Source organism: Hakea prostrata, chromosome 5, assembly GCF_041222555.1.
Source record: "Hakea prostrata isolate BN-2017 chromosome 5, UWA_Hpros_2, whole genome shotgun sequence".
Lineage (NCBI taxonomy): Eukaryota > Viridiplantae > Streptophyta > Magnoliopsida > Proteales > Proteaceae > Hakea > Hakea prostrata.
In genome coordinates this window covers 42844279-42916367 of record NC_142604.1, presented here as the reverse complement: position 1 = coordinate 42916367, position 72089 = coordinate 42844279, and the positions used below count along the sequence as shown (strand labels likewise).

Genomic DNA, 72089 nt, shown 5'->3' with positions numbered 1-72089 from the left:
TTCTGTAAATTGTCAATGAATTTCATAGGAAAATGAATCCAATCATTTAGACAATATATATATATATAGTTCTACTAAAAGAACTTATTACATTTCCACATAATGACTGAAAGAACATTTGCATTCTCATCAAGTTTCTCTACAAGAACAAGATCTAAATGGTTTCTTTTACCAAGAACCATACCATGTTTCTATTTGGAATGTTATAATCATCTTGTCCAACATAGTTGTTGATTGTATCATCAAAATTGGAATGACAAATCTTTCTATGGAAGACATATCATTAGATGTGGAATGATATATAGATAACAATAACATCATTGAAACATATTTAACAATTTCCATATTTCTTGTTTGGAATAATAAGGTAATCAAGCTTTATATAAAGGTTGCTATATCATCAAAGTGGAATGACTTCACAAAGCTTTATACTTCACAATCTTACCAAATTATCTGAAATATGTACATTGTCATGAATGCTAACAATGGCTAGATCATATTCGAAACACTTCAAAATAACATAGAATTTTGGATTAAGACCTACCTATGTGGTCTTTAACCCCATTTCCCCCACAGTTTTGAATGTTCGATCTTTGTCTAATCCCTTTGTAAGGGCATCTGCCATGTTCTTCTTTGATCTTACATCAATCAAAGAGATCACTCCTTGTTCAATAAGATAATTCAGCACGGCCTGTCTTAGCCTAATTTGTCTTCTCTTACTATTATAGAGTGAGTTATTAGCTATCATTGTCGTTGCTTGATTATCACAGAACAAACTCAAAGAAGTTACCTTCAAGTTAACCAATGGAATATCTAGGATCAAATCTCTTATCCACTCTGCCTCATCCCTTGCTGAGGCTAGAGCATATAATTCTGATTCCATAGAGCTCAGAGCAATGCAAGTCTGTCTCTTAGATTTCCACGCAACAGCTGCTCCACCTAGTGTAAATATATAACCACTAGTGGATTTGCTATTTCCTATGTCTGAGCACCATGATGCATCAGAATATCCTTCCAAAATTGGAGGATGTCCAATATAGCAAAGGTTATAGTTTGTAGTACCCTTAAGATATCTCATTAACCTTTCAAGGGCAATCCAGTGCTCTGTACTAGGATTACATGTGAAGCGACTCAGCATGCCTACTGTATAGGCTATGTCTGGCCTAGTGCAACTCATTGCATACATGAGACTACCAATCAGTTTAGAATATTCTGACTGATTCATAGCTTTACCAGTATTCGGTATAAGCTTTTTGTTATAATCATATGGTGTCTCTACCAGTTTGCATTCATTGTATCCCCATCTAGAAAGTAGTTTTTCAATATAACTGGATTGGCTAAGGTTAATTCCTTGCTCAGAAAAACTTACTTTCATACCAAGAATGGTGTCTACAACACCAAGATCCGTCATGTCAAATTCTTTAGCTAAGGTTTCTTTGATGTCACTCACTACAGAATGATCAGAACCAAGAATCGGCATGTTGTCTACATACAAGCAAGTAATTACAACCTTATTCGACATAGACTTATAGTAGATGCATTTATCAGAGTTACTAGTTTGAAACCCAAAGCTCTTTACTGTTTTGTCAAATTTTTGATGCCATAATTTAGGTGCTTGTTTAAGACCATATAAAGATTTGTTTAGTTTACAAACTTTATGTTCGAGACCTTTCATGACATACCCTTCAGGCTGGTTCATGTAAATTTCTTCAATTAGGTCTCCATTGAGAAAGGCTGTTTTTACATCCATTTGATGCACAACCTAGTGCTCAATAGATGCCAAAGCAAGAAGAATTCTAATCGTGGCTAGATGGCAGACCGGTGAGTAGATATCAAAGTAATCCACCCCACTGACTTGAGTATAGCCCTTAGCTACTAAACGTGCTTTATACCAAGCTACAGAACCATCAAGATTTAGTTTCTTCTTCAATAGCCATTTACAACCAACACACTTGGTACCTTTAGGTAAATCAACTAAAGTCCATGTGTTATTTTGTTGTAAAGAGTGCATCTCATCATCAGTTGCCTCTGTCCATAACAAAGAATCCCTAGATCTCATTGCTTCCTTATAGGTAGATGGATCATCCTCTAAATGGTAGGTTACATAGTCATCACCAAAATCTTTGGGTACTCTATCTCTTTTAGAAGTACACCTAAGTTTTGATTTAATGATCAAATCGGGATTAGTGTCAACAGTAATTGGTTCAGATTCCATTATCGATTTTGTAACCATTTCTGTTAGACCTGGTAAGGTTCTGCCTTGATCTCGAAGAAACTTATCTTCAAAGAACACTGCATCCCTAGATTCTATCACCACATTGGTTGATAGATCCAAGAACCGGTTTGCAGCACTATCTTCTGCACATCCTAGATATACACAAATGTTTGTTCTAGGTCCTACCTTTGGTCTTTTTGGGTCTTGTATCCTTACATAAGCAATACAACCCCTGGTCTTTAAGAGGTCAATTCTACAAGGATGTTTATACCATAGTTCATATGGAGTCTCAATCAATTTTGAATGTGGTAACCTGTTCAGAATGTGATTCACAGTTAATGCTGCTTCTCCCCAATAACAGGAAGGCATTCCAGCAGTCAACAACATGGAGTTCAACATTTCTGTTAACGTCTTGTTTTTACGTTCAGCTATGCCATTTGATTGGAGTGTGTAAGGTGCAGTAGTTTCAAAAATTATACCTTCAGAGGCACAAAAAGTTTTGAACTCTGTCAAAGAATATTCACCTCCTCTATCACTTCTAAGTCGTTTAATTTTCAAATTTAACTGATTTTCAACTCTACTCTTAAAAATCTTGAAATTTTCAAATGCTTCATCTTTTGATTTTAACAGATAAATATGACAATATCTGGAGAAATCGTCTATAAAGGTAATTAAATACTTCCGTCCTCCTCGAGTTGTGAAATTTTTAAAATCACAAAGATCAGAATGTATTAATTCTAAAAGTTGTGTGCTTCTAGAAATCTGACGAAAAGGTTTTCTAGTCATTTTTGTTTGGGCACACACTTCACATCTGTTAAAACCTTTAGACCTATCTAATGGTATATTATAAATTTTGGAAAAATGGACCATCTTCCTATAGTTCACATGTCCCAATCTATAATGCAATGTAATAGGATCAATTAAGCTTGAACTAATATGGTTTATGGTCTCATTTCCTAAACTTAGTTTATACATACCATTAATTAGATAAGCACGACCAAAATAGTGAGAGTTAACAGTTAAAGTTACACTACCACTATGAAAATAAATACACATGCCAGCATTGCATAAAAGGCTAAGTGAAATTAAATTCTTTTCTAAATTAGAAACTACTTTAACATCTTTTAAAGTTAGTTTCTTACTAGAAGATAGAATCAGATTTGTAGTTCCTCTATGGGTTACCATGGCTGATACTCCATTTGCAACTGTTATAGTCTCTGAAACTTTGATGCTGTCAATCAGCAAGTTCTTATTGTGGCAAACATGACATGTAACTCCTGAGTCCAACCACCAATTTGAAGAAGTACTGGTCTTGACCTCCTTTGCGCCTACCATGGCTACAAAATATCTAGGCTCAGTGTTATCAGTCATCATGTTGACTTCCTTCTTTTTAGTGTGTCCATCACTCATTAATTAATCATCAAACTTCCATTAATTTCCAGCATATATAAATAATCGAATCATAATCGGACTTCGAATCATCAAATCTTGCTTTTCAAAAATATGATGTACGGTTGGAAAAAGAGAGACAAAGGAAATAAAAGTATAAAACCAATGTATGCTCTTCCTTTTCTTTATCATTGTTTATTGTCAAAATGAATAAAGTAGCGAAACATACTTTTATGATCTTCTTTTCAAATCAATGAATAAGACAAAAAAGGAAACTTACCAGATTTCAATGCAATGAAAAAAAATAAAGAATTCGATTCATAAAACTGAGACAATAAAGTTGTTTTGTCTTTTGTGTAAAACACTTTAAACAAAAGTTACTGTGTTCAGAACACATTATACCTTATAAAACGAGTTCCAAGTTCTAACAAACATTAGTGACTGACACGAATAACAAAATAACCATAATTCCACCTTTTTATAAAGTCATCATGATAGTTTTCTTCAAAGTTTAAAAATTAATAAACTCAATTGATGAAAGAAATGCTAATGACTTTCTTCAAATAAACAAATCTGCCACATATTGCTTTTATTTTAAAACCTTTATATCCTTCTAAATAAACACATCAGCTTTAATGATGACTTTCAAATAAACAAATCAACATTAAAATAATCGATCTCCTCAATTGATAACGTCTAGATCAATTTGATCAACCGATTTGTTTACCAAAACAATAATAATAAATCATATTCTCAAAAACTGAGTCACAAATTAAAGTAGGTTATGGCGAGAATAATTCTGATTCTCAAAAACCGAGTCACAAAGGAACCTTCGTAAAGTAATCGTGACTTTCCGATTTTGATCGAAGTATTAAACAAATCTCCAAAAAATTCAGCATAAATTTCATTCGTTCGAATCCAACGGATTACTAAAAGCAACAAAATTAGTTATAATGGAGGGAACCACTTACTTGTGAGGGAGGATTACTCACTGATTACTTGAGTCCTAGAACACTCCAAACAGCGTTGATCACCTTTTTCGAACAAAAACTTCTCAAGAAAATGTAATGCTTTAAGATTGTTAGGGTTAGGGTTTAAGCACAAGCTTGCTTAAAGCATTACACCCTGGGTATCTAGTTTGGAATACCCAGACCGCTGCTTCCAGCTAGTATTTATAGAATAAATATTGAATTCTATTGGTAATTGGACTCTCCTACAAGGCCCATTACACCGTTAGATCGTAACTAATCTGATGGCTCATATTAGAACATAAGTTGAGTATGACCCAAATACCTCAACAATAAGTTGGGTATAACTTGAGTACCTCAACCTAATTGGGTATGACTCAAATACCTCAACAATCCCCACATAGAACTAGCATAAAGTCATGTATCATAGATGTCATTGATGCATTCTCTTGGCGGCCCCCACCCCCCCCCCCTCTTTTGGGAAAAAAAAAAAAAAAAAGATCCCCTTAAATAGATGGACCAACCTTTGCACCTGAATGACACTCAAAATCAAACCAGTGTTGGAGATTTTTATTTCAATAGGCATTGGGACAATTGCAAGGCCCATGAAAGCTCCATAAATCTCTACTTGGTGTGGTTTAGCTGGTATGCAACATCCAACAGATGGTCCACTACTCGTTCAGGAGTTCTACTAAACACTTAACTTGTTCCAAAATGTAGGCACACAACTATCGGATGCCCACGTTGAACAGCATTAACATCAGCTTGACCAAAATTGTGCTCTTTACAGAGTCTCAACTGAACTCTAGTATGCAAAAGTCAAACATGCTAGGGCAAGATTAGATGAAAACAGTTGAGAAGAAAGTCCATAACATGGTAGCTCGTGAGGAGGACCAAAGGAACCTGATAACAAAATAACAACAAAAGCTCACATACTCATCTGATATTAATTATTGCCACTAACAGTGTTAGGCAGAGAGAATTATTTATGTTCAGAGCACTGGTTTTCCATGGATTCTGTATTAGAAGATCTTGCAATTGTATGGCCATAAGGCATGACAAAGAATTGCCCCACTGCATGGGAAGAGATTGCACACCAGATCATGTGATACCTGGACTCCATGGTACTTGCTACCAGTTGGATTTGCTAACCAGGACTGACAACTTACAACTTAAGGTTATGGTTGATGAGCTGTCACCAGATATGATTGAGATAAGCTTTAATGTAATCTACAAAAATCTGTGTAAGACCATATGTTCTCATGTAATCCTTAAACTCTATACTGAAAGTCTTTGACATGAATTGCTATAGGCACATCAATTAAGGAAGAGGGATTCAACAATGATGGTCATCTTCTAATGTAGAAGATCTGTAGTTCGAACTGTTGATTGTTGATTCCTCGCCTCCTTTCACTACCAATAGCTGGTGGTCAGTTAGAAGGAGAGATAGAAAGGCAAGAAAAGATAACTTATGAGACAGAGAATATGTGGCAGGGCACTCCAATTAATAACTGTAGACATCCAAAACAAAATGTCATCATCAAAAAAGTAGTAATAGTAACAACTGAAAGCATGGAACAGAATGAAATATATTCATACCATCCCACCTTAGACCATGGAGGCTGTTCAGTGGTAAAATCAAAGCAGGGGTATATTGAGCTTTCATGACTTTTTATGCATAATTCTGTACAGTTCAGTCTAATTTTGTGTCATTTTGCATCTTAAGTGGCTACATAGTATTGATTGGGGTCTTGGCTGGCCAATTTACTCCATCTATGACTCAGCATAGTTATCATGATGCAGCCAAGTCTTCTGCTGTGTTGCCACCTTGTTGGTATTGCATTGGTTTTTCAGACAGTCTCCAATACTGTGGTTGCCTTGCTGCCTTGATAACTATGTCTTCTACATAGTTAACATTCCAAAGACATTCTTTTTAACAGAAGAAGAAGAAACCCTGCCCGGGGGGGGGGGGAGTGTTAAAGAAAGGTTATGGATCCCTTCTTATTCTTCTATGATGTGTTCCCTCCCTTCTTTACGTTGGTAATGCAACATCTTCAAAGTAAATAGCTAGTAAACAAAGGAAAAGAAAAAAGTTAAAAATGCTTTTATACCCTGGGTTTGCTAAGAGAGGAACCAAGCGAAATTATTAACAAGCAAATTAGTTAGCACAGTTCACCATTCTCATGTAATCCTGGGGGGATTTGAACGATGAATGATTAAAACCAAGTTTGGTGTACCCTAATTCAGGCAATGGGAAATCTGCTTGGCAGAATTTAAAATTATGGCTTAGACACCATGTTCAATAAAAGTAAGATGAAATGAGGGACCATATTTTGTACTACAATTACCAGCCATAAGAATGAAACACCAGGGAAAGGAAACAGATAAATGCTGCATTAATCCATATTTGTTGACTGTAGATTGGAAGATTTCACATTGGTATCGTGAAACTAATACAATGGCAGATTTTTTTGGCAAATTCAACAGTTAAGACAGGAATTTTTGATATTAACATTCCTTGGTCAGCTTCAATTCTTAAGAACTTGATGTGGATGCCTCTAGACGTCCTAGATTTTGTTTTATGAGTTAGTGATTTTCTAATCTGAATAGGAACCAGTGAAGGAAGGGTGTATTGGGGGCAACAATTGTTGCGGGTAAGGGATGTTGATTCCTTATAAGGTATTAATCGATGTATTTTTAATATTTATTCTTTGCTTAATATAATGATCCTTTTAGCGGGAAAAAAACTCAATGTAATGTGAATTGTTATACAGATTTAGGTACAAAACAGCAATATACCTCATGGAATATGGTAGAGAGAAGGAAAACAATCACAACAGCAAATCCTGATATTCAAACAAACAGAAACAATTCTTGGTCAAACTCAGGACCAAGATATTAAAGTTGAGCATTATGTTCCAAGAGTACTACGTTCTTGGAAATAGAAATAAATATAATAATAAAAAAAAAAAAAAAAAAGAAGAAGAAAGGCATTGCAATTCATTCATGTAAAAGAAATGTGGAAATCATAAGAGTTTTTTTTTTTTTTTTTTGGTAGAGAAATCAGACATAGAGTTGAGGAAGCATAAAGGAGAAGGTACCACCAAACCTCTTATCATGACTTAGCTGAATCATCTGAATAATTGAACAAGTAATGTTTGAATAATTGATCACTGTCAAACCCCACCCGAGTGGGCTGTGTAAATGATGCTGCATACCCCCACTGGATCACAAATGTTGTATAAAACCATAATCATACATCTCATTCGCAACACAAATCACAGGCAAGAGACTTGAGGATTTGAACAACTTGCAATATCAAATAATTAAGGAGTTCCAATGGTAACTAATTACCGATCCCATATCAATTCCAAAATGAAACAAGATAACATAATCCAAATGTAAATAGCAAAGAATTTATAATTAACGTCATCTTGATTTACTGTCAAACTCTCCTAATCCAGTAGATGAGTTTCATATAAGCATAACTAGCAAGCACACAGGGCACCATGGTCAGCATCCAACTGCTCGGCAGCTACAGTACACCATCCACTCCGCAATCTTGAGTAACATGCGCAGGGACTGCTGCACCTATACCATCATCCAAAAAGAAAGAACAACCACGAGGTGAGTTCTGAGAGGCACAAACACATCATGCATGAGCAAGCTGCAACCTACATGCCATTACAATATATGCACAATAATGTCTAACTATGACAAACCTGCTTTTATGGGAATCAGCCCCTTGGGGTCTGTCTTCATTCATCATCTCATATCACATCAGTTGGGGGTAATGGGATCCAGTCTCCACTATTGGGGTTAGTCTGTTCAATGCTTCAATTAATGTAAATCAACCGGGTGATTTAGGAATTCAGTCTGCATTCTTGCACACATCAACCGGTAGGCTCAAGGGATTTGGTCTACACTCTCACTCACATCAAACGATAGGTTCAAGCAATTTTCTCTGCTCATGCTCATAACAACAGAAAAGTAAATCAACTAGGGGTTTGCGACTAGCATGTGTTAGGGGTCTCTCTTAGCCATGCTTCTATTTGGGTTATGCATCCATCATGATCAAAAAATGCAACAAAGTGTGTGGATGTGAGTTTGTAGTCTACTTCCCCATCCCCTTACATGAACATATCCAACAAACTTTAATTCACATGTCAAGTCTTACCTTCACATCCATAACCAGCTCCATGATCAAAATATAAAGTTGGATCGTACTGGAATTCAATAGAGGGGATATAACTTGTTTAAATACAACCATCCTTGTAAATTCATACCCACCCCCATGAGTTTCAATGCATGCATAGAGCAGAATTTAATCAAAGTTTTCTTCACTATAATCATTAGTAACAACTATGAGACTTCATGAGGGAGCATAAACCTAATTATAGCACACAGCCCCTCACTTGTGGCGACAGTCTATGTACGTTAGGTTTCAGTGTCCAATATCATCCCACAATTAACACCTTGGACATATTAAATGCATCAAACCTTAAACAAAAGCTCTTAGGACCTAAGGAATAAAATCCAAAAAGCACAGGACTGAATCTACAAACTTGTAGTAGAAATCTATTTCACAATTCCGGTTTATAGATTCTACCCTATTATGCACACCAAAACCATAAAATATGTACTAATAAATATATCCTGGATTCAAATAAATCTAAATCTAGTATCAGTTATGCTAGAGTTTTAAATATAAAATCCCTCAAAAGTTATGTTTCAAATTCCCTAAACTACATTGTCCTGATTCATTCAAATCTTGCACCAAGTAGAAAGACAACTCCAGGACCTATACTTTGACAATTTTTCATATTTTTTTGCTTGATCTATCACAGACCGTATACTTGCTTAAAGACTCAACATAAGAAGTTTAGATTAAAACGCATTACATAACTTTAGATATGATTTTTACAAATACCGCGTTTGGAATACAATTTCAGGTCATTAATCCGGATTCTGATAATTTTTTATCCTATCAAACGAGATTAGAAGGATCCAGATTTGGTGGAGATCCTCTTCTATGCGTCTTATTCAAAATGTTTCAGATAATTAATCCATGTGAATTTGGGGATATATTTGTTCTCTCTTGATTTGACAAAACCATTCCCCTGACCTTATATAGGAATGTCGTTCTCGAAATTCGACAGATCTAATAATCCAAATCATCTTAAGCATTTTTTTCCCCCACAAAACAACTTCTAAGTTTGGACATGGATATTGCAATTCATTTCCAATATAGGTGATAAACATGAATGCATGTGAACCATGTCACAGTGAATGTAGTACCGAACAAAACCAATGTACAAGTAACCATAGATATAGATGAAGGCGAAGTAACCAAATATGAAAACAAAAGCTAAAACAAGAGATGCAAGACTTAATAGATCTAGAGCCATGCAGCATGACGAATTTTCTATGCTGAAATTTGATTTGGTCCTAGTTCAGTTATGTAGTAGGTTTGTATTAGAAGTGCTTTTGGCATAGTGGTGGTAGCTTCCTATGTAGAGGCAATAGTAAGACCAAGAAGTTTTCAGTCAAAATCTCCATCCCTCCACACCTTACCTTCCTTGCCCCTCCCCTTCCCCCATCCTATCCTCTGGGCCTCCAATCCTTGTGACTGATTTGATAGTGAGATATATATATATATATATACAATTGTATATAATACTTCTCAATTAATGCAAAGGATTACCAAATTAAAATTGTGTCAATTCAGAGGGGTAATTGTGGAATACTAAATGTAGCCATCTACAATTGAGTTCATACTTTTAATATAGTAGTATGATATATATATATATATATATATATATATATATATATATATATATATATATATATATATATATATATATATATATAGAGAGAGAGAGAGAGAGAGAGAGAGAGAGAGAGAGAGAGAGAGAGAGAGAGAGAGAGAGAGTGATTATATTGCCTTTTAAAGTATATAATTTTAAATTGCAATTGTGATATTAATTAAGTATTAATTAAACAAATTTCAAGTTATGTAAAGAAATAATTCAGAATTACAAAATGTAAATAGTAGTTTGAAGAAGTGAATAATTTGTTTATCAATATTCAATTTTAATCCTCTTCCCCCTTTGGTTCTCGTCCGTTACATCTATTATCGATCATTGTCAACGCGGTTTGCTTCTTTGAGTATTTCTGCAACAATACTTCTTCTTGATCTGTTTTGTTCATTTGATTTGTCCATCTTGAAAAAGAAGTTGCAAATCTTTGAGGTGAATTTCCGTTGCATTTGTTGGTTCTGCATCAAATTATTATTCTTGTGTGAGTTTTTTCCGAATGACACCAGATATTATAGAAGGTAACACATATTATGATCTTCTATCCAAAAAAAAAAAAAAACAAATATGCAATTGGAACTACAATGCTCCAACATACACATACTACAACAAGTTCCACCATGCATACACTGTGGAGCAAAGAAATTCCAATACGAACCTCCTTCATTATGCTGCTCAAATGGAAATGTGGCACTAGCACCAACAACAATTCCAACTGACCTATATGAGCTTTTCACTACTCAAACTACAGAGAGTCAAGATTTCAGAAGATATATAAGGGCATATAATAGTATCTTCTCATTTACTTCTTTTGGAGTACATGTTGATAAAGAACTAGCGAATGCCAAAGGAGGAGTTTATACGTTTAGAGCTCAAGGACAAATTTATCATGAACTCCCTCCAATAATTCAAGAAAGAGAATGCCCCTGTTATTTGCAATTGTATATCTTCGACACAGATAATGAGCTGGAAAACAGAATGAAGATACTTCAGAATTGAGCTAGAAAACAGAATGAAGATACTTCAGAATATGAAATTGAAAGAGCTAATAGTGTTGAAAATAATGCAAATACTTTCAAATAATCCATATGCAAAATTCTTCAGAAGCTTGAAAGATGCTGAACCTCTAGAGTCTCGTGAAATAGTAATTAAGAGTGACATCAATCTAGACCAAAGAGTGTATAACAAGCCTACAATGGATCAAGTAGCAGGCATATGGATTGAAGGAAATAATCCAAACATCAAAGAAAGATGTGACATTGTTATCCAAGGAAATTCAGGAAAAAAGCACTCGGTAAAGCATTACTATGGCTGCTATGATGCGTTACAGTATCCATTGTTATACCCAAATGGAGAAGTTGTCTGGCATCGAAACATTAAAAAAGAGAGGGCCCCAACAACAATTCCAACTGGAATAACTTCAAAGGAGAATGCCCTTTTTCAAGCAGCCGGACAACATGATGCAGGTAACATATTTAAAATTAAAAATAAAACCAAAATATTACAATTCTACTAGGGAAAAAAATCTAATTTTTTATTATATCTGTAGGTTTCGATGAAGGGAAAAAAATAATATATCTCCTATATCATATTATTGCTATAAGTTCCAAATTAGAGCTCATGATAATTCAATTCTACTACACTCTAGAAGATTGCTACATCAATTCGTTGTGGACATGTATATAAAAATTGAGGCAACAAGACTGGATTTCTTCCATTGCAGACAATCAAACATCCGAGCTGAATTGTACCAAGGAATTGTTGATAGTATATCAACTAGAGAAACAAGGGGAAATCATGTAGGAAAAAAAATGGTGCTACCTGCTTCATTTATTGGAGGACCAAGAGACATGCGTAAAAGATATCTTGATGCATTAGCTTTGGTCCAAAAATATGGTAAATCAGATCTCTTCATCACTATGATCTGTAATCCCGACTGGATTGAGATTTAAGAAGAATTACTGGAAGGACAACTTGCACAAGATAGGCCAGATCTTACTGCAAGAATTTTCAGAGCAAAGCTTCATGACCTTAAAGAGCAGTTGTTTAAGAAATCAATACTTGGAAAAGTTTCAACACAAGTACATGTGATTGAATTCCAAAAAAAGGGATTACCACATGCACGCATATTGGTTATTTTTCAAAAAGAACAAAAAATCACAAATCCGGATACTTTTGACAAGTATGTTTCTGCTGAAATTCCAAATGAAGATAAACGACAACAATTATATGAGAAGGTTGTCAAGCATATGATGTATGGACCTTGCGGAGATTTAAATAGACATAATGCTTGCATGAGAAACGGGGTTTGTAAGAATCATTACCCAAGATCTTACAATGAAAAAACAATGCAAGGACAAGATTCATACCCAATTTATAGAAAAAGGAATAATGACAGAAAAGTCATGATAAGGAAACATCTGTTGGATAATAGATGAGTTGTACCTTACAACCCATATCTCTTGACAAGATATGACTGCCATATAAATGTAGAGATATGCTCCGGCTTGAAAGCAGTAAAATATCTCTATAAGTATGTATATAAGGGGCATGACCGGGTTGCAATTTCCCTAGCATACAACACTGAAGATTATCTAATGGATGAAATAAAGCAATATAGGGATGCAAGGTGGGTATCAACACCAGAAGCAATGTGGAGAATCTTTAAATACAATTTAAATGAGATGTTCCTTTATGTGATAAACCTCCAATTGCATCTACCAAACAAACAACTTGTTTGGTACTGGAAGAATAGAGATCGCATTAATGTCATTCAATCTGATAATACAGCAAGAACAATGTTGATTGAATTCTTCAGAATGAACACAGTATGTGAAGATGCGAAGAACTATTTATACAAAGAATTCCCAGAGAATTTTGTGTGGAATAATCAAACAAAATGCTGGACAAGAAGAAAAATTAAGGAGGCAATTGGAAGAATCAACTTGGCTAACCCAATTGAAGGAGAGCGATTCTATTTGAGAATGCTACTGAATAACATCAGAGGAGCAACATCATTTGAAAATCTTATGTATGTAAATGGAGAACAATGCAACACTTTCCAAGAAGCTACAAGAAGAATAGGACTACTAAAAAGCGACAACGCAATTTCTGAGTGTTTAAGAGATAGCGCGTTATTCAACATGCCAATAATGGTCCGAAAACTATTTGCAACAATATTGGTCTATTGTGAACCAGCAGATGTTCAAAAACTATGGGAATAACATTTTGAAGCCTTATCTGAAGACTTCAATACACCAACGGCATGCATAAAGATAAAAGTAATGAAACATTGAAAAGTGTTCATCACTTCTTACAGTCAATGGGCCACAGTATAGACCAATATGATCTCCCAAAGCTTCAAGGACAAAGTAATGAAACAATGGCAAACCGTTTTAAGGAAATTCAAGATGAATATGCAATCCGAATTCCAACAGAAGATTATAAGGCACCAACTAGAATGAATAGCAAACAAAAAAGGACATACAACATCATTCTAGAAGCAGTTAAAGCCAATATTGGTGGGACATTCTTTATTGATGGACCAGGAGGAACAGGAAAAATATTCATATACAAGGCAATACTAGCAAAAATAAGAGCAGAAAATGGAATAGCTATTGCAACAGCAACATCTAGAGTTGCAGTTTCAATATTGCCAGGAGGAAGAACAACACATTCAAGATTTAAAGTCCCAATTAACATTGAAGATTCAAGTATCTGCAATTTCTCCAAGCAAAGTGTCACAACAGAATTGATTCGAAGAGCAAAGTTGATTATATGGGATGAAGCACCAATGACCAAAAGACAAGCAATTGAAGCAGTTGACAGAACATTCCAAGATATAATAGGTGATACAACAACATTTGGAGGAAAAGTTGTTGTCTTTGGGGGAGACTTCAGACAAGTATTACCTGTTGTACCTCGTGGAACCAGAACAAAAACAGTGGAATCCAGTTTGGTTAGATCATATTTATGGGCCACCATGCAAAAGTTATAGTTAACAACAAATATGAGGGTCATAAATGACTCTAGATTCAGTGAATACTTATTGAGGGTGGGAACTGGAGAAGAACCCACAGAAGAAGAAGATATGATCAAAATACCACAGGAAATGTTGATCAAAATGAAAGATGAAAAAGCAGGAAAAGAAGAATTAATAAAAGAAAATTCCCTGAACAACAACAGCAGCTCTACTCAACAAAAGAGATCACAGAATGAGCAATTTTAGCAACTAAAAATGAAATAGTTGACAATATAAATGAGATAATGATTGACAGATTCCCAGGTGAACGTCTGATATACTATATCTATGATTCAGGAACAGATGATGCAGACACACAATACCCTAATGAATTTCTTAATTCATTGGCACCAAATGGATTGCCACATCATCGTTTGATATTGAAAAAAAAATACCCTGTGATGCTGCTAAGAAACTTAAATCCTGCACAAAGAGAATGCAATAGAACAAGATTGGTTTGTCGACAACTTCATAAGAATGTAATCCTAGCTGAAATTGTAGTTGGTCAGTTCCAAGGAAACTTGGTTCCAATTCCAAGAATACCATTATGCCCGGTAGAAAATGAAGGATATCCATTTCGTCTAAAAAGAGAGTAGTTCCCAATTCGTCTAAGCTTTGCAATGACGATTAACAAGTCACAAGGCCAAACAATACCAAAGGTCGGAATCTATCTACCTGAACCGGTATTCTCACATGGACAACTATACGTTGCATTATCAAGAGGAAACTCGATGTCAACCAGAAAAAAAAAAAAAACAACATTTAATATACAAAGAAGTTCTTGTTAATTGTCATTGCAAAGAAGTTCTTATTGAAAGGTAATAAAAACAAAAACATTTAATATACATTACTATAAACATAACTACATATTACTCATTACATTCATCAAATATTTGTGTTAATGACTAAAATGGTCATTCTATATCCCCGGTCTGAACCAACGGTTGCACGGTCCAACCAGGATTACAACCCAACAGGATCCGGCCAGGCGGTTCATGGTAGGACCGACCACACTAAAAAGTCCATCTTTATAGCAATATGAGATGGCCTGGTGTAGGTAGACTCCTACCACCAAACAACTGGAAAAGAGAGTTAGTTAGGTAAAAGGACTCTTCTAAAAGAGTTACTCTCCTACAACAACTCATAGCAGGTTATTTCGAATATAACTCTATCACGATACACTATATAAAGACCTCTGGTAAACACTAGAAGGCAGGTATTCATACTTCTTGTGATCAATTACTTGAATTCTCTATTGAGTAGTTGAGATCATATTATTGGTACTGACTTGTTCGTCGGAGACGTACCTCGACCCCCCAAGGTCGAGCTTGTATCTTGCAGGTTCGTGACAGGGAAGGACGAGCGAGATTCCGTATCAACAATTGGCGCCGTCTGTGGGAACTGCATCAAAAAGTCATGGTGCGATCGAAAGTGAAGGCTGTAAACCAGAAGGAGGTGGAGGATGATGCTTCGAAGGGAATTCCTCAACCTGAAAAATCGGTAATTCCCGACCAGGTGGAAATTAATTCCGACCAGGTGGTGAAAGATACCGATCAAGGGGAGAAAAACCCCGAACACCCGAATCATGGAGCATTAGCAAATCAAGTTGAGACACTCCAGAAGGAACAAATAAAGCTTCGGGAGGAATTATCCTCCATGAATGAACTACTCAGGATGGCCGTGGGTCATATAATTGCCCCTAATGCAGATCCTGAAAATACTCAAAAAATATTTGAGGGAAGCAAGAATAACCACTTGGTCCTTCCTGAACAAACGCCTCGACCATCTCTAGAAGACGGACAGAAGTCAAAAGAGAAGGTAGGCGAAAAATCCCGAGCATCTGAGAAAGAAATTCCAAATAAAGATCCTCTGTTCAATGAAGATCATGATCGAGGAAGTAGCAACGATCCTCTCAAAGAACCAAGAAACAAGAGGGTTGAGTCCGGACCGAACAAGCGGGAAGATCGTTTGAGCAAACAAATCAAAGAGTTAGACGAGAAGGTAAACAAGTTAAACGATCCAAAGAAAGAAGAGCTATATGCTTTTCTAAAAGAGGATCCTTTCATCCAAGCTATCTCTGAGGTGGAAATAACAAAGAGTTTCAAATGCCCAACTTTCATACTGTTTGATGGATCGCAATGTCCAAAACATCACATCACTCGCTACAGATCGACCATGTCAATTTATAAGCATAATGAGGCAGCCATGTGCCAAAGTTTTGCAGCCTCTTTAACTGGTTCCGCATTGGACTGGTTCCTGGCACTGCCAAGCGGTTCGATTATGAGTTTCGATCAACTAGGACGAGTGTTCGTGCAGCGCTTTCAAGGAGGAGTCGGGTTGAAAAAAAGAGAAGATACTTTGTTTGCTATAAAACAAGGTAGAACGGAATCTATCCGAAGTTTCCTTCAAAGATTCAATAATCTTACCATGCAAATTGAAAGCATGGACGAGAAAATTGCCTTTCATGCGTTATACCAAGGAATTACTCATGAAGGATTGCTAGAGCGACTGCTCCAAGATATGCCAAAAACATATGCGAATCGAGCGAAAGATGTCACAAACAAGCAGAGATTTCGGAAACCATAGAATCTCGAAAAAGAGAACCAAGGGCCGAAAGAAGAAGCAGTCGAGAAAGGGTCCAACCGACCAGGATGTTAGGGATAAGCTCGACCAAGAAAGCTCGACAGTAATCCCCAAAAAAGCAAGAGATTAGTAATCTCCCACCACTGAATACAAGAATATCCGAAATCTTGATGCAAATCAAAAATCAAGGACATATGAAGTGGCCGGATAAAATCCGAGCACCGCCAGGAAAACGTGATAAACGAAAGTATTGTGAATATCACAAAGATCACGGCCATTGGACGGACGATTGCAAAAATCTAAAGACGGAGATAGAAAACTTAATCTCCCGAGGACACTTGAAGAAGTACATCCAATCTAAAGAAGATGGCCGACCACAGGACAACCCTATCCCGAAGAGAGAAAGGTCGAGCCACAGAGAAGAAAGAAGAAGTCCGGCCAAACGCCGACCTGAGGCGGATGAAAAACAAAGAAAAAGATCTCCAGTCTATATCGTATTTGGTGGTCCGACGGAAGAATCAAATCGACAAGCAAAAAGAAAAGTACGATATATTGGGAATACTGAAACCCATAAAAATATATCTACTGAGCCAATAATTTTCTCTTCCGAGGATCTACGGGATATCACAATCCCTCATGATGATGCCTTGGTAGTCAAAATTCTCCTGGAAGGAACTGAAAGGATCTACGGGATATCACAATCCCTCATGATGATGCCTTGGTAGTCAAAATTCTCCTGGAAGGAACTGAAATTCATAGAGGCTTTGGTAGACACTGGATCGTCGCAGACATATTATCTTTAGATGCGTTCAAAAAAATGAAGCTAAAAGAAAACATGCTCGTCCCATGCGAAACCCAGCTTTATGGTTTCACGGGATCATCAACTCGAGCAAAAGGAACGATCCGATTAGAGCTACGGATTGGAGAGCACCCACGGGATAGAATCATACAGACTAATTTTATGGTCATACGAGATTTATCAGCATACAATGCAATCATAGGACGACCAACCCTCTGTGCACTTGAAGCAGTGGTCTCCTTGCTACACATGAAGATGAAATTCCCGACCACTGAGGGAATTGGAGAATGTGTAGCCGACCAGAAAAGTAGCCGACAAAGTTACAACGACTACATGCGGAAAAAGAAAAGGACGAAGTCGACCATGACCATTGAAGTTAGAGACGACCGCGATGAAGAAACCTTGCAAAGAGCTGAACCAGTGGAAAAACTAGAAAGAATCCACTTCAATCCCGACCAGAATGAGCAAGGTACCATGATCGGTTCCGAGCAAGAAGCAGAATTCAAATTAGAGCTCACTGAGTTTTTAAAAAAGAATTATGATGTCTTCGCTTGGTCGGCTGAAGACATGCCGGGGATCGACAGGGAGGTGGCTGAGCATAAACTCTGTATTGATCCACAGGCAATTCCGGTTGTTCGAAAAGAAGGAACTTCGCCATTGAAAAACATGAAGCCATTCGAACTGAAGTGCAAAAGCTAAAACAATCTGGCTTTATAAAACGCACAGACCACCCGCAATGGCTAGCTAATGTGGTAATGGTCAAAAAATCAAACGGGAAATGGCGGATGTGTACTGATTACAGAGATCTCAACAAAGCCTGCCCAAAGGACCACTATCCACTACCAAGAATCGACCTTCTTATAGATGCAACGGCAGGACACGAAATGCTCAGTTTCATGGATGCATATTCAGGATACAACCAGATCCTTATGCATCCTGATGACGAAAAACATACGGCATTCATGACTGATAGGGACCAGCTATTACTATAAAGTAATGCCTTTCGGTCTAAAAAATGCGGGAGCAACATACCAAAGAGCGGTAAATAAAATTTTCAAACATTAAATTGGTCGGAATATGGAAGTGTATGTGGACGACATTCTGGTGAAAAGCATCTCAAAAGAAAATCATCTGACTGACCTGGCGAAGTATTTAAAGTACTCCGGAAATACAAGATGAAGCTCAATCCTGAAAAGTGTGCTTTTGGGGTATCTTCGGGCAAATTCCTCGGGTTCATGGTATCCCAAAGAGGAATCGAAGCCAATCCTGAGAAAATCAGGGCAATTTTGGATATGAAAGCACCCAAAACCATCAGAGAAGTCCAATGCCTAACTGGTCAGGTGGCAGCACTGAATAGATTTATTTCTAGATCAGGGAAGAAATGCCTGCCATTTTTCAAAATTTTAAAGCAGGTAGCAGGTCAGAAAGGAAACATCTGGAATGATGAATGCCAGGGAGCATTTGAGGATCTAAAAGACAAACTATCCAGACCACCCTTACTTGTTATGCCGACCAGAAAGAAGGAGCTACAGCTATATTTAGCCGCTTCGTCGGTAGCGGTTAGTGCAGTTCTCGTGCAAGAAGAGGGTAACATACAACAACCTGTCTACTATGTTAGTCATGTCCTGAATGATGCCGAGACTCGCTACCCAGAAGTGGACAAACAAGCCCTGGCACTGGTTATAGCGGCCAGAAAACTCCGTCCATATTTCCAATCTCATCCCATTACAGTGATGACGAATTTACCACTCAAAAAAATTCTTCACCGACCAGACCTGGCCGGAAGGATGGTGACATGGGCCGTGGAATTGAGCGAACATCAAATAGAATTCAAACCCCGACCAAGTATCAAGGCTCAATCCCTGGCAGACTTCATTGTTGAAAAACAAGAAACAAGTCAAGAGGAGGACGAGCAAGGGGTAGAATCAATCAAAAGATGGACTCTGTTCGTGGACGGGTCGAGCAACTCGCAAGGAAGTGGAGCAGGCCTATTAATGAAAAGTCCTGGGGGATTTGAAATAAAATATGCCCTTCGTTTCAAGTTCAAAGCATCCAACAATGAGGCTGAATACGAAGCTATGTTAGCAGGACTCAGGATGGCCAAAGCTTTAAGCATTCAACATCTGGAGATCAAAAGTGATTGTAAATCAGGTGAAGGGAGTTTATGGAGCCAAAGAAAGAAGAATGGAGAAATACTTGAACCTGGTCAACAACTACAAACAGTACTTTAAAAAGCTAGAAATAACTCAAGTACCAAGGGTTGAAAACGACCAGGCTGATTCATTATCTCGCTTGGCTACGGACGGAATGAATGTCCAAGCACCAGTGATCTACCTTGAAGAACTGGATAGCCCTAGCATAAACAAGGTCGACCACATGCAAATTACAACCGACCTGGGTTGGATGGAGCCGATCATACATTATCTTGACAACGACCAGCTCCCAGAAGACCAAAAAGTTGCTCGGGCAATAAGACAGAGAGCAGCCAGGTTCACCATTAGGGACGGATTGTTATACAAAAGATCATTCACTTGACCACTTCTAAGATGTTTGGGACCAGTAGAAGCCACAAATGTGTTAAGAGAAGTTCATGAAGGAACCTGCGGATCCCACGTAGGATCCCGAACACTCTCTAATACAATTATACGCCAAGGATTCTATTGGCCGACCTTAGAAGAAGATGCCAAAGACTTCGTCAAGAAGTGTGACAAGTGCCAGGCACATGCAAAGATCTCCCATATCCCCGCAGTTCCTTTAACATCAACTCTATCCCCAATACCTTTTGCAAGGTGGGGAATAGACTTGGTAGGGAAGCTACCTAAAGCATCGGGAGGAAGAGAATACTTGGTAGTAGCAGTAGACTACTTTACAAAGTGGGTAGAAACTGAATACCCCTTGCAACTATCAGTACCGAACAAATGAAGCGTTTTGTCAAGCATAACATATCATACAGATATGGAGTTCCAAAAATATTAGTAACCGACCATGGAAAGCAATTCGAGAACGCAGCATTCTCAACATTCTGCAAAGAACAAGGGATTGAGCATAGATTTTCTTCAGTAGCTTATCCCCAGAGTAACGGCTAGGTTGAAGTTACTAATAGAACCATGCTCGACGGACTCAAGAAAAGGCTCGACCAGCTAAAAGGGAGATGGGTAGATGAACTACCTAGTGTACTGTGGTCGTACCGAACAACTCCAAGGACGACCACAGGAGAATCTCCATTCCGACTAGCATATGGAGCAGAAGCTAGAGTCCCAGTAGAAATCCAAATTGGATCACTTCGAGAAATAGAATTCGAAGAAGAGGCAAACATTGAAGGAATGCGAACCAATCTGGATCTGATTGACGAAGTAAGGGACAAAGCTCAGTTCCGTCTTGAAGAATATCAAAGAAGAATAGCGACATATTATAATGCCAAGGTTCGAAATGAACAGTACTTTCCAGGTGAACTAGTACTTCGCCGAACAGCTGCTTCAGATCCAACCAATCAAGGAAAGTTGTCCCCCAATTGGGAAGGACCATACATAATCATACAACAAGTCGCTCCCGGAGCATATCATTTACAAGATCCGGAGACGAGCGACAGGATCCCTCGATCATGGAATTCGAACAATCTCAGGAAATACTATCAATGAGAATAGTATCTGAGAAAGTCGTAAACACGACAAATTTTGAGCGTTTTATTCTAGTTTTGTCATTTATTTCAGTATGTAGACAACATGGGAGATTCATAATCCCAAGAAGTCATATTAGTTTTTATATATAAATAAAGACATTCATACAAATTATTACTCGACTTCAACCTGAAACTCTCAGGCAGAAAAGACCTGAAATTCTCAGGCAGAAAAGACCTGAAATTCTCAGAGAAAAGACCTGAAACTCTCAGGTAGACAAGACCTGAAATTCTCAGGCAGAAAAGACCTGAAAATTTCAGGCAAAAAATATCGGAGATTCCTAGGAAGGCCCTACGAATCTTAAGGTATAAAAGACCTACACTCAATAGGCAATAAAGACCTAACATTTCTTAGGCACAAAAATTCTAGAATCATACCAAGTTAACATGCCCGGGAGGAAGGGGTTATGAACGAGCAGATGTTGACGAACAGCTGCTTAGTTCTTGACCGAACAAAACCTTACTGTACCGCACAGCATGGCTTGAGATGATACAAAGGCAGGCCACAAACGAACAAGGGTATTAAACCGACCAAGTAAACTTGATATAAAGGGGGAAATATGCCAAATAAGGTTATCCTACCGACCAAGTACACTTGCACAAAAAGAAGGAAAAATACCATGAATAAATTATAGTGAATATATTATAGTTTACAAATTCATCATTCAAAAGTTGTTCCTAAACAACAAACAAAAAATTGCCCAAAGCATAAAGTAAAGCTATTCGGCAATTACATCATCAATTGGATTGGTGGACGGTAAAGGATCGACGGGGTCGGCTTCATCAACTGGGTCGGCTTCATTTTCCTGATCGACTGGATCGGTACTCGTTGAGGGGCCGGCTTCATCTTCCTCCTCAGGGGCCGGTTCCCAGTCGGAGTCTAAAAAATCCTGTACGCCCACCCTCTTCGGTAAAGGAAAAACATCCTTACCAACTGCCCATGATGGTCGGGGAAGCTTTAGCTCATCGAAGATACCTGGGTCGACATATTTTTGGCACAGTCCAAGGTCGATCTCCGGATAATTTTCAATGACTTTAGTAAAGGCATCCTTCCGACCATACTTAAAGCCCGGGGCTGCAACTTTGGAAACAAATCCAATACAACCCTTAGTACGTACCCACCTTTGAATCACATCCCGACGAAGTTCCTCGGAAAGATTCTCAAAAGAGGTCGGGCAAGCTCGAGCGAGTTGGTCGGTCAAATCTCTTATAAAGTGATCCTTTTCCTGCTCGAGCTGCGTAAAGGCAACATCTTTCTCTTCCAAAGAAATCTTCAAACTAGCAACTTCACGCTCAAGAACGGAAATGCGCTCTTCGGCAGACAAAGCACGAGCATCAGTGATCGCCTTCTCATCCTTCAAAGCAGCGTTTTCACTGATTACATTCTCTAACCGACCACTTAAATCCTTGACTTTATCGTCCAGATGATAAATGGTGGATTGATCCTTCCGAGTAGCTTCCAAGTTGCCTCCCCAAGCTTGGGTTAAAGCACAAACCAACCTACCAAGAAGAAAAAGCAAAAATGATAAATAAGGAGGACTGTACGAGAAAAGCAAAATCATGCAGAAACCACATACCTTGTCATTATATCTTCGGTACGGGTGGGTCCAATTTTCCGAAGAAACTGTTGGTCGGTAGGGAGCAAAGCTCCCGGCAACCATGCCTTGGCAACTTCAGTACCATCAGTAGTGTTGTTTAAAACATAAGATCCAGCTTTAAGGGATCCACACGACGAAGCATCTACGGATTGAGTACTCGGAATATCCCGAGGAGGTACAGAAGGGGAGGCGTCCACATCTTCTCCCGAGCCTGCAATAAAGGATGAAGGAGCTTTCTTTTTGCTCGGCCTAGGAGGAACTCCGGACGCATCTGCCGATCTCTTCGGCCCGGGTTGAACTTGTTTCCTTCTATCTGACCGAGTTCGCTCAGGTTTGGTAGGGATCCGAGCTTCAGCTTCTTCCATGTCCTCATTAGCTGCCCGGGAAACGTTTGCCCGATTAAGCATCACTGAAAAAAGGATAGAAGAATTACTATCGAACACAAAGAGATAGTCGCAAAAATAAAGATACCAACAACCAAGAGTAATACTCACCAGGAAGGAATCCCCAATAACGTAGTATATTGGGATATTCCGGACAATGGCCGTGAACGGCATACATGTTCTTATCTTCGGAAGGAAGCCGAAGAATCTTCTCCCTAGCAAGTTGCTCGGCTCCAGATAAAGTAGGGATGTCATTGGAACCTGTAGTCGGTCCACGAACCCAGGAAATGGGGAACGAAGGTTTGGACGGCGGCCGAACAAAGAAATATTTGGGACGCCAACCTTTGCTATTGGAGGGCAGGGTCCCCGTCCCAACAAAGTTACCCTCCCAACCACATTGGGAGAAGGTACGTTTAGAAAGGTAGAACCAACCATCCTGCTCCTGCCTCTTCGCCATAAAGAAATGGAGGAACAAAGCCAGGGATGGTCGAACTCCTACCCTTTGGCAAAAACCCCAAAAGCAAATGAAATTTCGCCAACTGTTCGGCACAAACATTCCCGGGCACATTTTAAAATGTACCATTACGCCTATGAACAGGGGGTGTACGGGAAGACGAAAACCACTCTTCAGAGCATCCTCGTAAAGGGCAAATTCACCCGGGGAAGGAGAGTTGGCACGCTCATATGTGGTCGGCACACGTATCCTATGATCTGAAGGAATCTCATATTTTACTCTAAGGTACTCTAGACGTTCCTTTGTCATTTGGGAAGGTATGAAGTCGGGACCAGACGAATAGGGGTCATAGTCAGTGTGATCGGGAGTCAACTCCTTGATCTGTTCGAGCTTATACTCCTCGAGGGTCAAACTATCTTTCCACCGCTGTCGCTCAGCCTTGAAACGAGCTCGAGCACTTTGACCAATTATAACGGGACGGGACTCCACTGCCTCCTCACCTTCCCTATTACGATTCTCTCGACCAATAGAGGACTCGGGTACATCTTCGGACCTACCATCATGGCTAAGGTCGGGAGATACAGGGTGTTCGGGAGTTTCAGAACAGGATGGTCCTTCGTCTAAATCTCTCCTATGTTTCAAAATGGCAGAACTCCTCTTCACTATTACCATGATTCTTTAAAATAAAGGGAGTATGAAGAAAAAAGGAGAAGAGACATAGACAGAGAACACAGAAAAAACACCACAAAGAAGTATATAAGACTCTGCCAGAAACGAACCATGCTTTCGAAATGCAGAGAAACCAAAATAAAGTTGAAAACACTTACTTGTTTGAAGCAAACGAACGAGGAAATGGAGGAAAGAAGACAAGAAGCTTTAACCCAACTCTCGTCTCTCAAACAGAGGAGGAAACTTCAAACACAGTGCTCAAAACTCCAAACAGTTGCAGAGAAAAGATGCAGACGAATACGCAGAGAAGAAATGAAATGAAGGAAGGAAGAAGAAGCAACAGTACTTATTAAAATTTGTGGATTCCAATCTAACGAATATGATAAGTCTATATGCCATGATAGGAATTTCAAACAGTTAGAAATTCTCATCTAACGGCTAAAGCTAACGTTCAGATGGACGGTTGAAGATGAAGAGTCTCTTCATCATAATGACGAACATTAATCATGAAACGACAGCTATGACACGTGTCACACACGTACAAACTTCGAAGGTCGTGAGTCGATATGTGTGCTTAAAAGACGGCTATGCAGGAGAGGGACGTTACAGATTTCGAGGAAAAGTGTGTTGGTCGAACCGACCATACACCCTCTAAATGAAAGATAATCCCTTGAGCCGAGCATATATTTCTCGACCACAAAGGGACTAGGGGGCTTATGTTAATGACTAAAATGGTCATTCTATATCCCCGGTCTGAACCGACGGTTGCACGGTCCAATCAGGATTACAACCCAACAGGATCCGGCCAGGCGGTTCATGGTAGGACCGACCACACTAAAAAGTCCATCTTTATAGCAATATGAGATGGCCTGGTGTAGGTAGACTCCTACCACCAAACAACTGGAAAAGAGAGTTAGTTAGGTAAAAGGACTCTTCTAAAAGAGTTACTCTCCTACAACAACTCATAGCAGGTTATTTCGAATATAACTCTATCACCATACACTATATAAAGACCTCTGGTAAACACTAGAAGGCAGGTATTCATACTTCTTGTGATCAATTACTTGAATTCTCTATTGAGTAGTTGAGATCATATTATTGGTACTGACTTGTTCGTCGGAGACGTACCTCGACCCCCCAAGGTCGAGCTTGTATCTTGCAGGTTCGTGACAGGGAAGGACGAGTGAGATTCCGTATCAACAATTTGTTTACAGGATTACTGAACAATCAACATCGACTCAGTGAAAAGAAGCAACAGAATACTCCACAGCAGGTAAAAAAACATCCACCAAATTCTTATCAACTTGTCTGAATGTTTAAAATCTTCTTGCATGCTTGTATAGTTTCAACATTCATCAATTTACACCTCTATTGCTGCCATTGCTGTTTCACTGGGGAACAAGTCTTACTCCCTCGGGGGGAGATGAAGAAAAAAAAAAAAAAAAAAAAAAAAAAAAACACATCACAAAAACAAAAAACTAACATAATTTTTTAACCAATCAATATGTCAAACGTTCTTAAAAATCAACCAAAAGGATAATCCTCCAAAACGACTCTACCACTCTAATAATAAATCGACGTGAATAAACCACACGTGCACGTGCGTCTTTACTAGCATATATAAAAAAGAGGAAGTGAAGTAATGAAGTAGGTTTGTAATGATTCTGTTTTGTCTTATGTTTGGCACCTTATTCACTCTGACAAACAGGAACTTTACACTACAGTATGAATATATAAACAGGGATTTTATTCAAAAATCTGTTTGTGAATATAAGATAAACCGTTAAAGTAGATTCAGATTGCAAGTTGAATGCAGTAAGTCTGTGAAACAGAGAGCATTTTTTTGATTGAAATGCGAGCAACATCTTGGAGAAGGGTACTTGGCACTAGCAGCTTTGCCCCTGATGGGTCTCTCTTTCTGTCCTTTTCCAAATGAAAACTTTTCAAGGCTCTGCTTTCCGTAAGACTTCTTAAAGACTTCTTTTAAGATAACAAGGGGCCAGAAGGCCAGATTTTACTGAGATAGTGAAGCAAAAGCAAAGGATGTTGAAGCAACTGAAATTGAAAACCAGAATTAAAAAGCCTCGGAGTTTATAATCAAAAATCAACGCTTAATCAAACATAAAGGCAAATAAACAATAAGAGATGAGAGAGAATTACCTTATACAAATTCTTCGTCAACAGGTTCAACAAGTCTTAAACTATTTTCTGGATGCAGCAGCCAAGAAATCCGCTTGGGATCCATAGTTTTTTGCATACAAACCATTTAGCCTGACCAATTTCTTTGACTGTGTCACATCTGGTAATGTTACCAAGGATGAACACCCTCTAATATCCAAGATCTGCAAAGACTCCAACAATCCATTACCAGCTTGAATCTCGGTCAGCTTCTCACAGTATCTGATATATAGGACCTCCAAATTTTGAAAATTTGAGAGATCTGGAAATCTTTCCAAGGACACGCACCAACTAGTATCCAGAGTCTTTAAGAATTCCAGCTCGTGCACACCATGAATCTTGGCTAGATTCTTGCAGTCCACAATCCATAGATGCTCTAAGTTTTTTAAACTGGACAGATCAGGTAATCTTTGCAGAGATTCACAGCCACTGATATCCAATCCCTCTATGAATTCCAACCCGTCAAAACCATGAATCTCTGTTAGATTCTTGCAGCCTTGGATCTTTAGATAACTCAACTTGTTGGACAGATCGGGTAATCTTGGAATGAGTAGGCAACTTACTATCGTCAATTCTCGCAGGGACTCCAATCTGCTGAGGCCTGGAATGTGGGTTAACTTCCCACAGTACTGAATGTGCAATGTCAGCAACTCTTTCAACCTTGAAAGATCAGCAGGTAATCTCTCTAATGATGTGGCCTCAATTATCCATAACTCTTGTAAGCATTCATAGTACTCAAGGAGCTCAATCTCGGACAGTAGAGGACATCCAATGATCTTTAATTTCCTCAACGTTTTTGAATCTCGCAGATATGGTATTTTTCTTAATGAATTGCAGTTCCTTACCTCCAACACCTCCAGAGAGTCCATCCCCTCGCCTTCAAAATCAGATATGTAGCGATTCTCATGCAGCGTTAAAGTCGTCAGATATTTCGAGCCCCTCAGTTTTGGTATCTTCTTCAATTTCTCACAGCGACTAATCCGGAAGTCCACCAGGGAATCCAACTTCTCGTCGACACCTTCAATTTCTTCTAGGCAGCTGCAGTCATCAAGATTTAATTTCTCTAAATTCCTCAAGCCTGCTGCTGTACTTGATAGTGTTACCAATGACGTGCAATTGTTGGCCCAAAGTCTAGTCAAACTTGAGGGAAGGGAAGCTGAGATATCTCGAAGTGAATGGCAATGGTTCATATCAAGGCTAGTCAAACTCGACGGAAGAGGACCTGAAATGCCTCGAACCGAAGCACAATCGGACATATCAAGGCATAACAGACCTTGGGGAAGATTTGGAACCCATTCAAGTTCACTGCAGCCTCCGAGCCTCAACATTTCGAGATGTTTTACGCTTGAAAGCCTTGTTGGGAGTGACGTAAATGATTTACAACCAGAAGCATCTAAATGTTTCAGACTTGAAGGAAGATTTGGAAGCGATTCAAGTTGGCGGCACCACCTTATATTAAGCATCGTCAAGGAGGTCATGCAACCCAATTTCTCCGGCAGCTTTTGTAGTCTCTTGCAAAAACATAATTCGAGACTTTTGAGAGAAGTCAACCGATAAAGTTCATTGGGGAGCTCCACCAGACCCTCGCAGGATCCTAAATCAAGTTCTGTCAAGGAGATCAAGTGGCCCAGCTTCTCCGGCAGAGCGATCAGATTGTGACAACTCTCTAAATCGAGCCTTTTGAGTGACGACAACTGGGAAATTTCACTCGGCAGATGCCTTAGATCCCAACAGAGACTCATATCTAATATAATTAAGTTCCTGAGACACCAAATGGATTCGTCAGTCTCCTTCAATCTGTAACAATGTTTAAGAATCAATACCTCCAGCAGTAAGTTTGTTGAAACATCAGGAGTTCTAGTCAATTGATGACAAGCCGAGAGATTTAGAACTTTCAGATTGACAGCCACCTACAGAATTGAATTTATGTATTAATTAGTATAATTAGCTCAAGAAGGACAAAATAGACAACTTCTATTATTTTTCCCCTTCCCTTCCCGCAAGATTTTGCTATTAATGAATTAAACGAAGTAGAAAGTTATGTTCTTCCAAACCTTAATGTGCTTCCAGCCAATCCATTCGTCTGAAATCTGACTTCTGGATAGATCAAGAATGACCAATTCTTCTGGAGAGAAATTGGGGAGTGGATAACTTTTACAAGGGAATTCATTCCATCTAAGCCATCTTAGCTTTGAAAAAGAATTAGTGATGTTCTCAGATAAATCTACATGATCAAGATGCAGTAACTTTAGTTCCGTCATTGCAGCAAATCCTTCACCCATCACACATTTACGGTGTTTAACATGGAGTCCTTTAACAGTACTTGTTCCCTACAAAATGACAACCTCAATTAAGTATATTTTAAAAAGTTTAAGTTGAAAGACCAACACTAAGAGAATACCTAATTCACAAACCTCCTCACAAATAATAATAATAAAAAAATTATTCAATACCTACCGTCTGTTTATTGAGTACTGTAGTGGCTTCCTCTTCAGACCATATCCGAGAACGCTTTCCCGCTTCGTCTTCGTTTTCTTTATAAACAATATGCCTTCCAAAATCTCGAAGCTGATCATGCATCTTTAGCTTATTATGTTCATTGATTGTTAGCATTGACCTTGCACAGAGAATATCAAGCTCCTCTTGAGCAAAAAAACCATCATTTTCCCAAAAATAACATGCAATGTCTTTATCCTCTCCAATTAAAAAACAAGCAACATCAAGAAAAATCTGTTTCTCCTTAGCATCTAACTCACCATAACTTACTTTCAAGCTTTTCATGACATCAGTATTGGGAAATTTTTGCAATTTCTTTAACACGTTTTCCCAATTTGATTTTTTCCTTAAATATAAAGATGAACCTACAAGTTTAAGAGCCAAGGGAAGTCCTCCAGTAGTTTTCACAATCTTTGTTGACAGATCCCAATAATCAGTTGAAGGTTTGTCAGCTCTAAATGCATGGTGGCTGAAAAGGATAAGTGAGTTATTTGAATCCATTACATGGGGTTCATAAGTCCTTCGGTTTGGGGCAACTATGATATCCATATTTCTGCTTGTGATAATGACCCTGCTTCCAATACTAAATGATTCAACATCTCCAACCAAAAACTCTACTTGATCACTATCACTGACATCATCAAGCACAAGAAGGACTTTTTTGTTGTGGAAGCTTTTCTTGATCAATTCAATTCCATCATACTTGTTAGTAATATTATGTTTTTCTTGACCCAAGATATTAGAGATGAGTTGGCTTTGCAAATATTCTATCCCGTGTTTTTGAGCCTTGTCACGAACATCTTCAATGAATCTATGCTCTTCAAAATGATTGAAGACTTTACTGCAAACAACTTTAGCAATTGTTGTTTTTCCAATACCACCAAGACCATGGACCACTATAATTTTTCGGTCATTAGATTCTATGTCTAAATGCTCTACCATCTTTTCAATATGAGATTGAATTCCAACTAGGTTCTTAGGAATAATGGAACGTCTCCTTTGCAATTCAATCCGAACTGTTTTAACAACTTCTTGTATTAACTTCCCTTTGTACCTACATAGTTGAAACAAAACTTAATAATAATAAAATGATTTAGGTGATGAATGATTATAATGAAACAAATGGAGAATCCTTAATAGGGAATAAATATTAAGTGGATTAATATTTGGGTCTCATTTGTATGTTTACATTTTTCCATGAATTCTCCATCAAAATTGTCCATAAGATTCCAGTTATAGCATTTTATCAAGGGCTGCAGTAGGCTAAAGTTCTCCATCTAGCTGTTAATTCTGTTGTTTCAGACTACCAGCTTTGGGATCAGTTAATTCCAACTCCTACTAGGTCATGGCTGATATATTCTGAATCTCTTTTGTTGACAACATCTACCTTCAGTGCCTTTTTGTATTTACCGTAGGTTTGTTATCCATGTACCTATCTTGGAGGAGATTGACATCAATTATAACACAAGATAAAGAGAGATGTATAAATTTGTAGTGAAGTCTTCTTGTAATTTTTTCTCTTTCGGCACAAATAAATAAAAAAGAAGAAAACAAAGTTCATGATGAGCAAATAGAATGCAAGCAAGCAAAGCAAATAAAACAATATCCCATATGTCAAATTTTGAGGGACCTTAACCGAATATATATTTAATATGATAAAAACTCATACTCAAGGAACTAGATGACAACACAATTATTTCTTTTTTAGTACATAAAAGAAATTGAAATTGATGTTATTTATTTAAAAGTATATATAATGAAAAACTTGGATGTTGAGCCTATTTTGTCGTTGGCCCTTAAGATGATGTTGGTTTTCCTCTTCTAATTATCTTTCACTTTTTATTGTTGGGCAAAACTCTTTTTGGTGTCAGTTATCATTATTTTCTTTGCCTATTTAAAAAATTTAATACTAACACCCATTTTCATTCAAAAATGAAAAACGGTTTTAAATTTTTTTTTTTTTTTGTAGAAAAATGAAAAGCAATTCGATAACAATAAAAATAAGAGATTATAAAATAAAAAATAAGTTTCGATATTGAATACCAAAGAATGGTTTTATAGCTTTTATCTAAAGAAAAAAAATCATAAAACTAATGTTTGAAGTATTAGTATCGAGTATCGTATAGGTAAGGTGATTTTGAGAGATGCATCTTCTATATAGTATTTTATTATACCAGTCCATACATTTTGGTGAAATCCAATAAGTGCCCTTTAGAGGTGTATAATATTGACTGTATCTAATTGAGTACACATCATATCATGAGATAATTTTAAATCATGCCTAAACCCCTAATAATTTTAAGGGTAAATATCACTTATCTCCCTTATTACCTGGCAAAGATATCAAACACCTCCCTTCTCGTAAATTTTTTGGTTAAATTCTACTTTTTGCAGTCAATAATTTTTATAAATCCCAAATTACCTTTAACTAAAAAGATGTTTTAACCTAAACTCCAAATTATCCTCAATTACCTTAGTAGTTAAAACCAAGGTTCAAAATGTCATCGACATTTTTGGTGGTAGGGGTGGCTATCGACACCACCGACACCCTGAATTTATGCCAAAATTTAGAGTGTAGGGGTGGCTATGGACACCCCGAATTTTGCCAAAATTTCACCAACATTTGCAAGGATTTCGGTCAAGTTTGTTTTATTTATTTATTTTTTATAAATAATAACAATTATATTAGAAGGAGATATAAATATTATCTTATTTTCTAATTATAAATTTACAAATTTAGCCAACTTTACTTATAATTTTAATATATTTTTTTTCAATTATAATTTCAATCAACCTTACAAAATTTCAATTACTTCTTTATTTCCAGTTATAATAATTTTAGATAATTTCAATTACATCTTTGTTTCCAATTGATTTCAGCGACATTTGGAGGGTTTCAATCAAATTTTTTTTAATAAATAGTAATTATATGAGAAAGAGATACAAATATTACCTTATGACCTGATTTCTAATTATAAATTTATAGATTTAGCCAACCTTACTTTATAATTTCAATCACATCTTTGTTTCCAATTATAACAACTTTACATATTTTCAATTACATCTTTGTTTCCAAGTATAATATCAATCAACCTTGCCTTTACAATTTGGTTTTCAATTATAATTTCAATCAATCTTATTAGTTTCTAATTGTGCATTTCAAAATTTCAATCAACTTTATCTTTCGCCCTAACTTCATATATAAATGGCAAAAAATTGCCGGAAAAATTTGTTTGACCAAAAAAAAAAAAAAAAAAGACGAAAAATAGGCAAGAAATTGATCATTGATGATATATCAGCAACTTTTGGCAAAATTGATGTCATCCATCAGTTTTGTGTCAGGTTCATCTGATACGACTATATATCGTTGACTTTTTGTACAGTGGTTAAATTCCTAAAGTACCATCAACATTTTTACATGACACCCACTATTACTGTGGTGAAACTAGTGTCCACTATCATGGCCTAAATTACATGGCACCCACTTTCAAACTTACAAGTTATACACAATTAAGATTTTTTTGTTAAGTGGGGTGTAAAATGACATAAATGCCCTTTGGCCAGTAAAATGACTTAATTACCCTTATTTAATACCCTCCCATACCCAACCCTTAGGTGCTCCCTTCACCCATCTACTTCCTATCCCTTGCAGGAAATCGCTCACCTCTGCCAGAAACCACCACACCCCCTCCCTACACTGCCGCTCACCCCCATTTATATATATATATATATATATATATATATATAATTCCCCATTTCCCTAGATTGAGAGGCTTAGATGAACAGAAGGCTAACATTTTGGCCAGCAAAGCCGTCGCTCGATTCTCTTGCATCTCACTTGGCGCTAAAAGCATGGACAAAATGCTTTCAAGCCCAGACGGCAATGTTACCATCAGTAAGTTTCCCCAAATCTATTGCAGTATTATTTCCCTTTGTGATTAATTAAATATTTATTCTTCGTGTTTTCCTTTACATTTCTTTTTTTGATTGCAATGTAGTAAGGTTTCTAATTCTACACCTTGCAACTTCAATTAAGTTGTTACACTTCTAGAATGCAGTTTTTTCCCCTCCCCTCTTAGGTTTTGATCTGACTGTTACGATCATGGTCGGTTTTATCATAATTGCTTTACTTCTTTGTACTGTATATGATATTTTGATCCTATATCTTTGGCTTAAAAATTTTAATTTGAGGTCATAGCTAGAGTTGCATTTAATGTAAGCACGATAACATTTTATCTTGTGCTTAGTATTGCTCAATCTACTCTTTTTTCTGCACCTGCATTATGCTGTGATGCATCCAAAAATTGATCAACCCTCGGGGTTCTTGCAAAACAATGTCAGATGTGGACCGACTCAGTGGACGGAAAGCCACCTCCGAAGGTTAAGTCAATAAGTGAATCACCACAGAGCTCCAACTAGTTGCAAAGCTTAATTGAAATGAGAGTGGAGGGAAATGATTCAGCTACCTTTCCTTTGTGCTGTGCTTTAGTTTATATAGGGTTTACCTACAATTTCTGACCATTGGATTTATTCACAAGTCTAATCTATAGTCATTCAATCGTAGGGTTTTCCTCCTTCAATCCGAGTTAGTTACGGTTTTCATATGAGGCACGATTTTTCTATCCTAAACTTGGCGGGATCACGTCTCTTTCCTTAACTGTCAAGTTCCTTCATGCTTACGATACTTTTGTTTTTTTACTCTTGAACTAGTCCTGACTGAGGTGATTGAACCTACCATGGTTTGACCCGGTTGGTTGTTAGTTTTTACTTATCATGTTGTTACCAAGCAAAAAACTGAAGACCCTTTTTTTGTCATCTGGAGAAAGAAACCCTAGCTCATGGAGTAGATATTAATAATCAATGCTAACTACTCCACAAAGGTGGAGAATTTGAAAAAGAGCATGAGTAATCGTGAAATTCCTAGATATGTATTTTGTTATCTTGAACTTAATTGCTGCTACTTTTGTTTAGCCTGTAGTGTGAATGTCAAAAAATTTTCAGCTTGACATTATTTCTAATCCATGAGTTTGTTTCATTTAGGACGTTCATTTGAAACAAATTTGGCAACAAAGAAAGAAGAAGAAGAAGAATCGAGAGAGAGAGAGAGAAATGAGGGGGGGGGTTAATTAAATGGGGGTGGGCACTGGTCGCTGGCGGGGAGGGGGTATGGTAGTTTCCGGCAGAGGCAAGTTGTTTGCAGCTTGGGATAGGAAGAAGATGGGTGACTCACCTAAGGGTTGCATATGAGAGGGTATTAAATATGAGTAATTAAGTCATTTTATTGCCCAAAGGGCATTTAGGTCATTTTACACCCTACCTAAAATAAAATCCTAACTATGGATAACTTGTAATTTTGAAAGCTGGTGTCATGTAATTTAACCAATAATAGTGGGTGGACATTAGTTTCGTCCCAATAATAGTGGATGTCATGTAAAAGCTCTTAATATTATTGTTAACTAAAAATGCCCTCAATTACCTTACTAGTTAAAACCCTAAATTACCATCAATTAACTTTATTTTGGAGTTTTGACAATAAAATTAATTTAGGGTAATTAGCTTTTAACTACTAAGGTAGTTGAGGCTATTTTGGGATTTTGATATTAATACTAATTGAGGGTAACTTAGAGTTTTAACTACTACTGTAATTGAGGTTAATTTGCGGTTACCAAAAAAACCTCATATTTAAGAGTAGTTTTGGGTTTTAAAAAAATTAATGGTAACAATAGAATTTAATTGAAAAAGTTCACAACAGGGAGGTGTTTGATATCTTTGTTTTAAGGATATTTTTGGCAATTCCCTAACAACCTTGGCTGAACCTAGGGTTGCCCTAGCCACCACTTCATCTCCACTCATCAAGGGTATTTTTCGAAGTCATCATACAATCTTGGCCGAACCCTATTCCTCAGCTATAGATAGCATTCAGTGTTTTACCTTATCCAAAACAAAAAACTATACATTATCTCAACAATAGCTGGATTTTTAGAAGTTAATATTATCTCAAACACCTCAAGGTCTTTCAAAGTTTGCATTATCTCGACAACTGAAATACACTCAGAGTTGTACCTCATTTGAAACACACAAGAGACACATGCAATGTAAAACTCTAGTACCTAGCTATGCTTGTGGAAATAGAACTCTAGAGCATAAAAGTCCTAGACTTGTGGTGAACAAGGACTCTAGCCTATACATGTAAGATGTAACACAATCAAAGAACAAAGGAAGCGCAATTATCATTCTCATGGACGTAGGTTGCAAAGTAAAACAAGGCCATGTAAACCCTCTCTCTATCCCAAGCTTTTAATATGGCATCAAAGTTTCTAATTCCCACCCAATTGTTTTGTGGTTTTTTCTCAATCAAGTTGAATGAAACGAATTACCTATTGCAGAGATCTCAGATTGTGCATCTTCTAAAAAGTATGATCTTTATGATATTGTGGATGGATCTTCTCTTTGCCCACCTGCTACCATCACTGATAATAACAATGTTGCAATTTTCAAGACAAAACCTAACTACCAAAAGTGGAATTGCCAAGATCAACTACTGATGTGTTGGCTAATTGCTTCCCTCCCCGGATCTTTGCGTGCTCAAATTATTGGATGCACTACACCTCGAGATGTGTGGTTGTAGCTTAAGCAAATCTACTTTGCTTCCTCACCGGTCACATTATGCAACTTCACCTTTAAATTCAAAATGTTAAAAGAGGAAATAGCAATATCCATGATTAGCTCCTTCGAGTCAAGACTATTTCTGATCAACTTGTAACCGCGGGAGAGACCATGAAGAACTGTGTCTCCACATTTTGAATGGTTTGGGATTTGAATAATCTTCAATCGACATTCCCCCATCTCATATGTTGAATTACGATATGTTATTGACTCAATAAATTTGTTTGAAAGATAAAGTGTATAGTGTTGATGGATCTCAACCTATGGCAAATCTAGCCAGTAGCCAACCTCATGGAATTCAACCTCCAAGACAGCCCTATAGAATGCTTTTTCTCAAAGGGGTAGATTTGGTTGTGGACACTTCCCTTCTAATCGTCCCTCTCAGTCAGCTTAGTCACCTTTTCAGGTTGGTGGCACTAGATCAAGAATCATCTGTTAGATCTATGATTGTCTTGGCCATAAAGCCAAGGACTATTATCAACCATGCAATTCAAGCACCAAAAAATCACATCCTTCTATGAATATTTCTGAAATTTCTAGTGCTTCTATTCTAGAAAATATTGGTACCTTGATTTTGGAGTGACTCACCGCATTATCAATGCTCTTGACAACCTTCATGTTGCTCAACCCTCATTGGATTCGATTATGTTTTGCCTACTAGTAAGACTGGAAACATCTTTATTGGTACAAATTTTTCTCCGATATATCTAAATTCAATTATTTATGTACCCTCTATTTGCAACAATTTATTATCATCTCATAATTCATAAGGGATAACAATGTTTTAATTGAATTTCACCCTAATATCGTTTATGTGGAAGATCGTACGATGGGGAGATGTCTCCTTCAAGGCAGCAATAAGGATGGATTATATCAACTTCACTTGGGAAGCTCCTCTTCTCCTATAATAACCCCTATATTTTAAACCCGAAATCCGTATGGCAGATCCGAGTACCCGAAGCTCCAGCTGGAAGAAGCTGTGGGCTATCTGGACCTTGAAGCCCATGATCCAGACCCTAAGCCCATGGATATGGATACTACTAGTGAAGAACTTGCCTTAATGAGAACTACCAAGGAAGATCTAGTCTGAATTTGGATGGACTGGGCAAATGGATTTCCAGCATGAGACACGCTGAGTTGGAAGAAGTCTATGAACAAGGTAAGAGCCCCCCACGTGTTAGTTTAAGTTGAATTGGTGTTAGAGATCAACCAAGAGAGCAAAGTACCCAAGTACTGAAAAGTAATAGGGGGCAGTTGCTTGAGGTAGTTGATTGGCTACCCAAGCGCCCCAAGCCCCCAGTCGGTTGGAGTGTGGGATTTAAACCCTGTTTTGCCCCTGCCACCCCATAAATAACCATCCACGACCTGATTTTACATTATTTTATTCGTGGAGGCTATTGTGGACCGAGTAAAGGCTGTGTACACTTGGTTGGTGGTGAAGAACTCTCGATTCGCAAAGAAAACTTGGATCTTACTTTGATTTTCAGATCTTTTAGAGGTTACTTGAGCACTCTCTTACTTCACTTGTATTTTATATTGTTAGAGAGTAGTTTCTCCCTCTAAAATCCTGTAGTGGTGAGTTGGAGTGCTTAGATCCTTTTCCATTGATAATCTCGAGTGGATCATGCAAGGATATGGATTTTTATATCCAAATCAAGGGTAATCTTGTCAAAGAAGATGATGTGGATTCAAATCATTCTTCTTCTGTGATTTGATGTGTGGTGACCTCTCTGGAGTCCTAGGGATGAAATTTGGATTTAGATCAATCAAAATCAGATCGAGGATGGGTGATCAAAAGTCTGAATTTTAGACTTGGAATTCTGTTCAAGAGTGGAGTGGTCGCTTAGGGCGGTCAATTGACCCAACCAACCTCCTTAAGCAACCAACCTACTTCCAGAGGCTGTATTGATCTTGTTCTTGCTCTGTTTGTATCCCAGACCTTGATGAAACTTCTTAATCCTAATCTAGGTAATCTTTGAGGTCTATTGGAGTGGGTTATTTGAGAGATTTGATACGCTTTTCTATAATATTTCTGCTAAGACAGGTAAGGTTGCAATTGCATGTACGATTGAATTTATAATATGACGATCTGATTTCTTTTCTAAGCATGATCATACTTTTATTACCTGTTGTGATTACTGTTGTACATGTCTAAATATGAGTATATTGTCATGAGTATTGATTGAAGCATTGTATTATTTTGCTTTTGTGGATGATGTGTTGTGTGACTGACTATGACTAAGGGTTATCCGTGTTGGGTACTCTTAGCTTAGGATATTAGGGGCTGTGGTATGGGACATTATCCTCTGATACCCCTAGAATTTTCATAGTTGTTGTCCTACATACCTAGGAAGTCTAAAGTGCATGGTTAGGTACCCTCACATGCTACTACCTTTCAGTAGGGTTACCGAAGCCGAATGACTCGTGATGATAGTGATGTGACTTTGTTTCATCCAACAACAATAGCTAATCCGTGCAGAGATTTAGTGGTCCATTGTTGGTCATGCAATGGTAGGGTTGCATATGTTAAGGTTAGGATCATGGGCGTCCAAAAGACGGCTTGGGTGTCATGAGGAGACATGAGATCATCCACCCCAACAATATGTGGATGACTATAAGGTTAGGGAATTGAGTCCAATAGAGGAAATCAGTCCTTGAGGATTCGCATTTCTAGGTGGAGAAGGATATTGAATCGAGTTGGTTGGTGCCATAGGGGAGGTATCTAGACCACATGTAGTATGCTACCATGGGACCTTGCATTGGGCTAGAATCCCCGACATGCACTAGTACTCATGCCAATGGTCGTGCTGAGAGAGTGTTGACCTAAACCCCAACCATGGTTGATTGACAAAGACTATACCCCCTTGCCTGACATCCCAACAGGGGTAACTAGTGCATGAGGAATCAGAGTGACAAGATCTACCCAGAGGAGGACTGATGTTATAACTTAAAGCACGTCTGCCTGAATAGAGACTTACATAGTTAGCTATTAGGTGCATCCATATTTCAGTACATCATTGTTCGATCATTACTTATCATGTGATTGTGATATCGAAGCATATATGGGATTGTTGCCTTACTGAGTTTGTTAGAATTCATTTTTGTGGATTATTTCTATTTTTCTTCAAATGACTATAAAGAAACAGGAGAAGTTCCATATGACTGGGAGAACTCCAATGAAGACCTTGTGGAGACATCAATGGGAGTTGGTGCTGCACAACACAAATCTTCTTACAGGTATATGGAGTGCTCTTATGGCACCTATTAATAGGAATAGGGTCCATGTGGTTCGTCACTGAACAAGTTATGACCCCATTAATTGAGAAATTAGAGGAAGATAGTGTAAGTCCTGAGGAAAACAAGAACAAGACTTAATTGTGATATTTTCCTTTTTCTTTGCTTCCGCTGATACATTCTTTTTATTATTCCTTCGATTTCATTCAGTGCTTTATTGGATTTTGGATTTCTTTACCCCTTATATTAATGATTAAATTGTTCTTTGCTTTTGATTATGATATTATGTGGATTTATTATTACTGACAGTATTACTGTGGATCTTGTGGCTATGGATCACACCCACGGGTTGTCGGGTAGGTCCGATACCAGCAGGTGGGGTGTGACATCTCCCAAAGCATTGGTTGGAGAAAAGACATCTTTTTTGAATTGGCATTCATGTTTAAGGCATTCTAACTCTAAAGTCATTAAAAGTTTGATTTATCAGTTAGTTTAGAAATTTTTGTTTTTAGTGTGATGCTTTATCAAAAAGGAAAAATCACAAACTCCACTTTCACCTTTCTAATTCTATTTCTTATGGACCTTCAGACTTATTTTTTTGGATGTGTCGGGACCTCTACCCATTGAGTCTATTGATGGCTACCGCTACTATGTTATTTTTGTAGATGATTTCAGCAAGTGTATGCAGTTTTATCGTATGATTATCAAATCTAAAGTTGTTGAAATTTTAAAAAAGGTTCAAGTTGCTTGTTGAAAGCCTATTTTCTAGACGTATTAAACATTTTCATAGTGACTGGGGAGAAGAGTATAGGACTGTCTCTTACCTTCTTTTAAGAAAATGGAATTGAACATAGACTTCCTTGCCCTCACACACATGAACAAAATGGGGCTGTTAAATGTTGTCATTGACATTTGTAGAGACTTTGCCCTAGAATATTTTGGGTGTATGCCTTTGAAACTGTTTTGTTTCTAATAAATAGATTACGCACCAAAGTTCTGGAAAATATTTCCCCTATTTCAAATTGTTCAAAGTAAGGCCTGATTATGATTCTTTAAGGATTTTTGGATGTGCATGTTATCCTTGCTTGATATCATATGATAAACACAAGTTAGAATTTAGGAATGCATTACATATTTTTATGGGATATATTTCCCGCTGCCGAAAGTATAACTTGTTTGACCCTAGCACTAGGAAAATTATTATTCTCGCCATGTTGTGTTTGATGAAAGGTGTTTTCCTTTCTCTGCTAGTGAGGTAAACCCCACATCAACCCAACCACTTCCCACAATTTTAGGACCACCACCTCTCTTGAGAACCCACTTAGGCCGAACTCCCCTCCTAGGGTTTCTCCTGCTAACTCTTACTCCCTCACACCACCTACTGAGTCCCACACTTCCAAACCTAGGGCTTCCTCTCCTAGCCCTCACAATTCTAAAGTTTCCTCTAACCCCTTGGCCGAATCAACCTAACCCATTCAGCTGGTTGTTGATCTCTCTTGTGAGACTCAAGAAACCCTACCCACTACCACTTCCTAACACTCACTTGACACCCACCCCATGATCACTCAATCTAAGGCCAATCCTAGGGCTCTCTCATCACTTCTATCATCAATCCTGAGCCTACCCAAGTTGTGCCCACTTCCTTAATCACTTCAATTAAATTTCCTCACTGGCAGAAAGCTATACATGAAGAGTACTTCACTGCTCTCTAGAAAAATGGTATTTTTCTTGATCTTTTTTATTTCTATTTGAGCTAGTTTTTTCTAAACTTCTTTCCTACTGGTTTAAATTTCATATCATCTCTGTCTTTGTCCTAGTTTATGTTTATTCTAGATTGTTTGGGGTTTCTATGTAGTGTTTTTATGCTTCTAATGTGTTATCTCTTATTTGTGTGCTCCTTTGTTGCTATTCTTGTTTCTTGTTTCTCTGGTATTGTGAATTTCTATCTGTGCTTATGTCCCTCTGTTTGTGCTATTTGTCCTCCCTCATTGATTCTTGAAGGCAAGGCTTTTTGGCATGTTTCATTTTAACCCATCATGAAGTTTCTTGCATGGAACGTCCGGGGTTCAAAAAAGAAAATTTACAATATGTAGGATGCAAAAGTTAATCAAACACAATGATCCTGATGTCTTCTTTCTGTGTGAAACTAAGTGTGCCTTTCACTCTAATCTTATGGTTTTTATAAATCACACTTTTTTGGATTGGTCTCTATGTTTGAATGTACTGGTTCTAGGAGTAAAGGGTCTAGGGGGCTTTGGTCCTTGCAAAGTCTTGTATTAAATTTTTAGTTGTTTCTCACCATTTTTCTTTCACTGCTGTAAAATTCTATGACTTACATTCTGAATAGATCTCTGTGTCTGTTTGTGGCCCCCCTTAGTATGGTCCTAGGAAAGATGTGTGGTATTCTCTAGTTTCCCTCCTTTCTCTCCCCTCTTCCTTTCTTTTTGCGTGGAGACTCTATAACTCTGCTATGCTTTTGAAAAAATTGGAAGCCCCTTTTGCCTTTCCCCTACTCTACCTCATTCCTTGAATGTTTGTTTGATTTCAACATCGTTGGAACTACTTTGCCCTGGTAAGAATTTCACCTAATCTAATAAGAAACCTCCCCCCTCATTTAGTGTGGGAACATTTGGATAAATTGTTTATGGGGCATGATTCCCTCTGTCTCTTTCCTAATTCATCCCTATCCTACCTTCCAGCCATTGAGTTTGCCCATAATCCTCTACTCTTAAGAACTAACCCTATTTTGATGATAGGAAAGAAACTCTACCACTATCAAGCAGCTTGGCATATCTACCTAGAGTTCTTTAAGATAGTAAGTTCTTCATGAATTCCCTATGTTAAGTATGTGTTGGAAGGGAAGTTAGCAAATCTTTATCATTTTCTTTGTAAATGGAATCGTGAATCTTTTGGTTATATTAATAATCTTTGTATGCAAATTTCATATGAACCTGAAGCTATCCATGAATCCCCCACCCCCATTTGGAGTGCTTACAATGTGGAAAAAGATAGTTTGTCATAGATTTATGTTGCTAAAGAATTCTTTTGGTCTCAAAATGTAACACCCGCAACTAAAGCATAGGGGTAGTCTTGGCATTTTATATTGATATTCAAATAATTACCGTTAAAAGCCGAACTAGTATGGGATTAACATAGTTACTAGAATTTATTTGCTAAATTCAATCATAAGTTGAGTATTAGTTAACTGGTTAACAACCACCTTGAATAAAGAAAGAGGTCCAGAGTTCAATGCCTCATAGCTACATAAATTATATTACACATTTTGATATTGTTTAACCCCACCGGACACAGAATTTGGGGATTCAGAGAGAGAAAATATGTAACAAATAAGAAGAGGAATCCAAACGAGGGAACAAGATGAGAGAAACTAAGTATGGGAATAAGGAAAACGGGGAATGAGAGGAGATAGTTGATGGAATCGTGGAGTTAGGGAGGGAATATTGGGAGAGAGAAATGGATGGAGGAGGAGGGAATATTGAGAGGAGAGAGAAATTGATGGTGAAAGAAATGTGGAGTTTAGGAAGATTGGGTAATTTAGGAAGAGGCAATATTAAGGCCTCTTGAGGAATATTGAGGGGAGAGAAGAAAGATGATGAGAATGTCGAGTTAATGGTGAGTATATTAAACAAGAGAATTGAGAGCCTATATTGGTTAAGCAAGAATAGAGAAGAAAGACAAGGGTGCAAACAAGAGAATTGAGAGCCTATATTGGTTAAGCAAGAATAGAGAAGAAAGAAAAGGGGGAGAAAAAAAAAAAAAAAAAAAAACTTCATAACTCTCAATATGTTTTCTTTTTTTTTCCACAAAAGTACAATCTTCATACTTTCAATATGTTTTCTTTTTCTACAATCATATTTATAGTTTTACATGATTTCTTAGTAATTGATTATTTTCTTGAATTTATAACTTATCTTGATTATGAATACGTTTTAGATGATGTTCGATTTACATAGTTTATTAGTATATGATTTATTCTTTTGATTTATAATTTGATTTTGAGTATTAATACATTTTAGATTTTGTCTATCTTGATTTATTAGTATTTTGTCTTTGAGTATATAAATATGTATTCTTTTAGATTATGTTTTATGAAATTATTATGATCTACCAATAATTAATCTCTCCCTTGAATTTATTAATATTTTCTATAAGCATGAATGTATCTTTAGATTTGTGTTTTATTGGGTTAATTATTATTGTATTATGCATCGATTTTATAATGGACTATATCCAAAATTCATCATTTTCATATGATCTTGCATTGTTTGCATATGATTCATCAAGACATGTCATGATCATATTAGCATTATGTGTGATGTTGAGTTAATAGATGTTTTGGATGAGAATGTATGTTAAGGCTTAATAACGCGCGGCAGCCATGTAACGGCATGGAACATACATTGATTCAAAAACATTTGGTTAAGGTAGATGGATGTTGGGCTGTGTAACACACGCAGGCCATGTAACGGCATGGGACATCCGATCGACCTTAGACCATGTATGCATGTGAGTTGGTAGTTGTGTTTTTGGATGAGAATGTATGTTAAGGCTGTGTAACGCGCACATGCCATGTAACGGCATGGAACATACATTGAGTTTGGAAACATTTGGGTTAGGGTAGATGGATGTTAGGCTGTGTAACACGCGCGCAGCCATGTAACGGCATGGGGCATCCTATCGACCCTAGACCAGTGAGGGTGTTGTTTATTTATATCTTCTTAGCATCATTGAGTCTCATTCATATCATTGGGCATGTCATGATTTTATTTTCTCATTTATACATGTTAGTTAATTTTATTTGCATAAGATTCTATTAAATTAAATATCAAATATAAAAAGAAAGGAAACTGTTGATATGTGTTAGGTTGTACTTGCTAAGTTTCTTCTCGAAACTTACCCCTTACTTCTACAGATGATGGACTTGATCAGAGGGATGATGGATATTCAGAGGATGAAGATCAAGATCATGTCTACTACATCTCTTAGGATAGATAAATATTGAAATTTCCTATTAGTTGTAAATCTTGGATTCTAGACATTTATTTGGATTTCATTAAAATTATGAGACAATTCATGGAAGCATTTAGATTTATATTTGAATATTTTCCGCTGTGATCATTTGTAGTTTTGGTGGATTTTATTATTCACATAGTCTGTGGAAACCCTCTTAGTGTATTTTGGTTCACTACCTAAGTAACGTCGATCCTTGATCAATGACGACTTTCTCCTTACATGGAGATTGGGGCATTACACAAAACTCTAGACATAAGTACATTTCTGAAGGAGATAGAAACACAAAATTGTATCATTCTATTGCTAAAACAAGGTTGTTTCCTAGCCATGTAAAATAGCTGCTTATTTGTAGACTTTATGTGCACTCTTTATACATCATCTTCACCCCTTGACTCTTTTGATCTTTTTGTAGATGTTTATTCCTAACACTTCAACCATTGTTTCAGCTTCAACCTTGACTGAACTATTGGATATAGATGAGATAAGAAGGGTTGTGTTCTCCTTAAGGGCTTGTAAAGCCCCTGGTAGATGGGTTTCAAGCCATTTCCCCCCTAGAAGTTTTGGAATACTATTTTTTTTTGGAATTGGCTCTCTCCCTTTTGGCATCAATCACACTCTTTTATGTTTCATTCCGAAATCATCCTTCGGGTAATGTCTTTTTTAGGTTTCAACCCAAAGTGTTATAGCCTAGTTGAGCATATTATCTCCTCTGCAACTTTCTCCACCAAGCTTAATGGATTGCCTTATCAAGGTTCTCTGGGACCAGGGCCATGGGCAGGGATCCCCTCTTAGCCCTTATATATTCCTTCTAGTCATGGAGGTCTTTTCTAGACTCTCGGTACAGTACATGACTAAACATGTTCAAAGGGATCTAGGTTGCTAGGCAAGCTCTAGAGGTAACCCATCTATTCTTTATTGATGACTCCTTCCTTTTCTGTTGTGCCACCTGTGATGATATGTTGGCTATTAAAGTTGTAATTGATTTGTTCTCTAGTCTAACTCACCAAGCTATTAATCTTGAGAAAAGTGAGGCTTTTTTCAATAGAATTGTGTCTATAGAGGACAAACAAAGGGTTCTTAGAATTCTAGGGTTTAGGGAAATGTAGAAGAATGTTGTCTATTTAGGAACATCCTTCTTCTCCTCTAGGGCTAGGTCTAGAGACTTTCAACCCATACTTAATAAGATGTGTAGGAAACTCTATGTTTGTAAATCTAGATTCCTATCCTTTGTAGGAAGGGGACTTCTTGTTCAATCTGTGATTCAATCTCTTCCACTACAGCATATGAACCATTTGGCTTTCTCTAAGGTTACTTGCCTACACAAGGACCCAAAACCCTCATTGCGTGGGACAAATGCTATCTACCTAAGGGACTGGGCAGTTTGGGTTTCAAGAAGATGGAGGAGTTCAACAAAGCTTTGTTGCTACATGGGGGCTGGTGACAAATCCATCTACACTATGGTGCTAGATTCTACGAGAAAAATATTTTCCATCTTCTTCCCTGTTTGATCATAAGGTTGCTAGCAAATCTAGTTCTAAAATCTAGAAAAGCTTATGTTATATACTAAATTTGCTCACAAAGAATGGTGCTTAGATGTGTGGGGGATGGCAAGAACACCTCTTTCTAGTTTGACCCTTGGGTCTACTACACCCTAGATCCAAAGATTGGTGTGATTGATTGCCATCTTCAACCATTGGGTGCCAGTGTTCCAGACATGCTTGGAAATAGACATGCCCTAATTGTAGAGATTCACTCCCCCTTTAGTCCAACTGTGGCTAAATTAGGCTCTTCCATCTCTTGTACCCTTCTTCTAATTATTGGAAATCTGTTATCTCATCTTTTGGAATTTTTACCTCCAGACTTGTTGGCCAAGCACTTTTCTTATTGAAGCGTAATTCTATAAGCAATGAATTTACTTCATGGTGGAATCTTTTTTTGGAAGTTATATATTCATCCTAAATTCAAATTATTCTTTTGTCATCTTCTGAATGCAGGTATACCAGTTTGCTCTACATTATCCCACTGCATCCCAATACGATCTACTTATGTTCTATATTATGGTGGTTCAAAGACCTAGTGGCACCAATTTCAATCTTGTTAATCGAGCAATCATATATGGGCAACGAGTCCTCTAGGGTTGAGAAAATTTTATTTTACAAGAAGATCTTTTCTTCACTTGTGGAAATCTATCTTTTCAAATCCTGATCTTTGATGAAGCTTCCCTGAAATGGATGTTTTGTGTTCATTATAACTTGTTATTTCATTTGAAAATAAAATAATTCAGTATGTTTTGAAAACAATACCCCCAACCCAATTAAAGTTATGCAATTTGTTTCTTCCTATATTTCTAAGCTTCACATATCCCCCCCCCCCCCCCTTCCATCCTTGGTCTAGCTCTTGAAAACCCTCTCTTAATGTATGCAGGTATCTTTAGTCAAAAACTTATGAAGATCGGTTGCCACTATTGTGTGTATTGGAATCATAAATTCCAACAGATTGAATTAGGAATAGGGGTTGAGGGGATGTTCTTCCCTGCCATGCTTCTTTGTGTTTAGAAGAGATTATGCTATTTTAGTGGATCTCTACCTACATCGACCAATGTGTGGTATGTGCTCAAATCCTGATAATGTCCAAATGTACGTCTTCCTCTTTCACACCCTTGGCCACTAGACACATCCAAACCATGCTTCGCATAAAAGAATTGATAGGCTGGGTTGCCCTTGTGATGTTCCAGAATTAGACTCTTTTAAAATGGTTTTCTAGTCTAGCCAAGTGAACTCTCTACATGCAAGGCCCCATGACTCTGTTCAAAATTTTACCGCAACATCTTTGTATATGTTTGGTTTTTGACTAATTCAATAGAAGTTCTTCTCTTTGTAACCTAAAAAAAAAAGATATCATATGACAATCAATATTTTGAAGCAGAATCCAAGTAGAGTTTTTCGAGATTGGAGCCATCTTCTGTGAAAAGGAAGACCCACAACAAGAAAAAGGAGAAGAAAAAAAAATATAATCTAAAAAGAGCTTAAGGATCTTCTCATTTGTACAAAACCTATTAAAAATATTAGTTAAAGTGACAAATTTTTCTAGAAACCTACTAAATTGAAAAGATCCAAAACAAGTCGCTGCAAAATTAAAATCAACCTCATTTTCTTTTCTTATCTAGTAGATCAGAAATAATAATAATAATAATAATAACAATAATAATAATAATAATAATAATAATAATAATAATAATAATAATAATAATAATAATAATAATAATAATAATAATAATAATAATAATAATAATAATAATAATAATAATAATAATAATAATAATAATAATAATAATAATAATAATAATAATAATAATAATAATAATAATAATAATAATAATAATAATAATAATAATAATAATAATAATCCTCTGTTGTATATAACAATGCACTTTTATACCAAACAACTGACTAAGATTTAAAGATTGATTTCAAATTTAAAAAGTCCAAAATAGCCATGTAGTTTGTTTACTTTCTCAGCCAGTTATAAACAAAAATATGTGCATTGCTGTGACAGTAGAAGAGGATGTTTTTCCATAATAGATCTAGTCAATTTTAACGTAATCTATACATAAAAATACGTTTAAGCTACGTTAGGAACATAAAATAAAAAATAATGTTGAATTGCGGTAAGTAGAAATTTATAAAAAATAAACAGTGTTTTGAATTTTAGCTTTCCCATAAATAAAGCTGAGTTGCACTTATTTATTTTCTTATCTAATAGTTGTGACTTTGTGACTTAAATTAAAAGAAGAGACAACATACAAACTATACCTTAAATATCAATAAAATAGAAGTGTTGTGCTGAACTTACATGCCCTTCTTCAAATGCCATCCGACGAGTTCTCCAACATCTTTTATAGCTTCTTTCCATCGTTGTACGATCATCTCTTCATTCTTCTTCTGGTGTTCTTTAAAGACTTTAGCATTTATTTCTACTAAATTCTTTTGGTATTTTTCAATGCACAAATTGTATTCCGGGGGGGCAGTCGCATTGAATTCTTCCTGGTTTCTTACATCCCTTGGTTCAATTTTGTAGAAAAAGGGAAAGATGATTTGATTCTTTGTCTCTTTGCATTTGAATGCCTCAACCAATTCATTGAGACACCACTTGGTAGAAGTATAACCCTTAGAAAAGATGGGAATGAAGATTTTTGACTCTTGAATTGCAGTGTTTAGCTGAGGACCAATCTTGTCTCCCTTGGTGAGATCATTCTCATCCCTGTAAGTTTGAATTCCAGCTCCAACCAAAGCATAATAGAGGCAATCAGCAAAACCAGTACGAACATCTTTACCACAAAAGCTCAAGAACACATCAAAACGCCAACCTTGAGACGATGATGAAGAAGAAGAGGAGGAGGAGAAGGAGGCCATTCTCACGAATTGCTTGATAATCAACCAACGGATCCTTTGAAAAGTGAATGCTGGTTATTCTCTGAATTGTTATAATATATTTCACCTTTTTATATTTCTGAAGTTAACTCAGTCTTCAGTTCCTAGCATGTGGCTTATCTTTATACTTTTTTATACTTTAATAAAGAAGGTTTAAAATTCAAAAAGAAATCAAAAAAAGGGAAACCACACCAGACCGGACGTCTTGAAAATGACAAAATCATGACAGCTGGGAGCTGTTGTCTTAAACCATTGGAGAAACCAAACAGAAAATTGCATCTAAACTTTCAAACCCAAAGATGAAAAGGAAGAAGAATTACATAGCCTCCTCCGTTTCCATTAACACTATGGAATATCCCTCAAAACCAAAAAAATCTCACAAAACCCCTTCAGCAAACAGTTTATACTCAATCATTAAAAATCAAATCATATTTTTTTTATAGGATCATATTACACCCTACGTACAGGACTAGAATAATTCTTATACCCCTTTAGTTTCGTATCTCCGCAAATTATTATGTTTATGAAACATATTCTAAAAAAATGCTTATAAAATATAAAGAGGGGTGTAAATACATTAAGGTATTGGGGTGTTTGAGCAATTTTGTTTTTAATTAATATATTAAAAGGGTGTAATTGATATTTTGGTTCATATTTTGGGATGACATAAATATTAAGAGTAGCTCTGAGAGTAGCAAGTTAATTTCTCAAAAAAAAAACTTCTTAGAAGCATCAAGGCCGACAATCGACGACTTAACCTTTAATGTCATTTAGTGTAATATTCAAATATGAAAATTATTCAATTCACTACACATGTGCCTAGGGCTCGTCGCCATATGTGTTTCTTTTCCATCTTGTGTGTCAAAAGGTGCAAAATATTCTTCCGTCATTTTTGAAAAGTACTTTATTAATTGGAAATCTAATAATGGGATGTATTGTACAATTAAAACTAAATAATATATTACAGGTCCGGTGCACTAGTTGCGAGCTTTATTGGATTAAAAAAACTCCTAAATTTAAGTGAATGATTACGGTGTGGGTTATCTCTGTTAGTGGTTGCTTCGTTTCTCACTTCTTTTTCTCCTTAACTTTCTTCTCTATACTTTGTCTTTCAACTTTCTTCTTTCTATTTTGTCTTTTTCAATACATTATAGCTAATTTCTGTGAGTGGTTGCTTTGTTTATCACTTCTTTATTCTTCTAACTAAAGTAATAGTTGTCTTCTTGTTGCAATGTAGGTCCTATTAATACTTTTCTTTCTTTGTAAAAGTAATTTTACAAGATGGCTTTGTCAAGTTCCGGGTCCACCGATGAGCCTTTTCTTTTGATTTATCTATTCTCGATGCTTTACTGGCAAAGACATCACATAACAAAAACACAAAACCATTGGACTTTTGGACCATGGCTTGTGAAAAACCATCTATTTGTTCTTCAGCAGCTGGATCTTGATATTCCTGTTGAAGATGCAAGGTTTAAGAAGTTTGAAATATGGGTTCATGCTCTGAATCTCCCTGCAGCTTGCAAACAGAGGAAATTGCTAGACTTATAGGGAAAAGATTGGGTCGATTCAGGAGTATAAAATTCCCTAAATCTCTGAGGGATTTTGGAAAACCTCTTGCTATTTAGGTGGGAGAGGAAAATCCTTGAGCCTATTAAACCTGGACTGAGGTTTCCACGTCTTGATAAGGCTCCAATTTGGATTGCAATACTGTGATGCCCCACATCTTTTTTTATTGTTATTTTATTATTGTGTGAGAATGTTTCAGTTCTCAAACGAGATTTCAATACTGAGATCATATCTGAGTCAAACAGATTTCAAATCAGGAGTTATAATTTATAAAATAGAGTTGGTGGGAATTAAATATGGGATTCATCCAAAACAATATGATCGGCGTGATTTTTGTGAAGGCAAATATATAGCTTTTTGAAATCTGGTTCACCCTTACCCAAATCCGATTCACGTTAGTGTAAAGGTGAATCCTAGATTTCATGAATCTAGAGATTTTACAACCAAACGGGTATAATTCTCAGATTCATGAATCTAGAGATTTCAAATCTCTGGATTCACGTAACCAAACAGGCCCTAAAGGATTATGGTGATTGGATCATGTGTCAATGGTTTAACCAAATAGTTCGAGTATAATTAAATGATAGTTCAAATGGAACTAGCTTCAATTAATATTTTGGTCAAGATTACACATCATTTATGGGTATCATACGGTAGAATTAGACTGAATTGAAAACAAGAAAATGGTCAGCATAATTTCTTGAACCTGGAGGTATTAATATTTGTATCTCTGTGTGAGCTCAGTATAAAAAGATAGAGTGGGCCCACAAGCACATAAAAAAAATGAAATAAGTAAATTGCCTCAGATGATTGGGAGATGAATAAATCATGTAATTCATTTGGAAGTGCCGGAGATACCAAAATAACACTTCCATTAGAGCAACAAAAAGGTGTTTCGTATTCATATTTCTTTGTTCCACAATGTTTGCATGGAGGAACCTTTTTAAGCTCATGTAACTTAGAAATATCCGATTCTAATAATACTCCTACATTATAAAATCAAATTAGAATCTAGTAGCTAGATATATAAATATAAATATAATGAAGAGTTGTATGGTATTTTAATTGATAGTAACCTTCCATTTCGAATGATTCATCCTCTGAAGATTTTGGATTTCTGGTTGAACCATTGGAAACTGTAAGTTGAGCTTTAAGTAAAAAACGGTTTTTCCTTCTTTTGTTTGCATTTGTGTAGTCTTTTATGATTCTTCTTTTCTCATTATATCTTTGACGTTGATTTTCAGACAGTTTTGTTGTTGCCATTGTACTCTAAAGAGATAAGTAAATAAATGAGTGGATTTAAAAAATAAGCTGAAATAAAGATAGTTGGTAACAATGACATGAATAAATGGATTAAAAAATCTAGCCCCATATATTTCGTGCAAGATTTTCAAGCTAGTATTAACATAAAAACTGCATAAAACAGACAAGTATTAATAGTACCTGCAGATATGATGAGTGTCTGTGCCGTATAGTTAATGTTATGCTTTGCTTAAGGAATCATACGAACTGCGAGCAACTGAAACAATAATATGATAAAAAGGAAAAATCATAAGAAAGGGAAAGAGAGATAAAGAAATAAGAGCAAAACAAACAAAAGGAATCTATTAAGCAAGGGAAACAAAGTTCAATATCTCAACTGAAAAAGAATGAAGTCAAACGTATTCAATATTAACGGTATTATGGTTTCAACAATCTAGCCTCATATACTTCGTGCAAGATTTTCAAGCTAGTATTAACATAAAAACTGCATAAAACAGAACGGTATTAATAGTACCTTAGATATGATGAGTGCCTGTGCCGTATAATTAAGGTTACACTTTGCCCAAGGAATCATATGAACTGCGAGCAACTGAAACAATAATATGAAAGGGAAAGAGAGGCAAAGAAATAAGAGCAAAACAAACAAAGGAATCTATTAAGCAAGGGAAACAAAGTTCAATATCAGAACTGAAAAAGAATGAAGTCAAAGGTATTCAATATCAACGGTATTAATAGTTGATAAAGTTAGAAAAGAAAAAAAAGGCTCACCAGTGAATTATAAAATTTAAGCTTTCAACACTCAAACTCTTATTACTCTCCTTCTCGTTTGACATGTAAACTAATATCTATTAACAAAAAAACAAGAACCAAAAGATAAATAAAAAAGTATAAAACTAATCTTATTTGTAGGCATAACAAATTATCCATGAAAATCAAAATCAAATCTCATTAACAAATTATCTACCTGTTTGGCTTCAACTGCTTCATTAACATATTATAAAACCTTACATTTGCTTTGGCCTCAGCTGCTTCAATCTTCTTCCTTGCACAATAGAGTTGTAAGTTCTATTCAATGTGGGTAGGGACAAAGTGATGTTTAATTTGATTGATACATATTATCCATAAGAATCCAAATCTACAAAAAGTAGATTACCACTCAAAATTCAATGAATCAAATCGAATCAAATAAAATCAGATGCAGCAACAAAATTTTTATACATTAACTGTGTAAAAATCTGATGAAGACCTTCATAATGAAAAGGGGGGGGGGGATATAAAAAAGCATACCACATACCTGTACTGATTTTTCGTTTTAGAGAGTGCAGACTCTCCACATAGAACACGGGATATGGCATTTCCCACATGAATAATCCTTGAACCTTTTTCTTGGGAAGGAGCCACACCTACATATGGTCTCAATTAGTACCTTTGTGTCATCTATGTCTCTAGGTTCATAGTAGTGAAAAGGGCATGCCCCCAAATTATACCTAGGGGAGATCCACAAATTACTTTTATTTACTAATCAAACATAAAATCAAATCAAAGGTAATTTTCATGCCTAAGCATCTGTCTCACAAGATACACATTTCCATTATAGATCCACAATTTAGTTCTGAACAGGTCGCTTCACTTTCTCTTACCTTTTTCCCTAATTCCCTCTATTGTGAGACATTGAAATTATGAAGAAAACTGTCTATAGACACTTCACTGGGGTAGGCTAATTCTCATATAGTTTTTTTTTCTTTTTTCTTTTTGGGTAAAGAGGGTAGGTATAATTAACAACCAGCAGACATATCTACAGACCCAGTTCCCACTTAATCGAACTAAAATCTCAGTGCAAAATACTAAATTAAGCACCCAATTGAGTCACTTTTCTCCACACTCTTGACCCACCAACCCAAAGTGCTCCTCTGCTGGTTGGTTGGGAAATTCAAACCCACTATCATGGTTGAGGTGACCTCAGGTCCTCAACCAATCAGCAAACCATCCGATGATGTCATGAAGTCTAATTGAAATGGTTTCAAGGTTACTTACCATCTTCATTCAACTTTTTCAAGAGCTGCGCCTTTGTGGGTAGAGCATACATCCCAACAGCAACAACTTTTCTAATGACCCAACCATGATGGGGAGCAAAAACCTGGGCATAAGCAATGAAGGTTGGATCCTTCAGGGAGCTCCCCCTAGCAATGAATTATCCATTTTTAGTAAGTTCTAGGCAATTTGAATCAAAATATCTCAGCCCATCAACATAGATCTTATCTACCATATGTCTTAGAGATATAAAATGAGGACATGCACTCAACTTGTATTAGTTGAACTCTAAAAGCAGCTACCTTTTTATAGCAATTAAACATAACTTTCAGGAATGTATGAAAGAAAACTCAACCAATCTGACCAAGTTCAACCAAGTTATGACGACAATATCCACATCAATAGAACTGATTAGGGAATTGAAGACAGGAGCAAATTTAGAAACAGAGGAGAGACAGATTTTGTGTCTTAATACAGTGAAGGGAAAACATTGTAAATGGCGTAAACAACCCTTAAATTATCAATACGGATGATGCATCGTTGGTTCAAATCTTTCGAGGACTCGAGTGTGAAAATTAAACATCTATTGTGAGGGGCAGAATTAGACTACGAGTAACAGGGAAAAAAAAAAAAAAAGAAGAAGAAAAGAAAAGAAAAAAGAACAAGCTAAAGCTTTTCGAAGAATTAGGGTTTACTCAAGAAGCTCTTATCTTCGATTCAGCGGAAGTTGCAGAATATCTCTTCCGTTATTACTTTGTTCTGAACCGCCAATGAACATGCGTTAACAAATATACCACAAGAAGAACTTGAATTGTGCAAGGGTTTACTTCAAGAAGCTCTTAACTTTGATTCAACGGAAGCTGCAGAATATCTCTTAAGTTATTATTTTGTTCTGAACCTTTACAGAGGTAAATTCTGCAATAATTGAAACTGGGAATTTGGAAAAATCAGATGAGAGAGATTGAGAGATCGAGAGATAGATTCAGAGAGATCGAGTGATTGGGGGCATCGAGAGACCAAGAGACTTTGAGAGAGATTGAGGGGATCGAGCAAGAGATTCAGAGAGATTCAGAGAGATTTAGAGAGAGTGCTGATTTAGAGAGATTCAGAGAGAGTTCGGGAGGGAAAGAGAGCGACAGACTTTGAGAGAGATTGAGAGAGGTCGAGAGATAAATCGAGAGAGAAATTAAGAGAGGGATTAAAATTAATGATAAATTAATAATAATTTTTGACTAAAAAATCTAAATTATCCTTGAAAAAATAAGTAAAGAAATAGCAAATAGTACAACATTATTGGTATTTGGAAAAATGATAAGAACAGGAAAGGACATAAAAAGATTTGCGAAAAAGGTAGAGTGCATGCTTTTCTTATATATATATATATATATAATTAAGTGGTGTCTTCAATCCATATCATTACTTTATCTAAATAACTTTGATAAGGTAAAAGAAAGAGCATGAGGAGGTGGTTCTGGGTAAACAGAGAGAAGTGGAGTGGAGAGAGAAGAGAAAGACAAAAGTATTGAGAGAGAAGAGAAAGAGAAGAGAAAGAGAGGAGAGAGAGTTAATTTGAAGTGTAAAACTGAGAGAGTACAGAGAGAGACTGAGAGGAGAGGAGAGGAAAGAGAAAGGAGGACAGAGAAAGATTGCAAAAGTTTCGGCTGCATATCCTAAAATAACCGATAATCATTTTGAATAGAAGAGAGAGAATATACTTTTAACTGAGGCAAGATCGAGAGACGAACATGGAACAGGAATGGGTAAGTGATATTGACCAACCTATGTATGTTATAAGTGGGTGATTCCACTTAGTAGACAGGTAGCATTCACATGTTAATATAAACACTATCTTATTTATTCACTCATGCAATCAATGAAAAGTGCATGATATATTGCTTTGTGAATAGAACAAAAATGCATGGGATTGAATGACAGCTTAAGAACTTGATTGAAGTATTCGAATTGAAATGTTGATAGTATGCTTGAACTGTTAATATGAATTTAAAATGATGTTCATGTTCGTTAAATTTAGAATTTTCATGCTTTGTTTTTTAAATTATGGGATTGTATGAATTGTGTTAAGTCTTATTCAGATAAGGCAAAGTGATAATTGAAATGCAAGAGGTACATTGAAATGGATAGGGTATAGTAATGCAATACTGAAATTGAATATAAAAAAAGTAAAAGAAAAAGAAATAAAATGTTAATGGCTTATGTAAGTCCTGGTACTTGGCGTACCCAAATGGGAGGGCATGAAGCGGCTTTTGTAAATACTGGTACTTAGTGTACCTAAATGGGAGGGCATGAAGCAAGACTGAAAAGTGGAAAGATAGACTAGACTGATGATGGCCTCCTATAAAAAACACCTAGCCTTGTGCAAAAAGACTGAAAAGAGAATCTCTTACTGAGAACATCTGAGACTGAGACTAATGCCACTTGTGTGGTTTAGACTGAAGGTGTCTTCTCTACAGGTAGCATTTTGGTCTGGTTTAATAAAGAAAAAGAAAAAGAAAAAAAAATGAAAAGAAAATTGGAATGCGATGCATCCAAAATCTGCTCAACCTTGAGATGCTTGAGGAATCACCTGCAAAACAGTGTTAGAAGTGGCCCGATCGTGGGGTCAGGAAGCCACCTCCGATAGCTAAGTCAGTTATGGAACTGATCACAAGACTCTGGCTAGTTGCAGAGCATAAATTGAATACGATTGTAAGGGAAACAATTCAGATACCTCTGTCGTGCATAGGCTACTTGGTTATATAGGTTTTACCTCTTGTTCTCGATCGTTGGATTCGTTCATGATCTTCATTAGTGGCTGTTTGATTGTAGAGTTTTACCCCTTTTCTCGGGGGAGGAAGTAGTTTCCTCATAGGGCACGATCCTTCCCCCGCATTAGTGGTAGTCTCCATGTTAAACATGATTTCTCAGAGTAGCAGTAACCGTTTGTAACTCAATCACGTATCTCGAATTCTTTGGGGTCAAGTTCATCCTTGGAACTGCAAGGGTTCGGTACTTACAGTTGTCTGAACTAGACCGTGGTTGGGCTGCCTTAGACCGAGGTCAAAGATTGAACCGAATATGAACCTGGTTCGGTGTAAATTTTCCTTGTATCATAAGCCCCCCAGGCCAAGTGCTCACTACAATCGAGGTCTTGGTATAGTTCCAGTTAATCACAATCATTGGAATGGAGAATGCAAAGAGTCAGACACTCTCCTGAATGTCCAATGTCGCATTGATTGCTCTCACTCGAAAAATTTGAGGCCTTGCAATATTCTTTGATGATAACCCGATCGTAGTAAATTCTCAGCAAGTGCATTATAGGGTCTTATTCGGGAAATTCGAAGCCTCATTAGAAGGTCTTAGTTGGTCGGAACCAAAGCCTTGGTTGAAAGATCTTAGTTGATTGGAACCGAAGCCTTGTCTTTCGAAGGTCTTAGTCAGTCGGAATTGAAGCCTTGTCTTTGGAAGGTCTTAGTCGGTCGAAACCAAAGCTTTGTTCGAAGGTCTTAGTCGGTTGGAACCGAAACCTTGACTTAGAGAATTTCGGAGAACTCTTCTAAGCTTTCGAAGGTCTCACTCGGGTTTTAAACCAATGCCTCAACTCAAAGAATTCCGGAGAATTCTTCTAAGCTTTCGGAGGTCCCACTTGGGTTTTAAACCGATGCCTCGACTTAGAGAATTCTGGAGAATTCTTCTAAGCTTTCGGAGATCCCACTCAGGTTTTAAACCGATGCCTTGACTTAGAGAGTTTCAGAGAATTCTTCTAAGCTTTTGGAGGTCCCACTTGCGTTTTAAACCGGTGCCCCAACTTAGAGAATTCCAGAGAATTCTTCTAAGTGTTCGGAGGTCCCACTCGGGTTTTAAACCGATGCCTCATCTTCTGAAGTCTCGTTCGGGAAAAGCCAATGCTTTGTCAGGAGGTCTCACTCGGGCATAGCCAATGCCTCTTGGATTGATCGGTGCCATCTATGCAATCATGTCATGCCTCCATTCAAAAAAGATTTGGTTCTAAAAAATATGAATCATATTGCGAATTCAAAAAATTGAAGTGTATTAGATTTCAAAGGCTGAAAATGACTTCTACAGATAATTCTTAAGATGCCTTGCATTCCACGATCGATCTAGCTCTCGATTGGTTGCCGAATTCTTCAACTTATAAACCTCCCAAACCAACTGGTTTCACAACCATGTATGGTCCTTCCCAAGAAGGATCCAGTTTCCTTTGATGATGTGGATCAGAGGCTAGAGTGCTTCTCAGGACTAGGTCTCCCGATCGGTACTGTCGGTGCTTTACTCGAGCATTGTAGTGAGAGGCTACTCTTCTTTGATAGTGCTGTATTCGTGCGATGGCTCTTGTTCGGACTTCGTCTAGTAGATCCAGACTGTCTAACAGCCCTTGTTCATTTGCTTTTTCTTCAAATTCTCGATCTCTGAGAGTCCCTGTCATCACCTCTACTAGAGCAAAGGCTTTTGATGCGTAAGCTAACTTGAATAGAGTTTCTCCCGTTGATGTTCGAACTGTAGTTGGGTAAACCCAAAGCACATTCGGGAGTTCTTCGACCCACAATGCTTTGTCAGACTCGAGTCTCTTCTTTATCCCATCTAGTAGGGTTCGGTTGGTTGCCTTTACTTGACCATTTCTTTGAGGATATGCTACTGATGACATTCGATGCTCAATCATGTATGTGTTGAAGAATTGCTCGAATTGGGGGTTGTCGGATTGTGTTCCATGGTCAGTGACAAGAACTTTTGGGATCCCGAACCTATGGGTAATTGACTCCAACACGAACTTTTCCACTCTTTTCTCAGTAATAGTTTCCAAGGGGATTGCTTTAACCCATTTGGTGAAGTGGTCGATCGCCACAATCAAGTATTCTCGACCACCGGAAGCTTTGGTGAACTTTCCCATGATGTCAATTCCCCACATTGGAAATGTGATTGGATCAAGAATTGACGTTAGGGTTGCTACAAGGCTTTTTGACACGGTCGAATGAATTTGGCAATTGTTGCAGTGGTGTACATACTCCATAGCATCTTCTTGATCCTTTGGCCAGTATAACCCGAGCCTCAAAATCTTGTGCACTAGTGCCCGACTGCCCATGTGCATCCATAGATCCCTTCATGTACCTCTGCTAAAGCAATTTTCGATCCTTCTGGTCCTAGACATTTGAGCAGTGGTCCAGCAAAAGATCTTTGATATAACCTTCAATTTTGTATTGGGAATATTGTTGCTTGAACTTGAACAATTCTGGCTTCTTTTGGGTCTTTGGGCAGCTTATCATCTCAGATGTATTCAACGATCGGGTCCATCTAGCATCGTTCATCTTCAATGTAGGAAACTTCTTTCACTTGGTTGCTAGGGGAACTCAATTCTTCAATGTAGACCGAAGGCTCAAGAGTGTTTTATTTGGCATTAGCTAGCCTTGAGAGTTCGTCCACCATGGTATTCTTCTTTCTCAGGATTTGACATATTTTGACATCTTTGAACTCTTTTCTTAGGATTTCTATCATCTCCTGATATTTCTGCAACCTAGGCTCTTTGGTCCCATATTCTCCCTATACTTGATTAACAATAAGCTGAGAATCACTGTACACAATCATCTTAGATATTGCCAAAGCTTTCGCCAACCAAAGGCCAACTATAAAAGCTTCATATTCGGCCTTATTGTTGCTTGCTTCGAACCCGAACCATAGAGCATACCGAATGATAAAGCCTCCTGGACTTTTTAAAAGACTCCTACTCCAGCCCCATGTTTGTCGCTCGAACCATCCACATAGATATCCCACATGGTCGGGATGTTGGGTTCGGTAACTTCTTCCATTGGAGTTGTAGTTTCTACCATAAAATCTACTAAGGACTGGGCCTTTATGGCTGTACGAGGCTTGAAATCTAACTGGAATTCTCCAAGTTCTACTGACCATGTGACCATCCTTCCTGATAAATCAGGCTTGTAAATAACTTTTTCAAAGGAAAAGTGGTCAATACCTCGATCGGGTGTGCTTGAAAGTATGGCATTAGCTTTCAGGCTGCAATCATTAGGGCTAACGCTTGCTTCTCGATCTCTGAATTTCTGGTTTCGGCATACAAGAGTATGCGGCTGACATAGTAGATTAGCCATTGCTTTTTCTCCTTTTCCCGAACAAGAACTGCACTAAATGCTGAAAGTGAAGTTGCTAAGTAAACTTGTAAAGTCTCACCCTTTTCTGGTCAGGACAAAAGTGGTGGCTTCCCAAGCATGGTTTTTAGATTCTTGAAAGCTTTCTGACATTCCTCCGTCCATCGTGCCTCTTTGCTTCCTTTCAAATCCTTCAAGGCTTTGAAAAATGGCGGACACTTTTCTCCCGATTATGCTATGAACCAGTTCAATGCTACAACTCTACTTGTTAGGCATTGTACCTCCCGAACGGTCTTTGGAGGCTCCATATCGATCAAAGCTTGTATCTTGACTGGATTAGCCTCTATCCCTCTTTGAGAACCCATGAACCCTAGAAATTTTCCTGAAGACACCTTGAACTCACATTTTTCTAGGTTCAGTTTCATATGATATTTTCTTAAGACTGAAAATACCTCTATCAAATCAGTTGTATGTCCCGAATGTTGAAGGCTCTTTACTAGCATGTCGTCCACATATGCTTCCATGTTCCTTCCAATCAGATCCTCAAAGATTTTGTTCACAGCCCTTTGATAAGTTGCTCCCGCATTCTTTAATCGGAATGACATGCCTTTATAATAGAAACTTTCACGATCGGTCATGAAGGCTGTAAATTTCTCATCTTCATTGTTCATCAGGATCTAGTGGAGAGTGCTTGGGTTCTCACATCCACTTGTTTGGCACATCTCTTCCAGCTCCCTCCTCTGGTGAAGTTTGACGTCAGAGGGACAGGCGTTTCCCAGATAATGGTGGGCGTCGGTGTGTTAGGAATGGAAGTCGTGAAGGTAACTCTGGAAGTCGGCGTGTGGCTGATGATAATGGGGGTCGTTACAGAAAAATAAGTAATGTTCTACCGCTTCAAGTGGATGCAAGGCTGGCGGAGAGTGGAAAGGAGGATGATTGGTGTGCTGAGTTACAAGTAGTGAAGAACCAAAAAAGGCCTGTTGCTTCAGGGAAGGACGGGCAAAATATTTCTGTTCAGGGGGATAAAATACTGAACAAGGGGAAGGCTGTTGAGACAAGTAAGTCTCAGAACTTGGAAATGGAGAAGTGCTTGGCTACGGCTGAGGATGAACAAGGAGGTAATGAGGTACTGTCTTTGGAAGCGTCCGAAGTTCCTCAGAGTTTTAATTTTGAAGATTTTCTAAATTTCAATAATGATGATGATTTGAAGGATGCTACTCATGCTCCTCAAATGCCTGTGGAGCGGAATGAAGCTATGCAGGAGGGAGACATTTGTGGACTTGGGAAATATGAAAAGGAAAAAGAAAATGAAACGGAAGTCTCGGTTTCGAGAATGGATCCTTTACTAATAGACAAAATGGACTTGCTTCTGAAAAAATTGGAGAAGCTGGAGTGAGTGTCTATTCATACTTTGAATACTCAATCTGTAACTTTGGTCTCAAAATGCGATTGCCCAAAGGTAGAAGGGAATTCTGATCCGATGAATGGGATGAATGGAATGCCAAAGATTTCAACCTGTGATGCGTAGACTCAAACCGAGCCACATGATACCTTTGTTGAGAATGATGTGAATAACACAAGTGAGGAGATGAATATGATGGATCAAGGGTCTCATATGGATGTTAGGAGGGATGACCAACCGATCATCACGATCCCAAATACTCGCAAACGCCTAAGGACTTCCCCGGACTACATGCAACTACAACCACTGGATCATTTCAATATGTTCTTTGACTAGTTAATGCTTCAATACTTGGAACCCAATAATCTGTTCTGGTCTATTTGGGGTTCGGTTGAGGCACGTTACCTGCTTAATCCCCATCCAGTTATACCAATACGACAGGTTGATCCAATTCAACAAGTTCCTCAGGCAGTGTTTCAGAACATAATGGTGGATCCGGTAGCTGGCACCCCTCAGGTTTTCCCATATCACAAATACTCTGATTTTTTTCGATTTCTGTATTGTTCTGTTTATTTCAATTCTTGCTATTATCATGAGTTGGTTGCGTAAGCTTCATCCAGTTTCTAGAAATAGGTTCTTTGCTTAACTTAAGGCATGTTCTAAGGGCCTGTTTGGTTACATGAATCCAGAGATTTCAAATCTCTGGATTCATGAATCTGAGAATTATACCTGTTTGGTTGTAAAAATCTCTAGATTCATGAAATCTAAAGATTCACCTTTTTACACTAAAAACGTGAATCTGTAGATTTATGGGTAAGGGGTGAAATCCAAAGATTTCAAAAAAGCTATACATTTACACATTCACAAAAATCACGTCGATCAAATAATTTTTTAGGATGAATTCACAAATTTCATTTCACAACCAAACATCTAATTTTATAAATTATAACTCCATAGATTTGAAATCTCTAGATATTTGAAATTTCCAGACTCATGTAACCAAACAGGCCCTAAGTAAGTTATGACTATATGTCTGCTGTAGCCTCTATTCTGTTCTGGTGGAATCTGTTTGAGGTTTCACCCTTCCTGTGTGGACTTTTATATATATTAAGCTTTTGTCATTGTGGTCTGTGTGTCTCAACTGGGGAGAGAAGTCGTGGAAAAAACTTTGTGAGCTTAAGGTTCTTCTGTTGAACTTATACCTTATTGGAAGCATTATGAAAATCCTAGCTTGGAATGTGAGGGGCATCAATGGTAACTTCACTCAGCAATGCTTAGGGAAATTGATAAAGAAACATAACCCGAATATTATTTTCTTATGCAAAACCAAGTGCAAGGATCATCTGAGACTAGTGATGGAAAAAAATAGGCTCTTCACTGGATTTGATGTTGTTAAGCATATTGACTGTAGGGGGACTAAAGGGTTGAAGGGTGGATTGATTGTGTTAGCCAGTCCTGGTTTTCAAACACAATTAATCCACTATGATCCATCTTCGATCTTTTTAAGATTTCAGCTAGGGTCCTACTTTGGGGTGATTGGATTCGTCTATGCCCCCCTGCAATGTAAGGACCGAAAGCTCTTTTGAATTGAGTTAGGAGCCGTGCTACAAACTCTCCATGACCCTTTCATTCTAATGGGTGACTTTAATGAGCTTCTCAAAAAGGAGGAGAAGCTGGGAGGCACTTTCAAATCCTCGGGTGCTCAGTCCTCTTTGCGGAAAATTCTGATGGATGAACAACTGCTAGAATTGGCACCTCCTGGGTGTCCCTTCATGTGGACTAATAGACAAGCTCCACCTAAGCTTGTTAGGGAAAAATTAGATAGAGTCTTCTGTTCCCCCTCTTGGGTCGGAACGTTTCCCAATCCTAGAATAAATAAGTTACCCGCGACAGGGCTCGATCATAATCCCTTAATTTTGGAACCAATCCGTAAATTAGGTTTGGTAAAGAAACTCTTTCATTTTCAAAATGCCTGGTTTTCTCACCCTAATTTTCTCTCTGATTGCCAGTCTGCCTAGGAAGAAAACATGGGTTTTTCTCTTCCGGGAAGATTAGCAAATCTTTCCCGATTTTTGAAAAACTGGAACTCATTTGTCTTTGGTAGAGTGGATAATTTGTTTCATAAAATTTCTTTGGAAATTGAGGTGTTGGAGAATGAGAGGATTCCGGATTGGAGTTTGATCCAACAAAAAAAACAACACCTGGAATGGGCCTTGAATGGAGAAGAGATGTTTTGGTTTCAGAAACCTAGGGGAAAGTATATCTCGGATGGTGATCGTAATACGTGATTTTATCATTTATCAACCAAAATAAATCTCCATCAAAGGAAAATTGACACCATTTGGGATAATGGAATTTTTTATTCTAATCCCACGGCTGTCGCGGGGGTTTTCGCGAAATATATGAAGAATTTATATCAATGCACGAACCCCCTGGACCCTGAGTTTGCCAAATGCCTCTTCCCATCGATTCAGGAAGATGTAAGAGGAATGGCATTGATCCCGGAGCTTCAAGAGATAAAAGATGCAGTGTTCTCTCTAGGTCCTTTTAAGGCCCCATGAGTTGATGGGTTCAATGCATTTTTCTTCCATAAATTCTGGGACTTAGTCAATGGTGAGGTGTGTGATTTTGTTAAAAACTTTTTTTTAAATGAAGTCCTTCCTCCTGGCGTAAATCATACCTTGTTTTGCTTTATTCCTAAAAAGGCGGATCCATGGGAAGTTTTTGACTTCCGACCTATTAGTCTATGTAATGTGTCCTATAAAATCATAGCTAAAATTTTGGCCAAAAGATTGAAACCACTTCTTCCCAGTTTTATTTCACCTAATCAAGGAGCCTTTGTAGCAAACCGACAAATTACGGATAATGTTTTCATTGCTCATGAGATTTTCCACTTTATGAAAAACTCTAGATCAAAGAAGGGTTTCCTTGCTCTTAAGCTTGATATGTCTAAAGCTTATGATAGGAGTGGATAGAAACATCATTCTAAAGCTCTTTCATTTCCTTGGGTTTGATGACAAATGGTGTTCCCTGGTTAAAACACTCATTTCTTCACCCTCTTTCTCAATTAAGTTGAATGGATCTCCATATTATTTATTTGAAGGAGGACGAGGATTGAGACAAGGGTGTCCTTTAAGTCCTTACCTGTTCCTTTTGATTATGGAAGTCTTATCTCGTTTACTTAATGAGTACAGGGATCTCAACCTTTTAAGTGGTATCAAATTGGGACGTGGAGCACCGGAAATCTCACATCTGTTCTTTGCTGACGATACCTTTCTCTTCTGTAAAGCAGACATGGAAGAAGTTCTAGCACTAAAAGCAATATTAGAATTGTTCTCTGACTTGATAGGTCAAGAAATTAATTTCGACAAAAGTGGAGTGTTCTTTAGTCGAAGTGTATCTATTACAGATAGACATAGATTAATGAACATTTTGCAAGTTCCGGAAATCAAGAAGGAAGCTACATACTTGGGAACAACATTGCTTGTCGGAAGAGGAAAATCAAGGCTACTTCAACCTGTCCTGGCGTGGATGGCAACCAAAATGGCAGGATGGAAAGCAAATAATTTAACATTTGCGGGAAGAGGGATTCTCATGCAATCTGCCATCCAATCAATGGCCCTATATCAACTGCAATTTATAAGGTATCCAAAGTCAATGTGTGCAAAAATTGACGGCATTTGCAGAAAATTCTGGAATGGCAAACCTGGAAAACAAAGACAGCTTAATTTGATCTCTTGGGATAAGTGCTGTCAACCAAAACATGAAGGGGGCCTGGGATTCAAGAAACTGGAAGATTACAACAAAGCATTATTACTCAAACAGGGATGGCGACTGCTGACGCAACCACAAGCTTTATGGGTCAGAATCTTGAAGGCTAGGTTCTTCAAAAATTCGTCCATTTTCGACCCAAAAGTTGCCAAAAAAAGGGGGTCATGGACATGGAACAATATCTCAAGTATACTTCCACAACTTAAAAAACTGGCGTGCAGGAAAGTAGGCAATGGAAGACAAACCTCTTTCTGGTTTGACCCATGGTCACCACTTCAAGGAATGATAGACTCAACCCAACACAATCTAACAATGAGGCAACGGCACATTACGGTTGAAGAAGCATACAACCATCCACAAATTATGGAAAGGGAAGTGTCTCTGATCTCCACTAACCCCATTTCCAATATTTTTCAACAGCTCTCTTTGACTGACCGGGATGACATCTGGATATCTAGATTATCCCAAAATAGTGAATTCACAGTCAAATCTGCAATTCGAGCAATTGCAAATGATAGATCAACACCTATGACTCGATTGAACGAGGCATAGTGGAAGTTTATGTGGAAGATCCCAATCCATCCCAAATTTTTGGCCTTTTTCTGGAGAGTATTACATAATGGACTACCCGTTAGAGCCAAGTTAGCCCACTGGAACAACATCAAACCTGAGTGTGCGATGTGTGGACTAAAAATTGAAACTAGCTGGCATATCTTGATCTCATGTGATTGGTCAAAGAGAATCCATGCAGTTGGGCCATTAGGTTTAAGAACAGAATATTGGAGTTATACTTCGATATTAAGTATGTGTCAAAATACTCAGCGTCAACTTGATAGGGCATCTGCAAATTGGTTTTTCTCTAATTTCATAATTACCTGTTATTTCTTATGGCATGCGAGGAACTCAATGATATTCTCAAATAAAATGACTGACCAAACAAAATTATGTCCAGCATTAATTTGTGGGTTAGATCTTCACAAAAAAATACTGGTGGTTATGAAACAAACAACCCATCAATTAGCTCAACCAACAGTATGGGTGAAACAACATGGGTGGTTGATAACCTATGTAACAATATGCCACGTTTGACTAATGTAGTTTTAATGTGTGCAGGGGTTCTTAACAAACGGGTGAACGTCGTGGGATGGAGCATGGGGATAGCAGCCGATGGACATATAATCTCCATCAATTTTGGCAAGATTAACTCTAATGACACACTAGAAGGAATACTTGTGGGACTGCTCAATGGAATCAAAGCTGCAGATAATTTTGGAATTCAAGCAAATATGGTTTGGAGTAACTTGGAGTTACTAGCACAACTCCTACCTAAACCAACAACAACATTTTGGCCTTTGTCTGTAATAGACAAATTATTAAATGTAGCTAACAGAACATTAGCAATCAGCTTTGATGTTTTCCCATCCCCTGAGCTCCAACAATGCTTCACAAATATGGCTTTTTTGGTAACGGATATAGGCTATGAAGATATGAACCTACAATCCTACTTATGTAATTGCTTCTAAATTAATGTTAACCTTTTTATTCGTATAAAAAAAAAAAGTTGGCCGTCTGCAGGAAAACCCATCCAGTGGAGGCCCAGTACCTACATGACCAACTGTATGCCTAATCCTAGGAAAAAGAGCTCAATTTGAGGCTGGATCTGCACCATACCTTGTTGTTTGGCCTTTATCTTGAGTCTTGATGTTGTAAATCCTTGGAGTTTTACGCCAATAGTAGTTTTAAAACAAGGCTTTTCCTGGATATAGGAGGATGTGGATTCTTCACGACTTTGTTTAATGCAGTTAAGATTGCCCAATTGTTCCAATCGGGCCTCTAAAGACTACATTTTCATCTGTAGTGGATGAGGACTAATGGTGATTTCACATCTAAATATAAAATGAGGCTCCTAAAACACATCTCTTACACCCTTGTCTTGAAGCCTATTGATCAAATCCATCTTCTGCATTGGAAACCTCTGAAGACCTTGGATTATCCATAATCTATAGCATGAGGGCTCTACTCCAGTCCGACAACTCTCCCAGCTAGCAGATTGGTGTTTCCCTTCTGCCATTTCAGGTTTTCGTCCTCCTCCTCCTTTTGCTTCTCTCTTGCTCTCTCTCTCTCATCCTCCCACCCTTCAATGTCGCTTGTTCTATTGATTTTGTTTCACCCATAAACAAAACCTATAGTGTATACTTATCCGTGGTCCTTACCTTTGCCAGTTCCCTGTTTTATTATCAAATGTACAGTAAACTTATTCAGTTAATAGGATACCTGTTTCTGTTTATGGGTATGCTCTTGTTAATGAATTCTAGAACACCCTATGAAGTGATCATAATTACTTGTGGAACCAATTCCATATTGCATATGAACACTAGAATTCATTCTTAGAGATCTCAGGTAACCATCCTTCAAAGGGTTTGGTTTGGATCCTCTACTTGGAGGATATCTCCCAATGAGTGCCCAATGAATGATGAATGATTGCCACGTGTGATGCATCTACCCAAATTTTGGGTATGTATGCCTGTGTATCCACACAAAGACAAATAGTTTTACATAGGATTAGTAGCCCTTTTTCTCTAATTACTAGTCTTATTTTCAAGGACCTGTATTATTGAAGAGCAGCTCTCAGGCACAATTTCAAGCCGTTTATCCATTATTTCTATTCCTATTCTCTTCAAAGCTTATGGTTGGTCAAAGAAGAGAGAAAAGAGTTGGAATTAAAATTGACAGTAAGATTAAACTTAAGTTCTACACTCAGAATCCTTAGGTATACCAAGGTAGTTAGGGCCGGGATCTGGGTCAGAAAAGTCTTATGTTTTCAGTTGGATTCTTCACACAACCGAAATTAAGGGAAGAACATTTGTATCCCAAATCATCGATAGCTTGTGCTAGCGACTATCAAAGCTCTGCTTTTACTTTCTTTATCTATTTATCTATATAAACTAGGGGTGCAAGTTTGGCTCTGGCGGCCTTGACCCGCCCAAAGCCTGCCCTGAGCCCGAATAGGGCTTGTGCTAAAGATTTTGGTCCTAAGGGCAGGTTATGGCCAAAATATTATGGCCCTGAACTAGGGTCAAGGGCGGGTCTGGGATTACTCTCTGGCTCGTCCAGCCCATCCTGGCCTATCCCTGATTTTGGCCCTACTCTTGGCCCTAATTCTGGCCTTGATTCTAGCCCTGATTTTGGCCATGATTTTGACCTTGATCTTGGCCCTGATCATGACCCTGATTATGACCCTGATCTTAGCCCCGATTCTGGCCCTGATTTTGGCCATGATTCTGACCCTGAACTTGGCCTTGATCCTGACCCTGAACTTGGCCCTGATATTGACATTGATCTTGGCCTTGATCTAGGCCCATGATTTTGACCTTGATTTGAGTATGAACCCTCCACCCATATGGAGATGAATTAATTATAATCCACTTGGGTGAATATTTGACACATGTCAGATTTTAAAAACATTATCATGTTTTGTAAAAAAATTAATAAAAATAAATTATATCTTCATTACCAATGTAATAAGCATTCACCTGATTTGGCCTGATCCTGATCCTAATTTTGGCTCTAGTCTTAATGTTAATTTGACCCTGATCATGTATTAAATTTTTACCCTAATCTTCACATTTACATTGATATAACTTTAAGTCTCGACTTTGACCTTCAGTCATTTTGATCATATTAGATTATGAGTTCACTGTTTATATTATTTTTAAGATAATTTTTATTTTTCGAACTAAGTCATTTTTAGTTCTTTTTTTTGGACTAAGGCGAGATAATATATTATAAATAATAAAAACTAGTATATAGAGAATTAATATCTAATAAATCTACACCCCAACTTTTCATCATGAATATGGACATCTTTCTTTTGCCTCCCATGTGATATTTAAGAAAAAAAAATTATTAAGGACAGATAGCTATGTTTGTAACTAAAATATAATTTTCTTTAATTACGAAAAAAATATCAATCAGTGCCAACCCATCCTGACCCGACCCAATTAGGGCCAATTAGGGCGGGAATGGGCTTGGCTTGCCTTGTAGGGCTTAGGGCCAGGGACAATAATCCTTGGCCCTGAACTAGGGTCAGGGCGGGAATGGGTTCAGATTATAACATATAGGGCTGGGCTTGGGATTACAAAAGCCTGGCCTAGCCCGGCCCAATTGCAGCCCTAATATAAACAGTGGAGACGTTCAGGAATCCTTAATTTGCAATTACTCTAGGTTGATTACCCTAGATAGATTCACTGTAGGCGCTTCCAATCTTTAGATCTGTAGACATTAACAAAGTTACACTTGTTTAAACTCGGTATCAAGGAGTTTGTTCTATTAACATAGGGGATATGCTGTCACTCTTCATGGAAGAAGAGTTCAAGAAGTATAGGCTTATTGTTTTCTCTTCCAGAACCACTTCATATTTATTACTAGTTGGAGATTTCTCAAGTTCTTGGAGAAGTAATTCCACTGTTACTGGTTTAGACCAAAACTAGCTCCAAGACCAAAAAGGGATGACCAATTTATAATTGAATCCTTGGATAAAGCCTCTACCTGGAAATGGCATAAAAAAATTTCTTCTTCTATTGAAAGTAATTTTGTTTGTCCAACTAACGTATTTACCAATTGGCTAGACTTCATATGAAATGCAATGAGAATTAGTAGAGGGTTAAAAGCTCCCAATGACTAATATTGTAACTGTAGGTAAAATTATAAATTGTTTGCAGAGAACAGGCCCATTTTTGTACTGGAGATGTTTCTAGAACCACAGCAATCAAACCCCTGTGAAACTGTTTCTCAGATCAGAAACTTCAGGAAGTGTTTTTGGTGCTTCTCAGTAGAAAAACATTAGTAGTGTAATCAGATGGATGCAAACTTTTGTTGAGCTTCTATGCTGGCTGATGTTGAATTTTTTTTTTTTTGTATTACACTTTTCCCGCATTTCTTGTTCATTTATCTAACTGCTTTGTTATGGGTTCTGGACTTCAGGATCAAGATACTGGAAAATTGTAGGAACAAATGGGAAGGTTATTGATTACACAATTCAACTCTACAGTTGGTGAGCTTGGACTAGTTTGCATATATTTTTGCCAGAGAGCTTAGTTGTGCCCCTATTATTTAGTCAGAAGTGGAAAGAGGACTAATTTTGTTGTGGCTTTGTTGATTTAGCACTGTATTAGGTACTGTTTAATTAAAATTATTAGAATATAATGTCTAGCCTTGAAAATAAGTATTAGAAGACTAATGCATCATTTCTTGCACGAGGATCATTCCAATAAAGATATAATGTGAGGGGGGATTTTCTCACAGTTTAAATTTCGGAGTTGAGTGTCATATGGTCAAGTACTTTTTAAGTATTTGTATCGAGTACTGTATTGTGCTAGCTTATACAATTTGTTATGATTAAATATGTGTTTTATAAGAGAGAGATTTTCAAAATGTATCATATTGTATAGTAGGATGTTTTAACCCATGATTATACCAAGAGCATATAATATCATACCATTAAAGAAGCGGCTCAATTAGCAGTGATAAATACCTTTTAGTGATCAACATCTTTTAGTGGTGATGTCAAGACTCGATTTTTTGTGGTGGTATGTATGATATTCTTCACCCTTGATTAAGGGTGTCAATCGGTACGGTACCAGCTTTGATACCGAAAACCAGAACTCTACTGTACCAAATTTATACTGTACGATACGGTTTTGGTATTTGTAAAAATGGTTCGGTATGATTTCGGTATTAAATTGGTATGGAAAAATGGTTTAAACACGGTATCTAGTGCGGTACACTCTTGGTACAAACAAACCCATGTCACATTTGTTATTAGTTCATTAAGATTCTAATGAAATTGTGACCAAACAATCAATAAAAATTGATATTAAGAGAGACAAAGTATGTAAATCTAATTAATAGAGACAAAGCAAGTAAATTTAAGAAGAAGAGTGAAGGATGAAATAAAAAACTAAAATAGGGAATTATGAATAGAGAAAGGTTGAGTGTTTTCACTGTAAAATTACATTTATCTTCCTAAATTAGGTACGTTATCAATTCGGTATGGTTTCTGAATGTACCGACGGTATGAATTTTTGAAACCAAAACCGTTCCAAAGAAATTCGGTTTTGGTACGTACCGTACCGAATTCTGAACGGTACGGTATGATGCGGTTTTAGGTGGCGTGGTTCAGTATGGTTAAACAGTTTCTGTACGCAATTGACACCCTTACCCTTGATATATTTAAGATTATCGGTTAGAAAAAAGAATAAAATAATAAAAAACTGTTATAAAATAGAGAAAATATATTAAATACAAAAAAGAAAATTAGGACAAGATGAGTCCCAACTTTTTTATCAAGTTATTCATTACATATTTATAATGAAACTAGCATCTTCTCTTATATGGAAATATCACGATTTATAAAAAAAATATAATATATGATTTTCACATACAATAAAATGATTTTGATATGAAAAGATGGATCGCTAAGATCTTCGGTAAATGGATTGCATGCTAAAATGCTTGAGATTTTGATTTGGAAGTTATATATTTTGGTATGATCTTTTTGGGGTAATGACCATCCATAAATATATATTATTCATAACAAAAACAACACATAACTCAACATTCAAACGGCAATTTAGAGTTATGAGCAATAAAGTGATGGAAACTACATGAACTGAACAAAGATGTGTTTAATGGATAATAGATTATTTGAGTGGTGGACTGATTCAATGTGAAATTAATGGTTTATTGGTAGAGGGGTAGACTTGTGACATGGATAATGCTTTCTAGTTAAAACTTTAACTTAGGACTTGTTTGCCTTCGAGTCTAGATCCTCTCCACCTTACTTGCCTTTTCACTCATTCACCCATATTGCCATGCCTTACACGAACACACTCATGTGAATTGTGGTCCCACATTCATATAAGTGCGGGTGCATAGGTGGAGGGGCAGGCTGAATGGAGAGGATCTTCACTTCTTACCGTGATTCATTGTAACTTTTCCAATACTAATTGACATAAATGGTCAACAGTAGGGTTATTAGCATATAACATCTTTAATTAGATATTGAGTGGTGATTGAGCTGATTTTTTTATATATATTTTTATATTTTTTATGTTTTATTTTCTTTTTATGTCAAAGAGTTGGTTGACTTGAATTGTTATTGGTCGATTGCATTATTATTGACCACATTCAATCCGATTTCTAATGTGATATCATTAGCTCACACACGAAGCAATGCAAAGTGCTAAATATGTGCATTTGACGATATACTATTCTAGCATGATACTACATGCATGTCGTAATCTGTAATTTATCATCTTAAACGTAGGATTAAT

At 37.3% G+C, this 72089-nt stretch overlaps 3 protein-coding genes across 4 annotated transcripts; 2 read left to right on the top strand and 1 right to left on the bottom strand.

Annotated features, from left to right (window-relative positions):
- Positions 1-13770: 13770 nt before the first annotated feature.
- Positions 13771-14385, top strand: LOC149016021 (uncharacterized). The gene has a single exon (XM_089156654.1). The coding sequence runs from the start codon at positions 13771-13773 to the stop codon at positions 14383-14385; it is 615 nt and encodes a 204-aa protein (XP_089012780.1).
- Positions 14386-26492: 12107 nt separating this feature from the next.
- On the bottom strand, positions 26493-48709 carry LOC149016020 (TMV resistance protein N-like). Of its 2 annotated transcripts, XM_089157127.1 has the most exons (5): positions 48032-48709; positions 29207-30299; positions 28804-29079; positions 26732-28659; positions 26493-26626 (listed from the first exon to the last, which is right to left on the bottom strand). In XM_089157127.1, the coding sequence occupies exons 1-4, from the start codon at positions 48589-48591 to the stop codon at positions 26773-26775; spliced, it is 3816 nt and encodes a 1271-aa protein (XP_089013253.1). In that variant the 5' UTR covers positions 48592-48709; the 3' UTR covers positions 26493-26626; positions 26732-26772. The 2 variants fall into 2 exon arrangements, with proteins under 2 accessions (XP_089013253.1, XP_089013252.1); XM_089157126.1 differs by having other exon boundaries at positions 26493-28659.
- Positions 48710-64143: 15434 nt separating this feature from the next.
- Positions 64144-69812, top strand: LOC149016019 (uncharacterized). Its single transcript, XM_089156652.1, has 3 exons — positions 64144-64942; positions 65869-66051; positions 69739-69812. The coding sequence occupies exons 1-3, from the start codon at positions 64144-64146 to the stop codon at positions 69810-69812; spliced, it is 1056 nt and encodes a 351-aa protein (XP_089012778.1).
- Positions 69813-72089: the final 2277 nt, after the last annotated feature.

Excerpts from the sequence above, each read along its gene's own strand:
- LOC149016021 (XM_089156654.1), top strand. The coding sequence starts at position 13,771 with ATGGCAAACCGTTTTAAGGAAATTCAAGATGAATATGCAATCCGAATT.
- LOC149016020 (XM_089157126.1), bottom strand. The coding sequence starts at position 48,591 with ATGGCCTCCTTCTCCTCCTCCTCTTCTTCTTCATCATCGTCTCAAGGT. Across the intron at positions 29,080-29,206 it reads CAGTACTCAATAAACAGACG|GGAACAAGTACTGTTAAAGG; the intron begins GTAGGTATTGAA and ends GTCATTTTGTAG. Across the intron at positions 28,660-28,803 it reads TTGGCTGGAAGCACATTAAG|GTGGCTGTCAATCTGAAAGT; the intron begins GTTTGGAAGAAC and ends TCAATTCTGTAG.
- LOC149016019 (XM_089156652.1), top strand. The coding sequence starts at position 64,144 with ATGGAAGTCTTATCTCGTTTACTTAATGAGTACAGGGATCTCAACCTT. Across the intron at positions 64,943-65,868 it reads GACATGGAACAATATCTCAA|GGGTTCTTAACAAACGGGTG; the intron begins GTATACTTCCAC and ends TAATGTGTGCAG. Across the intron at positions 66,052-69,738 it reads TCAAGCAAATATGGTTTGGA|GATCAAGATACTGGAAAATT; the intron begins GTAACTTGGAGT and ends TCTGGACTTCAG.